The 66,028-nt window shown below is 47.4% G+C and overlaps 1 protein-coding gene across 1 annotated transcript; it reads right to left on the minus strand.

Moving 5' to 3' along the window:
- Positions 1-615: 615 nt before the first annotated feature.
- LOC142023560 (cilia- and flagella-associated protein 337-like) lies at positions 616-59,571 on the minus strand. Its single transcript, XM_075014643.1, has 17 exons — positions 59,454-59,571; positions 58,115-58,286; positions 55,616-55,662; positions 54,551-54,688; positions 51,098-51,286; positions 48,644-48,835; positions 46,548-46,808; positions 43,503-43,667; positions 42,592-42,741; positions 41,482-41,666; positions 38,234-38,373; positions 32,736-32,881; positions 28,717-28,934; positions 16,831-17,015; positions 6,253-6,386; positions 3,764-3,916; positions 616-1,632 (listed from the first exon to the last, which is right to left on the minus strand). The coding sequence occupies exons 1-17, from the start codon at positions 59,556-59,558 to the stop codon at positions 1,351-1,353; spliced, it is 2,862 nt and encodes a 953-aa protein (XP_074870744.1). The 5' UTR covers positions 59,559-59,571; the 3' UTR covers positions 616-1,350.
- Between the last annotated feature and the right edge of the window lie 6,457 nt (positions 59,572-66,028).

Raw genomic sequence — 66,028 nt, forward strand, 5'->3', positions numbered from 1 at the left:
CTCCACTGGAGCAAGGAGAGTAAGGGGAGTCACCAGGAGAGCTTCTCCTATTGACCCCCTGCAGTGCAGATGCTGTGGGAATTTGAAGTGAGATACATTGACTCCCGCTGTGCCTTTCACGTAACTCAAGTTGTGTATCTTAATTCGACTTTGTCCTCTAGGGTAAACCTGGCCTCAGGCAACCTCCAGAGTGGGTTCGTCTTTCTAAAAGTGCTTTGAATCATGTTGCTTTGTTTTTATTAGCCAGGCTTGCTGCTAGCCTCTAGAAAGCTTATGGATGCACAGTGAGACTGCAATGTCTAAGGTCACACATGATTCACTGAGTGTCTGCAAACAGCTTTCAACTGCTGTCCACCTTCCCTCACATTCTTTTTTAACAGTGAGGAGAAAATAACCATCTTCAGTGATTCCAGAGATTGCTCAATTACAGTTATTTGTGACGTGAAGATTATAGGATAATTACAGTTGAAGATACTATGATTTTACTAGATAACTAAGTAGCAACATTTTAAAAACGACAGGCAGCTTTTGGCTCACATGACAATATTTAGCCTTAATCAGGGACATAATTAACCAAATAACTTCAAAAATACATAGTAATTACCAGAGCATTACCTCCAATGCAAGAATTCCCAAAAATAAAGTGATGCTGAATCATTGCCTGCCTTTAGTTTCTCCTGTTACGTTCAAGACCTCATCTCAAGAGAGAAAAATCACAGACTCCTAGAACACTAGAGCTAGAAGGGACCTTGAGAGGTTATCGAGTCCAGTCCTCTGCCCTCAAAGTAGGATCAGGCATTTTCTTACACCATCCCAGACAGAGGTCTATCTAACCTGCTCTTAAATATCTCCAGCAATGGAGATTCCACAACCTCCCTAGGCAATTTATTCTGGTGTTTAACCACCCTGACAGTTAGGAAGCTTTTAATGCTGGCTTCAAGAGGCACTCGAGATGCAAAAATATTAGTGGTCTTGTTTGATCTGAGCACTTTGAGATTTTCAGAACTGAGAGGGATACACATTTGAACCACAATTCATTTGAACTTCTAGTTTGTCAGTGATTGGAGAGATGATTTCTTTGTTGCCCCTCACAAAAATTCCACGTGTTTCTTTATTTTCAGTGTTAAATGGAGACATTTCACTGCTTTCAAACCAAAGTGCATAAATATTCTTTTTCAGTTACTTTATGTGCATATCAAAAAGGAATTTAGGTGTGAAAGGAAGTACTTAGAACAATGCACCAGAGTCTAACACTAAAAAGACCAAGAATATTGCTCTAGAAATGGAATCCAGGTATTGTCTTTCTGAAGGTGTCAGCACTTAACAGCTATTACAGGTTAATAGATACCGCTACTGTGGGAACTGGGAGGGAAACTGGAATTTTTTAGCCTTTTTACTGTGGGAGAGGCTAGCTCTAGTAGGTTTAACCAATGGGGGAAGCAAAGGGGCTTTTATGTGGACTGATGACTTGTTTCTCTCGCTCAAGCTGGGCTCTTCCATCTTCTCACCATCCAGTTCTGGGAGGGTTCGTGGTAACGACCTTAAGTCTGATTCGGTGGTACAGACTATACCCTGGCTCAGCATCCGAGGGGTCATGGGTAAGTCTTGAGGTAAAGTTAATTTCTGCATCTCCTAAGACAGAAAAGGTTCATAAAAATGCATAAGGAATGCACAGACCAACCTCAAGAAACACATTCTATCACATGCATTTCTATAGCGTCCCCCGTGTTAGCATGGGGATGGATGTGGCTGGATTTTATCTGAGGGTCTGATCATGGGATGGTTCTCTAGTCACAGTGAGTTGCAGGGCTGACTCTCTATGGGTTTAGTTTGAGACCAGTGAAATTATTTCCCTGGTGCCAGTAATCTATGTACAAGCACCAGGAGACAAAAATACATTGATGCAACCAGATTTCTCTAGTTAGGCTCGCCAACAGGAGATGGGGAAAAGGGGCAACTTCCCCAGAGCTTGGTGATTAAATCACTGCTGGAGCTCCAGGAGGCATTGAGAGCTGACTGGAGGAGCCCCCAGCTCCGCCCCTACTGCCTGACGCCCTGCCCCTTCTGGGACCCAGAGCCAGCCCCTCCGTTCCCACCTTGCCCAGGAGCCCAACATGTCAGTCGGTGCCTGTGCCTCTAGTGCATTTGAAGGGGTGAATATAGTTGAGCCCAACTGGTTCCTCTCTGCATCTGGAAATCCCAAACTTGTATATCTGAAACACAGGGGCATTTGAGGTGAGAAGTAGAATTCTCCCCAGCCATGGACACAGCCTCACAGGATGAATGGAATCCAGGGTCTGTAGAACCTTGTGGCTCCATTTACACCTGTGTTGATGTTGTCAGGATAATGTGTGACCTTTAATCACTGCAGGAATGAATTTCTAAATAGTCTGGCTCAGGGGTATTTCATGTCTCAGTGCTTGGTTTTATGCCTGACTTGCACATGCACTGACAACTGTACGATATACGTGTTATAAAAATGCATATTTCATATCTGTAAATGAGAAGGATTTCTGTTATAATACCTCAATGTATTAGTGGATCACACTCCTGGCGGGGAAGTAAGATTTTTAGTATTGGCTCTGTCATTAACTGAATACGCAACCTGGAACAAACCATGTAACCCTTCTGTGCTTCAACTTTCCTACCCATAAAACTGGGAACTACATTATTTATGTCCCAGATCTGATTTATTTTTCAGATTAGTTACTTGCTATTTATACCACTTTTAGTGTGGACATACTGTTCAGATCTGCAGACTATTAGCAGTATTATATCATAAATATCTAAAAGACTGTGCGGTGCTCAGGTAGCAGGAAAATGGGTCCCAGCAGGAGAGAGAGATTTCAGACATCAAAAATATATCTAAGTCACACAAGTATTTTAAGAATCCCTGAAGGAATGAAGGTTGTCTTTGACAGGAGTGTGCCCAGCTCAAATTTGACTCCATGTTTCATTTTTGTACAAGCAAGCTTTTAATCCAAACAAGGACCTAGGAACTTATTCCTGTGATTTTTTTTTAAGCAAACTAAAATGTGCATTGATATTTTTAAGAAGTCTGGAAGAGTGGGGCTCACAGACACTGTGGGTCCTGGGCCAAGTGGAAGGGGCTCCGGCTCCATACCCTGGAAGGGACAGGACCAGGATGGAAAGGGCCAGGTCAAGGTGCTAGGCCCCTCACAGCTACACGGAGCGGCGGAGCAGTGCTAATGGCAGTTCAAAGGGGCCCAGAGCTCCAGCCGCTGCTGCTGTCTAAGTAGCATTGGCAGCTGCCAGAGTTCCAGACCCCTTTGAAATGCCAGACCCCAGGGTATAGTCCTCTTTGCCTCTGTTCCCATTGGTGGGCCTGTTTTAGAAGTGACCCTAAGCCAAAGGGAAAGGAACACCAGTCATTTTCGTTTTCCAAGAGGTAACCAAACAGAAAATAAGTACATAAAAAAAACAGATTTCTAAAATTCTTTGCATTTTATTCTTCTTAGTGTGACTTTGATCGAGCTTGTGATTTTTAAGTTAATGTTAACCTGTTAACAAACAGCTGGGTGATTTACTTAATCCTTCTGTAGGGAAGTTTATGGAGAAAATATTAACCATTACAGAAAAAGTTGTAAGGAAAATATAATAAAACAAACAGATTGTCTGCCTCGAGCCATTGACTGGCTGATTCTGAAAATGCCTTTGGAACAGTCATTGGCAGGATGGGCTTTGGCTACTGAGGCTGCATTGGTATTTAATGTAAAAGCTACCCAGAGGTATGGCTACTTACTGTGGTTGCTAGTGCATGAAAAGGTGAGCAGAGTGTCCCAAACTGGTTGAATTTGTTAGTGCTGATAGCCCCAAACACACGCCGACGAGCTTTCCTTCCTGTAATTCTTTTCACCAGGTCGTCTTCCAGCTGGTGTCTGAAAAGGCTCTGACACTGAAAGTGGATGAGGAAAAAAAAAACAAACTGGTTTGCAGTGGCAGTGGTGTCACCTAACTAATTTAAAGATGATCTTCCTTTTCAGAATGAGGGAGCACTGATTTGCAGTGGGAACAACTCAATCCACCACCAGAGACACCTTCTTCCTATAGCTCAGAAGCAGAGAGCCTCCATATCACTTAGTGGCAATGTATGACAACGGTTTTATAACATCAGTAGATCCTGTTCCCCTAACTACAACCCAACATCAGTGGCTGAAGGAGAAAACAGACAGATTGTTCTCTCCCTGATTATTTTCCAAAGCCTCCAATATATGTCAGACCCTGGTGAGAAAAACACAACACATTGCCCATGCCCCAAAGAGTTAACACACTTGTTCTCATGTGGGGGTCTGTGTGGATATCTGCACGGAGCTCATTGTAGGATCAAACAAGCAAAGATGATGGATAAGATTAGAGTGGAGAGGCTAGGAGACAGCTGCATTCATTGATTAAAAAGCCAGAAGGCTCTACTGTGATGATGCAGTCTTACCTCCCTGTGAGTAGCTCAGTGAGGCATGGAACATCTCAAAGGTTCCATCCGGTATTTTCAGTTTCCCCTGATCATTTCTCACATCCCTCACAGAAGTGAAAGATGAGCAGGGAATCGAACATGGTGAGGGACGTGGCAAGGTGACCTGGTTTTGGAAGGGTGTTCTGTGATAGAGGAGAAGCATTGAAGGAGGAAAAGACACACAGCGGTTGTCACTGTTTTTTGGAGAAGTTACACTGTTCTTACTCTCTGCTTGGTGATGTGACTTTTAGCGACTGTGATAACTGTGGACCGATTGCCTCTGAGATAGCCATTTCACTACTTCCACAGAACAGCTATAGAAGAGGTAGCACAAGCTTCTCCCACCCTCGTGCCTTCTCCCTGGCATAGAGAGTGCAGAGCCCCAGGATTCAAAGGACAGCTCTCCGCTGCCTTGGCCCATGTAGTCCTCAGCCTTTTTACCGAGACTGTCAAGACTGCAAATTAGTGCAACGAGAAAATACGTTCACTGGAAAATGGACCAAGTTGGACCATTTCTTTTCACATAGGCTACAGAGCAGCTCTGAATGGGAGTCATTCCAGTCAGTGCAGATGTGGGGCTTGCGATACATTATGGCTGGAACAAACTACCAAGGGAAGTGAGGAATTTACTGTAGCTTTAAGCAGGGCTGCCTCTGAAGGCGGGGGAAGAGGGCAGGTACCCTGGGGTCTGGCAATTTAAAAGAGCCAGAGGATCCAGGCTGCCGTTGCTGTCAACATCGCAACAATAGCAGACAGACCCCGCCAGGCCCCGTAAATCACTACTGGAGCCCTGAATCTTATGGTCTGGGTGGTGCTGAGGCATGATGGGATCTGGGCAGTGCTGAGAACTGGCTGTTCCTACTCTGCTTCTTTCATCTGAGGCCCCACCCATTATGGGGACCTGGACTCAAGACTCCCACCCCTCCACGTTGCCAAGGGCCTGGCAAAGTCTTTGGCCAGCCCTGGCTTCAAGTCTTCATACGAAGCTTGGCCTCCTTTGTGCAAAATATGCTCTAGTGAAACGTAGGCTACTGACCGGGAAGATTCAGGGCCTCAAAGCAAATGATCAACTGGCTCCTGATCTTAAAAAGCTATGAATCACCAACCCTCTGTGCCACACCAATGTAACTCACATACCTCTGGGTGGGGTTCACTGGCCCATGTCATGGCACCTAGCCCACTTTCAGAGAGAAAGAGTGAGTGTCCTCTGCAGCCTTCACTGAGAGCCAGCTGGCTTTTACCTCAAAATGTAGCGGCTCATGGACTAAGCGCCAGAGGTTCAAGTCCACCTCCGGGCAGATACACAAACACCCTGACAAGTCACATTACACAATGGCCTTTACCATCCAAAGAAGAGATGCAGAAAAAAAGAGAGCATTTGTTATCAGACCTTTGGAGATAACTGTTATCTGCCTCTATTTATTAAATGTAGCTCAGCTCCGCTGCCTCACACAAGAATAAAATCCACTTGGGTATTACTTTAAGAAATCATCCATAATTACTATTATTATTTAAAAAATTCCACCATTCGACAGCTTGTTTGCTCTTCTGTTTGCAATAGCTTGGATTGCACTGCATAATCTGCAAATTGTTTCCAGCGTGTGACTTTTTTTGGCATGCCTATCTGAAGCCCTCCCCGGTGCTTCATCACTTTGTGTGTGTGTGTTTTAATTACTTTATGCTTCTGGCAGATTCTCTTATCTTAGGCCGCAGGGTTTTACCCTTCAGTGGAATGGCAGCATGTCAAGGTCAGGGAGAGACGAAAGAGCTCACAGACTCACCTCATGTTTTCTTTGATAGGAGGTGCTGGTTAACGGCTGTGGAGTAGACAGGCGGCTTTGCACTGCATCTTCGGAAGAAATCTGGCACAGGGAGATGGATGGATGGGCACCATCAGCTCTTGGCAACTGGAAATCTGTAGAGAGGGAATAAAGTTGGTAGGGCCACTGTATGGTAGAACATGGCATGTACAGTATTTCTTAAGAACCTGGGCAGTTCTGCCAGATCCTTCTCAACCAAGGAAAGGGCCAAAAATGGAGCAAAGATCGTACGCACCCATTGGAAAAGACTATGTAGCTTAGGAGGAGAAGAACACAGATTTATGTGGTGAATTTGGCTTCTGGGATGTCAGTGTGACTGAGGTAGGCGGGAAGGCTCCACAGGCGTTAATAGGTCTTACCAGCCTGGTTGTGTTGAATGTGTAGTCAGACTTAGCTTGGTTCATTCAAAAATGACCTAGAACCGTTAGTTCTTTGCATTGGCGCCAAACGGCAGCTTCCTTCAGGGTTGCCAACTTTTTAATGGCACAAACCTGAACACCTTTGTTCTGCTCCCTTCCCTGAGGCTCTGCCCCTTCCCTTTTCGTCAGTTTTACCGAGATGGTGCTGAGGGTTTGGATCCAGGAGGACTCCAGCTGGGAATGAGGGGTCTGGAATAGGTCTGGGAATAAGGGCTTTGTGTGTGGGTGTGGGGTACTCAGGTCTGGGGTGGATGTAGTGCAGCAGGGCATGAGAGATTTGGCTGGGGGTGCAGGCTCTGGGATGGAGCAGGGATGAAGAAGTTGGGGTGGAGGAGAGGCTCTGGGCTGGGGCCAAAGAGTTCAAGGTGTGAAGGTCTCCAAGGTGTTTGGGATAGGACAAGAGGCTCAGGTTTGGGACAGGGGACTGGGATGTGGAAAGGAGTGTAGGGCCCAGCTGCCACTTATCTAAGGTGGCTTCTGGGATGCAGGGACCTGCCTTGAGGCACCACACCCACAATTCCCATTGGTTTCAGTTCCTGGCCAGTGGGCGGTTTGGAGCCGGTGCTTGGAGCAGGTGCAGTGTGTAGAGCTATGCTAGACCCTGTACATCTAGGTGCCACTGGGCAGAGGTGAAAGGAAGCTGGTGTGCCATGGTGTGCCACTCTGGTAAGAAGAGAGCAGTCGGCCGGGGCACGTGGCTGCAGGAGGAGGTGTGGTGTGCTTCGTGCCAGCACCTGGGGCTCTCCTACAGGCTGCCACACTAAGCAGCGGGCAGGTGAAAGGGGCCTGCTGGGGGTCGGCTCTTTCCCCTGGTCTGGGATGATTTCAGCCCCGAGAAGTCCCCCCTAGAGCACCATGTAGAGAGGGCTGGGGGCAGGGGGAAGCCCATCCCTTGAGATTCGCATGGGGACACGGCTCTTCCTCCCTTTCCCCTCGTAGTCAGGGAGGGAGGGGCAAGCGCACAGTTTGCTGAATTCCTCTCCCGCTGGCTGGGGAGGGCAGGGCCAGGCAAGCCGAGCACCTTCCACTTGCTTCCTGATAGGGACAGGAAGGGGAAGAGCAAGCGGAGTCCTGGTACAAATTCTGGGGCTGGGGAGAGGCCTCCAGCCCTCCCCACACACAGCCCTCCACCCAGAGACACAGACCTCCTGTCCCGGCAGCCCTTACCCTCTACCCTGGCTCCTGCACCTCTCCACATCCCCCAGTCCCCTGCCCTGAGCCCCTCCTCCCACCCAACCCTGATTTCTGCAGCCCCCGTATCCCCCTGCCCACTGCGTCAGCCCAACCTTGGCTTTTGCACCCCTCACCCTCCAGGCCCTGAGCCCCCTTAAACCGCTAAGCCCCTGCCCTAACTCCTGCCCTCCTCCACATCCCCAGCCCCTGCCCTGGGTGTCCCTCATCCTGACACTCCTGCCCCACAGCTCTGAGCCTCCTCCTGCATGCCAGCTCACACAAATTTCTTACAGGTACTGTGGTGTCAGCCCCCCCAACCCCGCCCATACACACACACACACACACACACACACACACACACACACACACACACTCCTCCTGCCCTGAGGGGGTTGTGATATGCTAGTACCTGTAAGAAATTTCAATTACTTTCACTCCACCACTGGGATTTATCAGCCACTTCCCAGCTGGGGCAGACAGGGGACTTGCCATAGCACTGCTGTGCTGGGGCAGCATTTTTAAAAGCCTGGTCGGCACTGCCAGGGTCCCTTTTCACCCAGCCATTCTGGTTAAAAACTGGACGCCTGCCCACCCCAGCTTCCTTGCCAGCTGCTGCCCCCTCTGGCCTCGGCCCTCTTCAGACATCTGTAACCTTTTGCACCTTGAAAGCCTTCGAGAAAGGTTTGTTCCTGCAGCCAGGCAGCTGTGTGATGAGATCCCCCTCAGGGCTCTTGTATGGTCAGATGCTGAGATATGATGAGCAGAGCCAGTGCTCAGCGGGGTGCCAAAGGAACGCCAGCAGTGCAGCAAGCTGGGCGGCTGGTGATTCTATAATGTCTGTGATCTTTCGGGGTTGGTACTGAGTCAATACTCCTGCGCGGTGAGGGATCCTGGTGCTGATAGAGGGCAGTAACAAGTCCATTGCAATCTTTGAGAGAGGAGGGGTTTTAGTCCCTGTAGTCTGTCTGTTTAAAGAGCAGCTCCAACCGGGAAGCATGCTGCTTCATTTCCTGCCCCGCACCATGCAGCCTGATGTTTGCTGGGAAGCAGGTGCTGCATTTCGACCGGGAGCAGGCAGCGCATGCGAAAGGGGCAGGAACGCATGACAAGGTCCAGTGCAAAGGAAACGTTTTCATGAATGATGAACGTTCCAGTTTGAACTTCCTCCCCCGTCTGGGGGGTGGTCACTAAAAACATCCCCTCCCGCATCCACTGGTCCCTCTCATTTTTTCCAGCCATAGGCAGAATCAATTTTCTTACGTGTGGACGTGCACTACCAATAGAAACACAAGCTGCCGGCTGCGGGTGCTCTGCTAATCAGCTGAATCTCTCCCTGCGTGGCCATCCAAGCGCACGGCTCAACAGGAACACGGCGGCTGAAGCTCGGCTCTGTCTAGACAGCACGCACCACACTCCCTTGAACTCCTGCCACAGCCTTCCTCAGCGTCTCCTGGATGTGGAAGCTGAGAGCCCTTTGCTTTGCCAAAGCCTCAATCGTGCTAATGAGCCCCTAGATCCTGCCTCATCTGGCAACTGGCCCAGCATGAATCAGGGCACTTACAGCAGGTGTTTGCAAGGTTCATTTCCAAAACCCACACCCATTTGAGAAATTCAGCCTTCCCTCTCCGCAGTGGAATGACAGCATCTCCCTTCTGGTTATTGGAGATGGAGAGAAAGAAGTTTGGAGCAGGACGACCCTGCTGGGAGCGCTGCCTAACAATGACACAAGGGGTAAGCTTTCTGCTGGTGTGTTATTGTCAGGCCAAATTGCTGTCTGATTCCTGTTGGAAAGGAGACACCTATTGCATCTTGGAAGCACATCTTTTTTAATATAAAAGTGACTATATCCAGAGCCCTGAGGTCTTAGCTGTCCTAAATAACCTGCTCTCTTTTGCTTATCTCCCTTCGTGCTTCCTTACTGTGTCGAAGGCTCTGTGGGTCCACTAATCTGGTTACTCTGAAGTGAGTATAGAATTCTCATGGGCTGAGTTAGTAAATTCTGGGTGCAGCTCCTCCCACAAATAGTTAGCTTTTACCATTGTGGTTTTCATTGCAAGGAAAGGGACCTGGTTGTCCTGGTGTTTTTGAGTGCTGTCCATGTGGACAGAGCTTATAATGAAATGGCGCAAGGTTTGCCAAACCCCATGATTTAATCTAAGTAACTCTGAAATCCCATTTCTACCCCAGTCAGGTACCTCACTACATCTCTGGTGAGGTGGCGCAGCCTGAGCCCTTCAGTGCTAGGAGGAGACATTTTCTAAACGGCCATGGGTTGGCTCTTGTCACCTTTGCAGAGTGTGTCATGTCCATGACACATCCACCATCTGGTAGCCCGGGTAACATGCTGGCAAACAGGTTTCTATCACTGCTGTTCTCTACCGGATGAACAATCAGCTCTGCTTCAGCATCAGCTCCAGGCTCACCAATGGGGTCGGAGGGGTGTTGCCCTGGGGCCTGGCATTTCAAAGGGGCCTGAGCTGTGGCGGACAGAATCCTAGGCCCCTTTGAAATGCCAGGCCCCAGGGAGAGGGGTCCCAGTACTGCCCCATGGTTGACTGCCCTAGGCCCTGCCTCTTCCAGGGGCACAGAGCCAGGCCTCCCTCCCCACCTTGCCCCAGAGCCTGCAGTGACTGTTGGCCCCTCTGGTCAGCTCATTTCATCTGCTGGCCTTCTTAGGTACTCATGTCACCCACAGTGGAGTGCAGAGCTATTAATGGATTTTATCTCCCTACACTCTTACACAGGGAAATAAGATCCTCCCCTATAGAAATGGGGAACTGAGGCACATGGTAGGCTGAGTGACTTGTCCCTCGGGGGACAGTTTGTCTGTAGCTGAGTCAGGAACTGAACATGTTTTTTTTTTTACTCTTAGTCCAGAAAGCAATCGACTAGGCCCTTCTGTCCTCTTGCGGTATGAGCCACGGAGGGATAGAACCAAAACTGCCACTACAGGTAACTGAGCTCTCAGAGCAGAGGCCTAGGGTTTTGAAGTGCAAGGAGTTAGTTGCCAGGGAGTGTCCTTGTTATTCCCAGATGTGACCAGTGATGCTGAGTGTCTCAGTTCTCTGGATGCCCACCTCGACACCCGTGATAGGGGCCTGATTTCTGGAAGAAGGCTGTTCATCACTTTCTAGAAATCAGGTCCCCCTGAGGTCTATTCAACAGCACAGCCCAAAGTGGAAGCACCCAGAAACACCAGTCACTTTGGAAACTTGAAGCCCCACCGCTCCAACATTTCCACCTAGAAAAAAACACCTTCAGCAAAAACAATTTCTTTGGCATTTGAGCACAACGGCGCAGATTCCACTCCTTCAGCTCTGATCTGGCAGCTGTCAGCTCTAAACTGATAGGCTGGAAATGTAAACCAAACCAACGGAAAGCTTCGGGGATCCACATTAGGAATCAAACCGTCTGATGTCGGTTTGACCACGTGTGATAGATAATGAGTCAGTGTGAGCTGTAGCTTAAAAAAATGCAAATCTCAATTATGAAAATGAACGGGGCATTGAGACTTGGTAGGACACAATGGTAATTAAAACATTCAGCAAATCGGAACAGACACACAAACACCCTAAACAAGGAAGTGTAAGAGGGGCACCCACTAAGGAGAAAGGCAAGAAACCAGACATGAAACCACACTCATTAATTCAGTTTCCCGGGAAGGCGGGTTTTACACTTGTGGACACCGAGGCACAGAGTACCAATCATGCAGAGTATCAAGTCTGCCAGAACCCAGGAATCCTGGTTCATGTTTCCGATACAACGCACCACCTGATACTGAAGGGCTTGATCTAAAACACACTGGAGTCAATGGAAAGAGGCACTGATTCCTCATGGTTCAAGCAGTTTGTGGATTTGGATAGGAAACACACATCCAGATCAGTGGTCATTGTGCAGTTGTGCAGCTGCTCAGGAGAGATTAAAATGCCACCCAGCTGATTAGTAGAGTGCTTATAGCGAGGTTTTGTTTCTACTGGTGGTACACATGTGCATATGCCTTGGTGCATGCAAAGTAAATTTATTCTGCACGTGGACGGAAAAATCTGCACACTGATGGAAAATATTAGCACTTTACATCTGGATCAATGTGTTGCGAGCTTCCCACAGCAGCAAGATGGCAGCTATCACTGTGTTCCCTGACAGCTGCAATAGATTTTTATATTTGATGAAAAAAGGCTGAAATAGGAGCTTCCAACAGCACTCTGGATACAGTGCTTGTGTGTGTTTTAACAAACATGTTCGTAGAGGCAGGGTTTGTGGTCAGCCCACTAAGCGCTGGATGCAAGCTGCTCTTAACTTGGAAGGGAAGTGGTGGAAATCTGTGTCCAGGCTAAACAAATCTGAGTGCATGCACCCATTTAGCTTGGAATCTCTGAAGCCTGTGTCCGGCCAGTCGCTCCATGGGGTCAGAATTTGCAGTCCTGCAATTTGATTGCAATAGGGCCATTTCAGTTCAGCTCTCAAAAGATGAAGTGGTGCTTTTCTGGAAGCACACTTCTCCCAAACAGAGAACTGCACAATTGTTACCATCTCCATGCGAAAAAGCCGTCCAGTAGCACTTTAAAGACTAACAAAATAATTTATTAGGTGGTGAGCTTTTGTGGGACGGACCCACTTCTTCAGATCATAGCCAGACCAGAACAGACTGCTATGATCTGAATAAATAGGTCTGTCCCATGGAAGTTCATCACCTAATAAATTATTTTGCTAGTCTTAAAGTGCTACTGGACTGCTTTTTTGTTTTGATAGGCTAGCACAGCTATCTCTCTGTTACTATACTACATCTCCATGCAGTGCATCATCAGCCCATCACATCCGGCATCTGACCTTTTTCCAGCAGCCAATGCCTGAAATTTCAGAGCAAGGCAAACCAACCCTATTAGGTCCTCATTCAGCAAAGCACTTAAGTACTAGCATCACACCAAGCAAGTCCTTAAATGCATCTCTAGTCTGACTTACAAAATGGGAAGTGACTATCCAGGCAGGAGTACAGTGGAAAGGGAGTTAGGGGTCATAGTGGCTCACCAGCTAAATATGAGTCAACAGTGCAAAAAACTATTGCAAAAAAAGTAAATATTTTGGGATGCATTACCAGGTGTGCCATAAGCAAGACATGAAAAGTAATTCTGCTCTACTCTGCACTGATTAGGCCTCAGCTGAACTATTGTGCCCTGTCCTGGGCACCACATTTCAAATAAGATGTGCAGCGACTGGAGAAGTTCCAGAGAACAGCAACAAAAATAATTTAAAGTCCAGAAAACAGGACCTATGCAGCACAGTTAAAAGAATTAGGCTTGTTTAGTTTGGAAAAGAGAAGACTGAGAAGGGACATCTTAACAGCTTTCAAGTACAGTAGACCCCCGAGCCACACAGGGGTTGATTGTGTTCCTTGCAACCCCTGCATAACTCACATTTTATGCAAGTCGGGGAAGACAGGAACCAGGCGGCAGGAGTCGGGAAACTGACCAGCCGACAAGGTTCCCAGAGTGGTGGAGAGTGGGACCCAGGCAGCACACGTCTGGTCAGTTTCCCAGGTCCCACCTGCGCAGGGGAACCAGGAAGTGCAGCTAACAGGAAACTGCCCAGCAGGGAGGAGATGGGAACCAAGCAGCAGCCTGGTTCCAGGCGAGTTAATGCGAGTTAAGCACAAATCAAAGTCAAACATACCAGGGGATTACTATGCCTAAAAGGGTGTTACAAAGAGGTGAGAGAAAAATTATTCTCCTTAGCCTCTGAGGATAGGACAAGAAGCAATGGGCTTAAACTGCAGCAAGGGAGGCTTAGGTTGAACATTAGGAAAACCTTCCTAACTGTCAGGGTGGTTAAGCACTGGAATAAATTGCCAAGGGAGATTGTGGAATCTTCACCACTGGAGATATTTTAAAACAGGTTGGATAAACATCTATCAAGAATGATTTAGATGGTACTTAGTCCTGCCCTGAGGGCAGGGGACTGGACCTGATGACCTCTCGAGGTCCCTTCTAGTTGTACTGTTCTATGGAATATCATGGAAGGACAGAGTGACCAACACCGCCGTCCTCGAGCAAGCTGGGATCCCAACCATGCACACCCTCCTCAGGCAGCGTCGACTCCACTGGCTTGGCCACTTCCACAGGATGAATGATGGAAGGATTCCAAAAGACATCCTGTATGGTGAGCTAGCCTCTGGCAAAAGACCTCCCGGACGCCCCCCGCTGCGCTACAAAGATGTCTGCAAGAGAGACCTCAGAGAGGTAGACATCGAGCTGGACAACTGGGAAGAACTAGCAGACGACCGCAGCAGATAGAGGCAGGGGTTACACAAGGGCCTTCAGAAGGGCGAGATGAAGATCAGACAGCTAGCAGAGGAGAAGCGAGCGCACAGAAAGCACAATAAGGACTTGCCAGACACCCACTACATCTGCAAGAGATGCAGCAAGGACTGTCACTCTCGTGTGGGTCTTCATAGTCACAGCAGATGCTGTAAATGAAGTCCTCAATTGAAACTTTAAAGGGCGCGATCCATAGTCTATGCAGACTGAAGGATGCCAGCTGGGGGTTCTATGATTCTATGCACCGAAACATATGCTTAACTTTAAGGACAGATTTCAGTTCCATTAACTTCAGTGGGTTTTAAACACCCGTTGATGTGCTTTGCTGAGCTGACCCCTTCCTCCATCTGGCCTGTTATGTAATGCAATTGATGTGGGATTTCCCTCCCGAGTCTCATGGTGAGTGAGAGGCATTATGAAACACAAGAGGTTAACCCTGATCTGATTATGCATAGAGCAATTACGGTGATCCAATTATCTAGCCTTTTAAAAAGGCAGATGCATGACTTGACACTGCTCTGGAGATGTGGCTTTCCCCAGTGCATATACTTCTCTTCACGTGAGAAGACATGAAAGTATTTTGATTGTTCAATTGAATGTGCACTAGGGATCACTGTGTGTTCCTCCTTGGCTAGGAATTTGCTGGGCAGTGTTGTGCATTTTCTCCTTAGTATGTTTTTAGTTAGCTCTTTTTGCAGGTACCCAAAGACCTTTGAGTGCTGGCACCACATACGTGAGACTATTTTATTGTTATTCATCACAATTATGAATGTGACCCTGTTTTCTGGATGGCCCCTAATGATTTACACAAATTCCTGGAACCCATATTGTGCAAAATGAACGGAAACCTTGCAGCTGTACATTCCTTTACTGAAAAGGGCAGCCCGGTTCCAGTCTGCTTCTTAGCAATAAGTCAAGCCTGTGCACTCGATGGAACATCTTGGCAGCTGCGTAAAACCGTCTGACTGTTAGAATAATGTGTTGCTAACTTACTGTAGGTCCTGCCCTGAAGTCCTGACTCCAGAAATTTCCCCCCACCCCCCTTCTGCATTTCCAATATTTGTCCATTAGATTCACTGGCAGTTTTGCTGTGTAAGATCAGAGCCCAAGGCATTATCAAACGACAATGAAAATGACAACTTTGTTTTTACACAGCAATTGCAGAAGATTCAGCTCATTTTAAAGTGAAGGCAAATAAGCCGCAACCTGAGATGTGGCTGAAGTAATGAATTCAGTTCTTCACGGCCCAACTGAGTATATTTTCCCCCTGGAACCGAATTAAAATATTTTAATATCCATCTTTCATCACCTTTTGTGAAGCCTGATGACAAACAATGAGTCACTCTATAATTACATAAACGTTAACTTATTTTAAAAGATGCACAGGGGGCCACAGCCTAAGCTTGCCATCTGTCTACTTTCAGCTGCACAGAACAGTCAGGAACCTGGCCCAGATGGGCAGCAAGAGTTCCCCAAGGTATACAGCAGTAGCTCCCCAAGGGCAGATTGTACTCAATTCATTGAGGGTGGAGCACCAGGAAAGATGTAAATCAGGGGTGGCCAACCAGTTACAGACCAAGAGCCAAAATGGTTGTGGACAGAGTGCAAGGAGCCACATATTGTAAGTTTATTTACATTTTACACACATATGTAATGCTGACAGACCCGGGTTGCTGGCCCCAGGGAGAGAACCTGCAAGCAAAGGGTCTAAAGCCCTGCACTCTACCACATGAGCTAAAGTCCAGCTGGCTCTCAAGCAAGGCTGTAGAGCAGAGACTTCACTCACCCCAGATGAGGTCTCAGTGCCTCTGGGTATTGCACCTGGATGTAAAAAATAAATCTATAATATGTGGCTCAATGCCCTTCCACTCCCCCAGAGACGGGCACCCCCAGCCCCCCAACTCTAATTCGATGCTGGCGATTCACTGGAGCCACCGCTGCCACCACGCTCTTCTCCCACCAAGTGCTGGGGTGCATGCACAGAGCAGTGGATGACATTCCTGGCGTGTGACTCCAAGGAGCCGCCGCATTTCTTGGCTCAAGGAACAGCAGAGGGGTTGCCCACCTCTGATGCATGCACTAACCTAGGTAGGTTTTAATGACACATGCCATGGCTGTGGGGGAACCATTGGCTTACATTGTTCTCAATGGAGAAGGTCATTAACTTTCAAAAGTCTGCAGGGGGAATGGGCACTGGACATTGCAGAGTTCACCGCATTCCAGCAGATCCTTGCCTATGCGTAACCCAGAGGCTCTGACACCAGTAGGGAGAGCCTTAGCTAAGAGCCAGCTGGCTTTTAGCTCATGCATTAGAGGCTCATGGCTTTAGCCCCTAAAGTCCCAGCTTTAATCCTGCCTGCTGACAACCAAGTTCCATTGGTGTTACATATGTGACGGCCTCGAGGGCTTTTAACAAACCAGCATGCACAAGAGTGGAACATAGGCTGTTCTAACTTTTGCACTGGGGGGCTGGGCTGGGCCCTGATTGCCCGAGGAATGGTGAAGTTGTACTACAGCCGTCTTTCCCTCCTGTTGTGTCAGAGAACTTGCTGGGACGTCTCACTGCAGTTAAATGCTAACTCTTGAAAATATGCTCCTGATTCTTAAGGTGGACCCCATTGCTGGCAAACACTTACCCTGCACTTGCTCTTTCTCCTCTGTTGTACTTTCCCCATTCGTCTCCTGGTTTGCCGTTTCTTCTGTCTCTCCCTCCACATTTCTAACAAGCTCCCCTGACCCGAATAGCAGCCCATCAGGACATGCTGGCTGCCTGGTTGGTGTTTGTTTTTTTCTGGTTTCTTTCCTTTCACTCCAGGGGTCCCTGATTTAAAAAAAAGCAAAAAAAAATTAGAAGAAAAAGTTGTTAATATTTTTTACCAAAATCGAGACTGACCATCCCATGCAGCCTGCAAAAATGATAAACCAAAAATCTAATGGGTCAGAATCATCAAAGGATGTGGTGAGCACCATTCTAGGAGGTGTTGGGAATGGGAAGATACCACTGAGAATAATCTTGGACTAGCAAGGGGGTTGAATTACAGCATTTAACATGATGGCCTTTTCTATCCATGATTTCTATGATTCACATCACGGCCACAGATTGCACTGTTGCCAGAGAAGAAAACTCTGCTGCCATAGAAGAAAAATACCATGGCCATTGACTTAAGTGGTACAAGATGTCATGAAGGACATACAGAGGTCTATCCAATGTGTTATTCCACACGGGAATAAGATATCTGGCCATGCTGGCTAGTCAGAACAGCGTAGTAAGGATCCCTCAAGATAGAGGGGTGCGAAAAGGATAATTACCCACCCCTGCACTCCCAGATGTGTTGGTATTCTTCTGCCATAGTCAGGTCATTTCACAGCCTGGAAAGTTCACTCCTCATTAAACGTGTTGAAACTGAAAATTCAGCACTGTTTAACATGAAAATCCATCTTCACTACTAGACTGAAACTTTAGATGTACCAAACCAATGGGTGTGCTCAAAGATACTTTTGTGCAGAAATCCAGGACACTTTGCACCACCCCTCATCTGTACCAGTTCCATGAAATCAAAACCAAATGTGAGAACAAGTACTGACAATTCCACTGCAGATATTTTTCTTGGCCTTAAGTAGCATAAACCCTCAATTTTATGGACCATGATTTAGCAGACTTTGGGAACAACAGACACCCCCACCCCCATTGTCCTGAAGTCCACTGGGGTCTGTAAAGTCATCCCCGACCCAAAGAAAAAAAAGTTAAGAGATTTACCGTTGCTGCAGCATGGAGGAGCCATCATCCCCTTTCTGGGAGCCACCTCACACTTCTCCCACCAGGGGTGGGGCGCATACACGGGCAGATGGGCACTTGCGTACTAGTTCCACCCCTGGTGGGAGGAGCATGTGGTAGCTCCATTGGTAGCTCCTCCAGCCGCACCAGTGGGATCCCAGCTACACCGTGCGGTCCAGCAGCTCCTCCCATGGTGTTAGTGGCTCTGCTGAGCGTCAAGTGTTTTTTTTTTTCTTTCCTGTTGGGACGGGGGACTGGGACTGGGGGAGCTTGGCGGGGGTGGGTGGGCAGTAAACCCTCGCATTTAACGGACTTTTGGGAATAGCGAACACCTCTCCCTCCCATTAGTCCATGAAATCAAGGGTTTGCTGCAGTCAAGTGGCCAAAGTAGGAACACTATAGACATAGCCATTCAACAGTGAAAGCTAAAGAAGAGGTTAAAACCATGACAGACGGCAGTCCCAGGTCAACAATAAATTGGTTTTATGGATATTAGTCAGTTAATGATGCCTACGAACAATGGTAGCAGTGGTTGATCTGTTGAGGCGAGTCTTGATTAACTGCGATGGTGTTATGCTTGGTTTATACCAAACCTTACCAAATGCCTTCTCTTTATACCAGACTTTTGTCTTAGCTTGTGGCTGCGAAGCCAGTAGAGGTGACTTACCTGCAGCGCCCCAGCTGCAGAAAATGGTAAGGAGAGAACAAAACATAAGTACTTCCTCTCCAGGGAACCTGAACAAGCCCGACTTTTGGTTTGTTCTCTTGGGAAGATGGGTAACTTCCACTCAGAAACTCCTTGTGAGAAAATAGGCTTAAATCAGATGGTTCTCTCTATGTAATGTTCATGTTTGTCCAATAGATTAAAGTAACGTATGACCACTCATTTCTCTTCTGAAAAGGAAATTCCTTGGGCCAGGTTCACCACAGTGGCATACGTGGGCATTGCTCCAGTGAAGGCCATTTAAGGGAGCCAGCTGATATCAGCCTGGAGTCCAAAGCTTCCTGAGAGTCTAGAAGTCAAGACAGGATCATACACTTTATCTATTCCCATGGCCCTGAAAGAATTCAGATGCTCCATCCTCTAGTCATGCTTGCTGGGTGAGGCAAACTGGCACAATGCTCCTGAGCCCAGTGTGATTCCATGGGTGGGTAGCTTGGTCTCCAGCCAAAGCAATGAGATTGGAAGGAAATATGTGGCTTCTTGCTAGTACTTTGTGGTTTGACCATCTGCAGGGAGCTTGAGTAGGCGAGCGCCTCTCTCTCTTTCTCTGCCCTCCCTGCTCTGCACCAGGCCAACTGACAAAGGCCAGTGATAGTTTCCATCACTGTACTAAATGACACTTCTATAGAACATGCCACTCGAGGGTCTCAAAGCCCTCAAGTTGGACTACTGAATTCAGCTCTGGCATCCCAGGAGCAGAAAGATGGAGAGGAAAGCACAGCAACAAAATTCCTGGACTGGAGGAGCCAGTTTAGTATGAAAAACCTTGGCTGTGGGCTGGAGAGCATCACCTACAAAGCGTGGAGGGGAATGGAGGGCACTGCTACGAAGTACGGACAAAAAGGAATATTGACAATATCGGCAGTGGGATCTATTAACTAGTGAAAGAGCATTTTGTTGGACGTGGCAGAAGCCTCATCATTCAGAACTTGATACTGGCTGGTTTACACTGCAGGTTGAACCTCTCTAATCCAGCACTCTCTTTTTCAGCAGCATCCGTGAGTCAGCATGATTTTAGTTAGCTGGATGACCACTTATCATGGGTGTGGCCAAGTTTGCTGTGGTCTCATAAAGTTTGTTTCCAACCATCAGTCCTGGCTCTCAGAGTTCCGTGCTGTTATTTAGCTCTAATTTACCTCTAAATGGCTACGTCTACACGTGCACCCAACTTCGAAATAGCTTATTTCGATGTTGCGACATCGAAATAGGCTATTTCGATGAATAACGTCTACACGTCCTCCAGGGCTGGCAACGTCGATGTTCAACTTCGACGTTGCTCAGCCCAACATCGAAATAGGCACAGCGAGGGAACGTCTACACGGCAAAGTAGCACACATCGAAATAAGGGAGCCAGGCACAGCTGCAGACAGGGTCACGGGGCGGACTCAACAGCAAGTCGCTCCCTTAAAGGGCCCCTCCCAGACACACTTTCATTAAACAGTGCAAGATACACAGAGCCAACAACTAGTTGCAGACCCTGTATATGCAGCACGGACCCCCAGCTGCAGCAGCAGCAGCCAGAAGCCCTGGGCTAAGGGCTGCTGCCCACGGTGACCACAGAGCCCCGCAAGGGCTGGAGAGAGAGTATCTCTCAACCCCCCAGCTGATGGCCGCCATGGAGGACCCCGCTATTTCGATGTTGCGGGACGCGGATCGTCTACACGTCCCTACTTCGATGTTGAACGTCGAAGTAGGGCGCTATTCCCATCCCCTCATGGGGTTAGCGACTTCGACGTCTCGCCGCCTAACGTCGATTTCAACTTCGAAATAGCGCCCGACGCGTGTAGACGTGACGGGCGCTATTTCGAAGTTAGTGCCGCTACTTCGAAGTAACGTGCACGTGTAGACGCAGCTAATGTCTCCTAAGAGTTTAATGAGCAGTTGAAGTGTTGCTAATGTGCAAGACGATAGTGACATCGACACCGGTCAGGTCCAGAGGGTGCCAGATGAGAGAGGTTCAATCTGTAGAAGGAGGGGCACTGGACAAGTCAGATGAGTCTTAGATCTTGATGCTAGCAGTTACACCCAAGGGAGAAGCACTGTACCACTTAGATGAGGCTTGAGTCTCTAATTTCTGAGATTAATCTGGAGATCACAGTCAGGGGTTTACAATCAGATTTTTTTTAGAAAAATCAGTTGTCATTAGGTGCCCATTTTTCTAGGGTAAACCATATCTTCCTTCCTGTCTTCCCTACCTTTTGCTTTGGCCTGAAATACACTTGTGCATGGCTGGAGAGAAAAGTTTTCTGAACAGAGTTTAGGGGAGTAGGGAGGGCAAAATATGTTTATGTCACTTTTAACATGGAAGATTACAAAATGCTAAAAAATAGACGTTTGCGGTTTCTGAGGACATTTGTCATTCCCGGGTGGGAGCTGATGATGTTATTATTTAGACACCCTTACATTTTGCAGGGCTATTTCTCTTCAGTGTGGGTATGTGTGGGTAGTAAAGCAGAGGGTATGTTGGGGAGAAAAACAAAGTTAAAAATGTCCTGGTTATCAAGTTTGGAAAAGTGCTCATTGCATGTGCAACCACTTGTTTTTGTTCTGTTTTTAAAGAGCTAAAATTTGCTATAAATTTTAGGGATTGGATTTGCAATACCAAGAGCACAATGAAGTATACATGGGAAAACAACTGAAGTGGGCTTCTCTGGAGCTAAGATCCCAGAGTATGGTGTCAGGGTGTGTCTATGCAGCAAAGATATGTCAAAATAGTGGGCACTACATCCAAATAACTGTGAGTATCTACTCAACCACTAGTTTGAAATAATTTTGACATAACAGTCATCTTATTTTGAAATTGGTAAACCTTATTCCATGAAGAATAGCACCTATTGTGAAATAGGTATTTTGAAATGAGGGTTGTCGAGGGGGAAATGGGGGATATTTCAAAATAAACTGTTCCAGAATAGCTTATTTTGAAATAAAGCTGCTGTGTAGACATAATAGTATTTCAGTTATTTTGGAATAATAACTCTGGAATGAGACTTTTGGGAATAGCTCTGTGGTATAGAAATCCCATAGAATTTCCTGACTTATGCCATCTCAGTTGCTTAGATAAATGATCACACAAAGAACTCTCTTGAATTCATTCGACATGCAAACTTAGAAAGCGGTATTGATCCAAATACGCAATGTTTTAGTATCTACTGCACCAAATTCAGTTCTTGTGGGTATCTAGTTGTACTTTAAACCACACATTCAGCACTGAAGTGTTCTCACCATATCCTGCATATGCAGAAGAGAACTCTATTCAATAGCATCACGAGTTCAGTGTCTTTTGACCTCTGTTTGGCTATGTCTAAATTAGAGGGATTTGTTGACAGAAGTTGTTGTTGGACAATATCTGTCGTCAGAGAGTGGCTGGACTGCCTAGCCACTCTATGGGCAAACTGGACAACTGATCATTGGCAGGCAGAACTGAACCTGCAACCTTAGGGGGCTAAAGCAGGGGGTGGAGAACCCCTGGCCTGCAGTCTGGATTTGGCCTGTAGCCTGCCTGGCTCTGGCCTCCAAGACTGGAGGCTCTCCTGCCCAGCCCATTGCAGGGTGTGTGGGTCTGCCTGGCAGGGAGGAAGGGTGGCTCTGGGCTCTGCACACCACTCTCCCTCCCACCTGGGGGAATGGCAGTGCAATGCTGCCTGGAGAGGCTTTCCCCTCAATGCTCTGACTGGCCGGAATTGCAGCCAATAAAAGGAGCTGGGGTTGGTGCCTGAGAGCAGTGGAGGAGCTGCATCAGCTAAGCTCCTGCCCCGTCACTCACACCCCTCCCACCTCCATCCTGCTCCTGCACCCCCGTCCCATCCAGAACACCCACTGACTCTTAGCTCAAGCTTCAGTCACCCTGCCCAGTTGTCTCAGTGCCTCTGGGCCACACCGGCACAGACAAAGCCTAGAAAAAAATAGTCATTCCTGCAGATTTTGTAAGAGAAATAATTGCACTTCCTCCTGCCAGTAGCACTGCCATGCTGTGCGACATTTGCCCGAGGGATAGTAACAGGGCGGGAGCCGTGCTAGTCTATAAACTATCAAAACAAAAAAGCTGTCAAGTAGCTCTTTGAAGACTAACAAAATAACAAAAAACACCCTAATAAATTATTTTGTTAGTCTTTAAAGTGCTACTTGACTGCTTTTTTTTGTTTTCCTGAGAGAGAGATGCCTACAGTTGCAGAAGCTAGCACTCGGATGCTGGAAAAATCTCTCTCGATCAGAGGTGACACAGTTCTAAGAGATGCATATCTTTTCTTGCCAGGGTCAAGTACTTCTTGATTATTGATTCACAGATACTCTCCGACCTGAACCTCTAAAAACACACAACCATTCCAATTCCCTTTTTCCTGGTCCCACGGTACATACTGACTTTTCAAATGGAAGAAAAAGACTGTTAAACTGCCAGTCAACTCTCTTTGTTAAGCCACTGCTTCTGTAAAACCTAATATTGCTAGTTTCCCTCTTGGGTTAGTAATTATTTGATTAGTCACTCGGAAAGATCACAGATGTTTATCTATCACACAAGAGAGATGATTATCTTCCACAAATCATAATATCTATAGAGTAATTAGGCATTCTTGTTAACAGTTAGACACAGATCTTTATTTATTCTCATGGGCCGTGTCTACACAGCAGTGTTACTTTGGAATAAACTATTCTGGAAGACATTTTCTGGAAGAGATTATTTCGAAATAACACATCTACATACAAAATGCTATTGAAATAGTGCTCAGCTATTTTGAAATAGAGCATCCACATACAACAGAGCCTATTTCTTATTAGAGTCCCTGGAAGCACTATGGGTTATTTTGAAATAACCCCTATTCCCTGTCTATACAGCCTCTATTCTGAAATATATATCTGGAATATGCGCTATTCCTCATAGCATGAGGTTTACAGAAAATGAAATAAACCATCTGCTATTTCAAATTATGTCGAAATATTGGTTTTGCTCTGTAGACACTCACAAAGTTATTTCAGAATAGCAGCTGTTATTCTGAAATAACTTTGTTGTGTAGTTACACCCTTGCTGTGATTTGAAATTAATTTTGTCTATGAAAAAATTAATCCAAACCGCTTACTGGGATAGGTTTGTCTAACACTTCTTTGGCATCATTTTTCCTCTCCGACTTTTCATGTTTTGTGAACATAATGCTTTTTTTTCCTCTTGCCTCTCCTCCTTTGGGTGAAAAAACTCGACTGGTGGAAAGAAACTGGAAGAACTTAATATAATAGGCCTGACTTTGGTGAACTTTGTTGTTTTGAATCTTCTGCTGCTTTTATGGGCTAGAGAGAGACTGAAAAAATCTGGCACTTTACAAAACACTGTTTATAACTTGGCTCTTAAGAAATGCTGGAATCAAGGCATTTATGAAGCATCTGATAACTTTTTCAGGACTCCCTTCTGCTTCAAATTAACAGTGTTTTTTTTTTCTTTAACTCTAGTTCCATGTAATCAGTTGACACGTTTCAGTGACCTGAGTTAGGAGCATGTTTGAAAGGTACATCTGCTCTGTTGCTTACCCTTGCAAAAATTTAAAAAAATATTTACTTTCACTCCTTCCTCATACCTTTCTCCCAGTTGCTGGTTTACTGAACATATCCTGGACCAGGGCTGGATTTACAAAGCATCTGCCTCATCTTTGAAGACAATGTAGATTATTCTAGGAGTCAGCAATAGAAACACTGTAGGGGGCTGTCGTTTCCTGGGCAAGGCCAATGGGGTATAAATGTGAAACAAGAATTACTGAACCACTTGGGCTGAGAGTACGGGACTTCCAGAGAAAATTTCAAATCAAAGCACAAATCAGTAAAGCTCTGCAATGAAGTCTTTTCCCTCTGTCCTGGATTAAGGTGTCTTTTAGCCATCAGGCAGCCCTTGCTGTATCTGTTGTGAGCTTCTTTGACAAACATTCCCCTCTGCAGCCAGGACAGTGGCAGGTCCTTTTGCGAAGAGATCCTTCCCGTGTACATGGCTTCCACAGCCACTGGTGTTTTACTAGTGGGATGGCAGGGCTGTGAGCAAAAGAGGGAAAATTTTACCCCTCCTCCCAAACCCTTTGTGTAGACTGCTCTTAAGCACCAGTAATGGTAGAAAAGGGTGGCAGGGAAGACTGCTTTCAGAGATGCAAGTGTTGCCACTGCTCAGAATTGATTTTAGGATTTTTCTTTGTTTCTCCTTAAAGCACCAGCTCCTGGAGTCATGTGAATATTATGTAATCACAGCTTTCCTTAAAACTCACTATGTTTCTAGTCCTTGTGGCTGAGGAGTAAAGGTTGAAAAATATGAACCGTTAAAGGTGCCAGTACAAATGGGAAGAACTTGGAATGTGCAATTTTAATAATCTCACAGGTTTTGTGTCAAGAGCATGATTGAGGGGCCCCTCAGCCATGGCTTTGGAACACTTGAGGCTGGCAGGACCGGAAAGAATTAGAACCATGACATCTGATTTTAGTGAGAGTAAGATTAACTCAGGAGAGTTTAACTGGCACGGCAGCGTCAAGCTGATGAAAGAGGAGTTTCTTACCCATGCTACTAGAGTTGCCCTCAGCAGGCCATCAGAGCTGCAGAGCAGCCTCTCATTTACCAGTCATCACCTCAGCAGCTTGCTGGAGCAGGAGATTTTCTATAGATTTTCGAGATCTCTTCATAGCTCCCCTGTGCCTCACAGGAATGGTAGGGTGGTGTAGTTAAATCTTGGAACTTTGGGCCAGCAGGTTAACACCTTTGATACTTAGGCCAATGAATAAAACTACTGTTAACTCCCTTTCCTACCACACACGCTTAGTTGTCACCTACCACCCCACTCTGGAACCCATACAGACTATAATTAAACAATTACAAACATGGTCCTCAATGGGGACCTTTCCTGAACCACTCAGGTCTTCAAACAGTCCCCAAACTCATGATCAGAAGTAAGCTCTCCACAGATCAGGACTCATTAATGCAAAGGGGCACCAGATCCTGCCAGGACAACAGATACAAAAACTCCACTGTGACAAAGATCAATGCCCCTACAATATATCTTTGTGGGTCTTACTCATGCCTATCACAACTCGTGGTGTACCTCACCCCCTGCCATTAAGGGTATGTCTACGCTATAGAATTATTCTGGAATAGCTTTTTCCAAAGTTATTATTCCACAATAAACTATTCCAGAATAACACATGTACACTGCAGGGAAGCCCTAAAATAAGCAAACTTATTCTGAAATAGTGTGTCCACACACAAGAGAGCCTATTTCAGATTATAGTCCCAGAAACATTAATCCAACATACACTTCAGTATTGGAAACCTGAACTCAGGCTATCTTTACACAGCAGCGCTGCTTCAGAATAAGCTATTCTGTTATAGCTTATTTCAAAATAGCCTGTATTCCCTGTCTGGCTGGGTCTATACGTGCCCCTTCCTTTTGAAAGGGGCATGTTAATGAGCGGGTTTGAAAGATGCTAATGAGGTGCTGCAATGAATATGCAGCACCTCATTAGCATAATGGCAGTTGCGGTAATTCAAAAGTGCAGCTTTTTGAATCGCGCGCTGCCCGTGGAGATGGAACCTTCTGAAAGGACCCCCCCCCATTTTCGAAAGCCCTTCTTCCTATCTGGTGATCGGAAGAAGGGCTTTTGAAAACTAGGGGGTCCTTTCAGAAGGTCCCATCTCCACGGGCAGTGTGCGATTTGAAAAGCCGCACTTTCGAATTGCCCAGGCCGCCATTATGCTAATGAGGTGCTGCATATTCATTGAAGCACCTCATTAGCATCTTTTGAACCCGCTCATTAACATGCCCCTTTCAAAAGGAAGGGACACGTGTAGACACAGGGTCTATGTAGCCCCTATTCTGAAACAGCTATTTCAGAAAAGGTGTTATTTCTCGTGGAGGCTGTGTCTATACTTGCATTCCTTTTTCAAAAGAGGCATACAAATGAGGGAAATAAAAATGCAAATGAGGTGCAGATTTACATATCTGGTGCCTCATTTGCATATTCCTCTTTTGAAAGCACTTTTTTCAAAAGAAGAAAAGCAGTGTAGATGCAACTTTTTCAAAAGTTAAACACCATTTTTGAAAGAACTCTTCTGCCCTTTTCTTCATGGGAAGAAGAGTTCTTTGGAAGATGGGGTTTGCCTTCAAAAGAGGCGTGTCTACACTGCTTTTCTTCTTTCGAAAGAAAATGCAAATGAGGTGCCAGATATGTAAATCTGCACCTCATTTGCATGTTCAATTTCCCTTATTTGCATGCCTCTTTTGAAAGAGGAATGCAAGTGTAGACACAGCCAGACTGAGGTTGCCAGAATTCAAAATAAGCTCTCTGATGTTTCAAAATTATTTCAAAATAGCAGTTTTGCTGCAGAGACACTCGTAGAATTATTTTGGAATAGTGGCCATTATTCCAAAATAACTGTGCTGTGTAGACACACCCTAAGTGCACAGTAACAGTTATGTGGGGAAAGGCAATCACTACACTCTTGAATGAACTCTCAGCAGAAAAAAAAAATACACACTGTCATCTGTGGGCCCATTCTGTTCACAAAGCCAGCGCTTCCTCTCTGACCTCATTCGTTATCTTCAAAGGAAACCTGCACAGCACCTTCAAAACATGATCCTGGGAGTTTAAACCCAGACCTTTGTTAGACACTAGAAATCCTGGCTGTAATAAAGACACTGGATTTATGCTGTATTCCAGCACTCTTTTCAGTCATACGCTGCAGGGGCATTCATGGAGCACTTCACCTGGAATGGGCTTTTAGAACGTGTGTCAACCACATATGCTAAAAAATTCTCCTGCCACCTTGTTTTCAGCTCTGAGTCACTTTCCCAGGCCTGGAGAAAAGCTCTGTGTACCTTGGAGGCTTGTGTCTCTTTCACCCACAGAACTTGGTCTGATAAAAGATATTACCTCACCCACTTTGTCCCTCAGATATACAGACCACAGGTGTACAGGTGGGGTCTCCATGGTCCGGTGCCCTTGGGACCCGATCATTACTGAAGGATAGAGTTTGCCAGACTAGGTGAAGTCACTTCTGGCCCCGCTGCCTAGTTCTCCTCCCAGACGTGGCTTCTAGTCCTCTGGCCATGCCCTCTCCCCCATCTCTGATTACAGACCCGCACACCCCCTCCACAAACCACCTCCACTTCCAACCTCAGCCAGCAGGGCTTCCAGCCCTGTATCTGCTGGTCCCACTCCGGTTGTCCCCAAGACTGGGCTCCCATCCACTGGCCTTGGTTGAGGTGCTGGGCCTGCTGCTGCTGGCCCCAGATGGATCCCTAGCCACAGGTCATCTTGCTGCCCAAGTCCTAGCTGTTGGGGGGTTCTCTCTTCCAGCAACATCCATGGTGCTGCTGGACCACAGATGTTGCCAGACCAGAGAGTTCAGCTTTTAGAGGTTCTGCCTGTATTACAGCTCAAAGAACACACAAACATTTGAGTACGCCTTAGTACCAGGTATGTAATTCAATCGTGCACCCGGTCAGCAGTTACTAGTCCAAAGTGATGAAGAAGGGAGGGGAGAACTTTATTTCTTTCTCATCAGTGATACAGGAAAGGTGTCAGAGAGAAGACCCCAGCAGAGAGGAAGGACTATCTGGGGTTAATGAGGATGAGCTCGTATATCACCCAAGGCACCAAGGGAATGAGATTCCATAAGAATTTACCAATGACACTTTCTGCTTCTATTCTAGAAACCTGCACTTCATCCTCTCCCCACACCAGCTTCTCCAACTTTCCACATATCCCTGTGTAGAAAGCAAGCCAGCCAGATCTTCCCAGCTGACAAATCAGCCCCTCCCACACTTGATCTTTTGTGGGTAACCCAACACTGAGTTCTCCACACACATGACTTAGAACAGACTCCACAAATCCCGGGAGCAGCCTTACCCTTCAAGCTACCCAGGTTAATATCTTCTTGGCTTTCTTGCTAGGTAAGCAGTGGTCATGATAATGAGATGCATGCAGGGCAGGGAAGGCATAACATATTTTCAGAAATTCACCACAGAAAGAACCGTAAAAGTGATCTCTCTTGGGCTGGACACTTACTTGAGGTGGGCAAATGTTGATGAGTTTTTCAAGTCCCATCTCTTTTCCTGCCCAAAGGTTCCCACAAATTTCCCATCTGGGGTCCACAGTCTGGCACTTCTGTCTGAGGAGCCGCTCAGGAGGAACGAATCTGAACCAAACATGAAGTGTGTGACGCTCACCACAGTGCTGTTATGGGCTCTCCAGCTACACAGTAATGGCGGCTTCTTCAGGGAGCCCTGGACAATGGACACAGGAGAAAAAGTGTGAGGCACTTGGCCACTAATTAATTAAGAGCTTAAAAGAACCCCAAAAGCTAAAGAAAATTACATGCCATATGATTGGAACCTAGATTGACCCAGATCAATGATACCTGAGGTAAGATGTCAAGCTCTGAGCTCCAGCCGGCTCTCCTGGGGACCTCTGCTGTATGGTACTGGCACAAAAAAAGCCCTGGCTGTATCACAGTCCCCACTGGGCCCCCTGAGAGCAGGAGGCTGAGGAGGGGTTGCAATACGACAGAGCCTATAAGAAATTGAAATGTCGGGTGGAGTGTGGTGAGCTCAAGGCAGAGGGTTGGGGAGTGTCGTGGTGTGTGTGTAGGGAGGCCAAGGCAGGGGATGGGGTTGTGCATAGAGAGTGTGGGAACCAGGGTCAGAGGGTGAGGAGGGCTCTGAGCCCCTCCCCCTCCCCATCCCGAGATTTGCATCAGGACTCTGCTTGCTGTTTCTCTTCTCTTCACTTGTCAGGGAGTGAGAGGAAAGTGCACAGCTCATCTGCCCCCTGCCTTCCCCAGCCACAGGAAGAGCAATGCAGCAAACTGGGCTCTTTCCCCTTGTTCCCTGACTGTAATGGGAAGGGGAAGAAGAATCTCCCTGTATGAATCTTGAGGCAGGCGGAGCTTCAGCCTTCCTACCTTCCCTAAATGGCATCCTGGGGGGAATCTCAGGGCTGGAGTAGTCCCAGACCTGTGGGGGGGACTGTGCCCCCAGCCAGCCCCTTTCACCTGCCTGCAGCTTAGTACCACAGCCCATAGGAGAACCCCAGGAGCCAGTCTTCAAGCACTATGCACACCCTCCTTCAGCTGAACTCCCAGCCCCATGGCTCCTTCTTCCTGGAGTGGTGTGCCGGGGCCCACCAGTTTATTTTCTACCTCTGATGCATACACACAAAGCAAGAGGCCTGCAGTTTGGCATCACGCATCAGTAGGGCTGAGAAGCTCTTCGGGGCAGAACTGCAATCACAGGACCCTGAGGCCTTGAAATGCGAGGACTAGCATAGCAATGTACTCTGTACGTTAGTTGCAGGTGATGAAGGGCTAGAAGTCCACTGAGAACACCCTTGCTTGGCAACGTACAGTCACCTGGTGGCACAGTCTCATAGATTCATAGAATCCGAGGCCAGAATGAACAATGGTGATCATTTAGTCTGACCTCCAGTATAAAACAGATAAGAGAATTCCCACTCAACACAAGTTGAACCTCTGTAATCCAGAACTCTCTCATTCGGCAACATCCATAATCTGGCACGATTTTAGTTAGCTGGACAGCCATTTATCACAGGTGTGGCCAAGTTTCTCGTGGTCCCATAAAGTTTGTTTCCAGCCACCAGTACTGGCTGTCAAGGTTCTGTGCTGTTATTTAGCTGTAATTTACCCCTAACTGTCTTCTAAGAGCCCAGTGAGCAGTGGAAGTGTTGGTCATGTGCTAGACCATATTAACCTTCCATGATCCGGCAAATTCTTTTGTTCAGCATGGTCAGGTCCCAAGGGTGTGGAATGAGAGAGCTTCAATCTGTAATTCCTGAAGCAGTTCTCTGAGGAAAAGCACCAAATCTTGACTTAAAAATTGTAAGTGATAGTGAATCACCACAATTCTGGGAGTTTCTTGTGCCATTAAGAAAAGTGTTGTGGTTTGAGAACCATGTGGAGACAATAGTTCTTACCAGGGTTTCTGGGTGACAGCTAGATGGTCCAGAGCTTTGAAGGACAGAAGGAGCTGTAGGACTGATCAATGACAGGGTGGTAACTATACTAAACCCTCTCCGTGGAGCTCCTCGTAACAGCTGGCTTCACTTCATAAGTCTGGTCTAGTGTTTCTGAATGAACCAAAGGATAATTCTCAGGTGGCGGTATCTATTATGGGGCATCACTGAAACTTCCAGAACTTTCCTTCCAGACAGACTTCTGTGAGGTCACCAACTCAATGCCTGGCTTCCATTAGTCAGATGCCCTGGCACAAAGATGTCCATGTCCTCACCTGGGGAGAGAAGCTTAGCCATATGAAATAGTGGTGGTAGCCTGATGGGCTGGGCATGCGAGAGCAAGAGAGAGAGAAAGCTGAGGGATCTTAAACACAAAGGGAGCTACTGATAACTCAGTGACACACATCTGGGAGTAAGCAGGCCCCTTACTTGAAGACTATTGTGAAATGACATGTTGCTGAGAGGGTGATGCTGTGCAAAACCAGGAGGGAAAATTGCCCCGTGCCCTAAGGTTCTGACAACCTGAATTGGACAGATTGACAAGTATCAGTGAGGAAATGTCTGTGAACAAGTTTAACAGCAATGGAGTGGCTAGGGTATCCAGGGACAGACTTTTGGGTTGGGGTGAGGGTGTTTACACAGTTCACCCTTATGACTCATTACACCATGGACCCTGCCCAGAATACAGTTGCGTCCCCTATACAGCTAGGGAAGAATATATGCAAATTCTGGTGGATGGTGCAAGGGAATGGGGGGGCATTAACTCAGGTGGTTTGGTGAGATGTCCATAGGTTTTAGGGAGTGTGGGGCGCTCTGGATGTAGGTGAGTGGTTTTTAATTAAATAATAGGGGACACACATCCCCTAGAAGGGACCTTGGGAGGTCATCTAATCCAGTCCCCCACCCTCCATGCAGGGCCAAGCACCATCCCTGATATCTATTTGCCCCAGACGGCCCACCTCAAGGGACTGAGCTCACAACCCTGGGTTTAGTAAGCCAGTGCTCAAACCACTGACCTATTCCTGCCTCCTGAAAAGGAACTCAAACATTAAAATCAATAGTGTTATTGCTGATAGTGAAGCAGCTTTCAATAACTGGCTGTTTCAATCATTCAGTGATATTCATGTCATGGATGAGGATCTTTTCAAAGGAAAAACAGGTTGCACCTCCAAAAACTGTCACGCTTAATTACATTAAATTTAATTAATTAAAAGTGCCAGTTTTTGGAATTGCAGCCTGTATTTCCTTTTAAAAAATCCTCATTCATGATATTAGGATCACTGAATGATCAAAAAGTGTTGTTTATAGTAACCCAGCATATATTAATGAGGGTGCTTTCCCCAATGCATGCCGATTTTAGTGACTCAGGCTATGCTATTAGGGTAAGTATGTACCCCGGAGCATGGAGGAAAGGCCCAAAATGGACTATGGAGACCAGAAATACCTAGTCAAGTTTGCCTGATACCTGCCAGAGGCATTAAAAGATGCCTGAGTTTCTCTTACCCCAAGAACAGTGCAGTGCTCTGAACAAATGCTCAGCAAACTTTATCAGCTCATGGCTCACTTCAGCACTTGTTACAATTTCATGGCATGCCCAATACATATGTATATAACCCAGTCTCCCCTCACCCCGGCCCCACCTCTAGCCTAACCCCCTCCCCCTCCTCCAGGACCAGGCACTTGCAGCTTTCCCACTATAACCCGATCCTCCACCACTGCTCCAGAACCAGGGACCCCCAGAACCTGCCCCCCATGCATTTCTCCCACCAAGCGGGAGAGCTCACCCACCAAGCAGTGGGGTGCATGCACAGAGTGGAGGATCCCACTCCTCGTGTGTGGCTCTGAGGCACACTAAGCGCCCCTTCGCACACAATTTGTGGAGCAGTGCTCTAAACAAGTGCCATACCATGGATATGAACTCAGTAGGGGTAGTTAGACAATAAATCATAGAATAGAATAGAATAGAACAACAAGTGGTTATGGCAATTTGGTGAACTGTTTCACTCATACATCCCAAGGCCACTTCCACTCACTGAGAATGAAGCAGCAAGATTTACCTGAGATCTAGGCATCAGCCCATAATCTGAAATGTCCCAAACTTGGATGAATCCACATGTGTCTCCAGACACAAGAACACTGTTTGTTAGATTGGTTGACAATCCAGTCACAGACACATCCTCTTTAGCTGGGGCATAATAAAACCCTGAAACAACAAGAGAGGAGGAAGGGTAACATCTGTAAAAGTGCTCGAGTGAATTAGGAGCTTATATCCCATTCTTAAACTAAACACCATTTGGAAAAGAGAAGACTGAGAGGGGATGTGATAGTAATTTTCAAGTATCTAAGAAGTTGTTATAAGAAAGAGTGAGAAAAATGATTCTCCTTCACCTCTGAGGGCAGGACAATAAGCAATGGGCTTAAATTGCAGCCAGGAAGATTTAGTCTGGACATTAAGAAAAAACTTCCTGTCAGGGTGGTGAAGCACTGGAATAATCTGCCTGGGAAGGTTGTGGGGTCTTTATCATATTTAAGAGCAGGTTGGATAAACATTTGTCCGGGATGATATAGATATAGATGATATAGATAGTGCTTGGTCCTGCCCTGAGTGCAGCGGACTGGATGCGATGTCCTCTGGAGGTCCCTTCCAGTTCCAGTGTTCTGTGATTCTATGATTTCATTGAGACTCAGGCAACTCCTGAGATGGTGAACCCCTCAGGGTGTAGCAACCCTAGATGGCTAAGTATATTTTCATAGAACTTTGCATTCCTATGTATCTTGGTATCACCCTGCATTACCCTGTAACTTTTTAATAGACCACAGACTTTTGTACTACTCTTAAGATTTGTTATTTTATATACTACTTTCTACCTTCGTATTATCCTTTATATTTACCACTATCAATAACTGTGGGCTCAGCGCTCATCGGTGTCTGATGCCTCCCTCACTATTTCCTTCCATCTTTCCCTGTCCAGTGTGGAGTGGCTTGGTTTCTGTAGAGTAGCTCTGCACGAATCTACTTTATCATCTATCCATTCTCTGGGGGGTCTGCCTCTCCTATTTGACCTGTCCATTATGCCGAATACCAGAGTCTTGATTTTTCGTTCATCATTCATTCTGCAAATATGCCCAAATAGCTGTAGCTTCTGTTTTATAACCTTCTGCAGCAGGTTCTCTTTTGGCTCTCTCTTCCTATATAATTCCTCCTCGGTGACCTTCTGCATCCATCCTATTCTCAGAATCTTTCTATCACAACTCCTTTCGAATGCCAATATTCTTCTCTTGGAATCTTTTGTTATCACCCATGTCTCGCATCCATACAACATGCTGCTAAATACACATGTTTTCAAGATGCTCAGCTTCGCTCTTAAGCTAATCACTTCGCTTTTCCAGATCTTATCCATCGCCTTCAAACTCGCTCTTGCTTTCGCTATTCTAGTTGCAATTTCCTTCTTACAGTCTAGATGATAAGTTATGTTGCTCCCCAGATATGTGAACTTCTCTACATTTTCTAAATGGACAACAAAGACTTGGAGGCTGAAGAACAATAAGAACTGGACTCTACAGAAGTGACCCACCCAGAGAGGACGATTAAGTCCCATCTGTAGGTGATGAGTCACACAGAAACCTGGGCAGTGGGAAAGGATCAAACTCAACTGCCATTGACTGGTGACCCATCGTGCCTGGGGCAGTGGGACAGAACCAGAACTGTGGACTAAAAGCTATAAGAGATGTGTGCACCACTATAGCGCTGGGTTCCTCTTCTCATCTGGTCAACATTGGAGCTTTGATCTGGATCAACAGAACCTGGCTCCATGCTCACACCTAATCCATTTGGCCAATTGATTAGAGTGAGCAACCTCTGGTAACTATAAGCAACCACAAGGTGTGTGTGTGTGTGTGTGTATATGCCTCTGAGTAAACTATATATTTTATATGCATATAATATAATGGCACTGTATTCTCAATAAATGCAGCATTCTTGCCTCGTCCCTCTAAAAATATCCTGTGTACTTCTTATAAGTATAACAAGGGCAGGCACCATTTTTTTGTTCTGTGTTTGTACAGCACCAAGCACAGCAGGGCACTGGACTCTAAGGTAATACAAATAAGTAAGTGCCTAGGGCCCATAGCCTCAAAGATATTTAGAAACCTAACTCGCATCTATTTCCTAAGTCCTTTGCAGGGCTGCTGACAGGTGGGGAAATGGGGGAGTGGACAGCAAGAGCGGCAGTTGCCCGAGGATCTGGACATTAAAAGGGCTCGGGGCTCTGGGCTGCAATGGCTGCTACCACGCCAGCAGCAGGGGCTGGAGCCCCAGGTCCAGGCATGACTGGTGCAGAGGTTCCGAGGGGCACCGTCTGCGTGTCTCTGCCCTGCCTCCTCCCCGCCCATGCGCCACCCCTCCCCACAGCTCTTCCATCCCCTTTCCACTCATACCACAACCAGGCCCTGCTTTTGCTCTGTCTCCTTTCTGGGGGAGAGGTGAGGCTGCCCTCATGCTCCCTGGAAGTGGTGCAGTGCAGACGGTACATATGTGTGGTGGAGGGGTGACGCTGGCAGTGCACGTGACCCTCATGTGTCCCCACGTGACCCTTTGCCTGGATCCTTTAAATTGCTGCCCAAGCCCTGTGGGGCATAGTCCGGATGGCTCTGTGGGCTGGCTAGGGGCAGCTAAAACCCTAACCCCTTCTTTCTGAGGCCCTCTCCTGCTGGGGGCAGGAGTTGAGTCTCTTCCCACTTTGCCCAGGGTCCAGTGAATTCTGTCCCCAGCCCTGGTCCTCCATCGCTCACAAAACTGGGACTTAGGCATTTTTGAAAATCTTATCCTGCTCCTGAAGTCTGTCAGGCTCAAAGACCATGTTCTACAGGTGGCACCTCCCTTGTCCAGCATGGTCAGGACCTGACTGATCCTGAACAAGAGAATTTGCCAGACTGCAGGAGGTTCCCTGCCACTGGCCCTCAAGCCATCATCCCACCCACCTGGCTGCTCATCCATCTGCTGCTTGGTGGGGTCCTGGCCTGCACTGTGGCTGGGGCACCTGCTTCTGTTGCCCATGGTGAGGCTATAGAGGGAAGCCAACTCCAGGCAGTGGGGATGCCAGGGGAAGCCAGCTCCAGCCCTGGCTCTGCAGGGCTGCCGAGCAGGTAGTTCTAGCCCTGCACGGCTGCCCCAAGCCCTGTGGGGGAAGCTGCACCAAGCGGCTGCCACTGGCCTGCCTGGGCTCCTGATGGACGCCAGCCAAGGCCCTGTATGGCTCCCTGCTGCCCCACAGGGCTGGCGGGGGATGTGGACTGAAGTCCCCCATGGCTGCTGGAGGTTGTGAGCTGCAGCTTGCCCTCCTGCCTGGTTCTCTGGTCCAGGAGCATCCCTGGTCCTGCTGGATGAGGGATGTCGGACTAGAAAGTGCCAGTTTTTGGAGGTGCAACCTGTATTTCCTTTTAAAAAATCCTCATCCAAGATATTAGTATCACTGAATGATTAAAACAGACAGTTATTGAAATCTGCTTCACTATCAGCAACAACACTATTGATTTTAATTTTTGAGCTCCTTTCAGCTTGAACAATGAAACAGACCAGTCTGTTTCACTTCCCTTCTGGTTGCTGCTGTTAGTTTCACTTTTGGATGCACGTGCACATGTAAAATGTTACAAAGCTGTGGCAGCAATTTAAGACTGCAGGGGAATAACTGCCTGCATTCATTGTCACAGAATGAAATTAAAAACCGTGGCCACTTTTTTGCTGAGATTAATTTTTTTAGTGAAAAAATATCTAAACTTTGAGCCTAAATGGACCTGCCATCCTTTAGCTAAATAAAGACTAAGAGAAATAACACAGTCCAGCCTATTACATGAGTTTCAATAACTGTAACATTGCACGACGGGAAGGAGAGAGAATAAATATTCACCACATAGGTCAGATAGCTCCCTGCTATTACACCATGAAAGGGTTTGGCTGTTTGGGTCAAATCCCTGTTCCAATGAAGCTAAAGGATGTTGTGCTTTTAATTCCCAAAGGACCATGATTTGGTCCAATGACATCATAAGTCTCTCAGCAGGACTGTGGTTATAACATACGTTGCCAGAATTCTTTGGAGAGAGAATTCCTGGAACAGCAGATCAGAACACACCAGTGAACATGGATCAATGTAATTACAATGGAGATCTCACAGTCACGTGCCAGTGGCTAGCAAGACCTTTAACGCTGAGCTGTATCGACTCTAGTGTGTATTTTGGAGCATAATCTTTCGGAGGCAAAGACCTGCTTCATCACATGCGTCAGACGAAGAGGGTCTTTGCCCATGAAAGCTTATGCTCCAAAACATCTGTTAGTCTGTAAGGTGCCACAGGACTTCCTGTTGTTTTTGAAGATACAGACTAACTCGGCTACCTCTCTGATACTCTAGTGTGGTGCTTTCAGTTTAACTTATGTCAGTGGGGGGGGGGTATGGAAAAACACACCTCCTCTCCTGCCGTAAGTTACACCAACAGGAGTAAGGATATCAAGCTGGTTGAGAAGGGGAGGGGCAAAGGGGACAGTTGCTCCCAGGCCCAACATTTCAAAGGGGCCTGGAGCTTTGGTGGTAGCAGCAGCTCAAGCTCTGGCCCCCTTTGAAACACCTCAGAGCGCCATGCCATGGCTCTGTGTGCAGCTCTGGCGGAGCACGGGGTGGGTCCCAGGTCTGACTGCCCTACACCCCGCCCCTTACGCCCTCAACCCCGCCAAGCTGGGCCCCACTCCAACCATACAGCAGTGTAACTACATCACTCGGGGGTGCGGAAGATATACACCCCTGAGTGACACACATATTCTGACTGAACTCAGTATAGACAACGCTGTGGTGACAAGAGGGTTTTTCTTACCAACAGCATTACTGCCTCTTGAGGAGGGGAACACCTACGCAGGGGAAGACGCTCTCCCATTGGTAAAGGTAGTATGTTCACTGAGTTCTATAGTGGTACAGCTGCACTGGTGTAATTGCCCATTTGCATTTTTTTAAGAGTAGACAAGGCGTCCGTTACAATTAGCTTCAGCTTTAGGCATCGGGTGAATAGGTGACCAGCCAAAGCAACACATTTCAGGGCAACACCACGTCATGAATCCTCCTGTTGGGAGAGACCACCAGGCCCATGCACTTCAGAAACCTATTTACAGGCTGCAGAAGAAGCTAGCTAGCAAGAAAACTCCATAGTCCTGACTGTGGGATGCATGAGGACTGTGAGCCAGAAGACAAGTTCCCTCTCCTAACATGGGGTTGGGCATGAGACACGAAGAGGCTGGGGAGGAAAAGAAAACATGTGAAATCCAGGGTGAATTACTTCAGCTTAGCTGGAGCAGCCTCCCTTTTTTCTTTAGCACCACAGCAACCTGTTTCTGCAGCAGCCTCCTGGCCTGAAGGAGACACACACCTCCAGGTCCCTAGTTAGGCAGCAAAGAGCCCTCAGCACCTGTTCCCCATTGACGTTAGCTCCCACGGACTTCAGTGAGTCACGATTACTTCACAGGCTGCCAGGATCTGAACATCGAGCCATGACAACTCTCACAGCTAAGTCTTACCAAATTCCCGTTGTTCTGCAAGGACACTCCACCAGTGTAAGTTCCCGGCCTCCGAGCTCACCAGGATTGCACTCTCTTTTGAAACACCCTTCGTGGATCGATGCTGGAGAAACAATAGTTTATCCACTGGAGGATGTGACCTAAAATTCAAAGAAGAAGATGTTCAGACCATCCTTAAACCTTTATTTTCTTTAAAGGACACCTGGCATGTTGTCATGGAGTGTGGGGTTCCCCAGACTCTGCCCTCCAACCGCAATGTGATGTGACTTGCAGCTGGAAGGTAGAACAGAAGTTTTATTAGTCAACAAGGACACACAGTGTAGCACAGGCTTGTCATCACAGAAATCAGCAGCAGTCAGTATAAGCCATTTTGGGAAAAGGGAGAGCAGAGGGAAGTCCCCAAGCCAGGTCCCCGGCCCGCCTTTGTCCCTTTCCAGCCAGGCGAGACTGACCCCTTCCCAACTGCCCATTTCCAGTTCAAACCAGCCCAGCCCGTCCTCCCTCCTTTGTTCTGTTTCGTGGGGAACAAAGGTGTCACCTGGTGGCAAAGGTCAGGAACTTCCATTGTCTACGTGTGAGAAGTCATCACCCTGAAACTCCCACTAACAGTATGCACTGATGTTGTGCCTCCGAAGACTTAGGGAAACGGAGGCACCAACCTGGTGTTACTACAGGGCATCAGAAAACACATGCAACCTAATCAGGGGAGTAAAATCCTCACACACCACACTTCATCACACGAGTCAAAACACCCAGTATTTTTTTCAAGAGCTAGTTATTCCCATTGGAAAGAAGGGGAGAAGCCCAGAACTATAAATAAGGTTGCCTTAGGGGATACTAAGCTTTTCCTGTGGTTGCTTCCTTGACACAGACATAAATCAAAAACAAGCCACACATTTAATAATTTTTTTATTGAACTATTCGTGCCAATTTATATAGGAGACTCCTCAGATAAATAACCCTCTGTACACACTGGCTGGTCAGCATCCCACAAAGCTCGACATTGTCTTCAAAACTTGATCAACAGGCCTCAGAGTGCTGGAAGCAGGAGATCCAAAGCAGATCTGAACGGAGGCCCAGGTAGCATGTGAGTGGCTGTGCCCTTGAAAGCCTGAGTGAAGCGAATGAGACCCTGTATCAGCGCAGGTGGCCTGCCCACATGGGGCTTACGGCAGGACTGAGGTCGAGCTGGTATAAATTTCAAAGATGTTTTGCAATATTTTGTTCCGTGCAAAGGAAAAGGGAGCGTCTCCTGAGCTGGAAGCTCATGGTGAGGTGTTTCATATCATGTCACTGACACGCCTAAACCTGGGGGAAGAATTGCACCTGGCTCCTTTCCAAAATCTGTGCAGAGGATGTAATTTCCTTCAGTGTCCCTTATGAGCCCGCTAGTATGTCATTACTCCACACACCACTGGAAACCGCAGGCCTGATCCAAAGCCCATTGTAGCAACATGCGTCTTCCCTTTGATATCAAGGGACGTTGGAGCAGGCCCATTGGCAGCATTTTAGAGCGAGCCAGGGCAGGAATGGAAAAGGAAATCACGCTGCTGTAACCGTGCGGGGTAGATGGGCTCAGTGTGTTTATGAAGGGTCAGCTTCTGCCAGGACTGTTGAAGATGAGTCCTGATGATCTCAGCTCACTGTCAGCCAATATCTGCAGCAAACTGTTGCATCCCCACCCAGCTGGTACATCAAGGATGGAGCTAGAGCTCCAGTTGTTCTCAGTCATTGGCTCAGGTGGCAGTCAGTGGGTGTCCATAGTCCAGGTATAATCCATGGAGAGGCATAAATCCCATGTATGGATGTGAAATACAAGTCACACTTAGTGCAGATCAGGGGTCAGCAACCTTCCCGCGGTGGAGTGCTGACAAGTGACCTTTGACCTCTACGTAGGGTCTGAGTGCCGGTGATACTTTTTAAAGTCACTAAGACTACGTCTACACTGCAGAGTTATTTCGAAATAACAGCTGAGCTTCTGCCTTGCGTGCTGATAAAACTTGCGTGCCACTCTTGGCACCTGTGCTGGGTATTGCTGACCCCTGGTGTTGATTATAAGAACATTTGAATGGTCAAACTGGGTCAGTCCAAAGGTCCATCAAGCCCAGTGTCCTGTCTTCCAGTAGCGGCCAATGCCAGATGCCCCAGAGGGAGTGACCAGAACAGGTAATCACTGAGTGATCCCTCTCCCGTCATCCATTTCCAGTCTCTGACAAATGGACGCTAAAGACGCCTTTCCTACCCATCCTGGCTAATAGCTGTTGATGGACCTGTCCTCCATGAATTTATCTAGCTCTTTTTTGCACCCTGTGAAAGTCCTGCTCGTCACAACATCCTCCGGCAAGCAGTTTCATAGGCCTACCATGTGCCATGTGAAGAAAATCTTACTCTTGTTAGCTTTAAACTGGATACCCATTCATTTCATTTGGTGACCCCTAGTTCTTATGTTATGGGAACAAGTAAATAACTTTTCCTTATTCACTTTTTCCCCACCAGTCATGATTTTATAGACCTCTCTTTTATCCTCCCGTAGTCTTAGACCAAACCCGTAGAGGTTGGCCTGAATTTAATGGACCCTATCCTGGAAACCATCTACTCTCAAAATTCTGGTTTGCTTCCATGTCCTGCAGGATTGGGTCCAATTTAGCCTCAGTTGAGGGAGATCCTCCAGTGGTATGAGCACTCCATTGAAGCCAGTGATGTTACAATACGTTTACACCTCCTGAGCAGCTGTCCCAAGGGATTTAAAGAGGCTAGCTGCCCATGTGCTTTCCCAGAGTCACTGTTCAAACCAGCAGGCTCCTTATGTTCTTGGCTGCTCTAGTTACTTTCCGTCTTCAAAGCACTTTGCAAACACTAAATGTTCTTAGGATGGTGCTTAACGTTTTGCAAGAAACCTTCCCCGTTTGTCCAGCTTGCTGAGATGATCACAGACAGGGAGGACAATGCAGATTCTTTCGTTAAAGCATCTGGTTTGTAAATAAAAATAAATAAATCCCTCCCACCACTGCACAAACCCAGCAGGATAATTGTGAAGGAAGATAATCAAGCAGAATGTTTGAGGGACATGCGGCAACAACATTTCAAGCAGCAAGACTCTGAGAAAAACATCCATTCCCTTTCATTCTTTTTGTTAGAACAATAAAAGGTGTAACGTGGAAATGATGCAACTCTGTAACACCTGACAAACATGTGACTGGTCCCGGCCCACAGATGTCACCGTAAGTCATTTCATAACAAAATGATACCTTTCGGGTTGAGTCTGCCTGAGGTAGAGATACACACTCTGCGATTGCACATCCCACACGATAATTTCACCGTCAAAGCTGGCTGAAGCCAGGAGCCCCAGAGAAGGACAATAGTCCACCGCCAGGATGTCATCTTTGTGCAGCCTCCCACCCTTCCAAGAAGGGTGCGCAGGAACATACAGCACCTGCAAACAGGCAAAGAATGGACTAAAGCTCAGGTTTGACTCATTCCATTCATAAATGTGACAATTCCCTTGTCAGCCCCCTTGAGGTTCTGAGCTTCTTGCAGGATTTTAGTGTTTGCCTCAGAGACTCACAGAGGCCCTTCTGCTGCCTTGGGTTTTCAGAGGCAAGGGTCTCCATTTACCAAACCATTCTCATCATAGGCAAGTCCCAAGGGGGACAGCAAGCCCCATTCAGAAGGTTCAGATGCCCCTGTTCTTCCACTGGCATGGCTCTCCAGGGGAAGGGTGAGGGGAACCCAGGTCTGTCCACTACTCTGGGCCCTAGATGGGAGGCAGCTGACGGGGCATTTCCCCTGCCTCAAACACAGCAGCCTTTCCCTGGGCCACATCTCTCACACTTCCCTCTCGCACCTTCCCCCTGTGCCTCATTGAGCCACTTTTCACTTCCGAATCTCAGTCCCCCAGCCTCTGTTCCTGGTCCACTTCTCATCTCCTTCTCCCTTCTGCCTGGGGGGAGCCTTGCATAGTGAGCCAAAAGGCATTAATTGGCAGCAGGTGTCCGATCAGCCTTTTTGCTGCAGGCTGATTCTTAATGAGTCCCAGCTGCCTGGCATGGCTGTTGGGCCACACTCTGTGAGTCTATGTGGGGAATAAATAGTCACTGACCCAGCTCCCAATACATTTGCCTTCCACCAGGCTCTTCTAGAGTGCTGCCACATGGACATGCAGAGGCATGTTCAGGGCTGATGCAAGCAGCTGTGGTTTCTCATGACCTCACTGAGGTTTTTACCCACTTACTCCAATGTCACTTCCATGGGTGTAACAGAAGGACAGCTCTTGTTAGTTCGAACACACTCAAATAGTTCCATGCTCTTTAACAAGGTAGCTATTCCCATTACCATTCCATTCATCCTCCTTTACGCACCCCAGGATCGCAGAAGTCATAAAGGACGATTTTCCGATTCCATCCCACTGCAAGCAATGTTTGATTCTGCAATGCTATGAGTCCCGTGACTTCAGTTTCTTCCACTACCTCCAGCTGGTGCAAGTTGTGGCCAGTTTGCATATCCCAGACCTGTTCAAAAGAAAATGTATTTCGTTTTATCCACCCACAATTTTAGCCTTATCTTGTCTTGCCCCTCCGCTCTGGTGCCTGGTGTCAGAAAGGGAAGAAAAGTTACAGAAGATGATCTCTGTCTCAAAGAGCATACAGTTTAAAGACAAGCTGAATTAAAACTAGATTCTAGTCACATCCAAAAACTTCAGAGAAGTTCCTATTTGATACCAGAGCAGAATACTGAGGTTGGGTCTATATGCTGACTGTCACACCAAGTAGATTCATCAGAGCTTTGTAATGCTTGTTATAAAGATTCATCATAGTACAAGCAACACAGTGCTTTCTGTCGGTCCAGTGTTCTGTATGTAGGGAACTGACAGTGTTTGACTGACAATCTGACCCTGTGAGCAAATAGCAAGCTGCTGGAAAATGTAAAGTGTGTTCTGCTGACTCTCTGGGACAGCTGGCTTATGAGTCCTATCAAGAGGTCAGAGAGGTGGGAATGTCAGTCTGGAGAGAGGACCTCAGGTGTGAGCTGATCAAACCTTAAGGAGGAACCCCTGGACAGCCAAACCTGAGAGATTTTGTGCTGAGTTGGTTTTGTGAAAATAGCAGACACCAGAACAGAGGCTACCTTCTGACCTGCTACAGCCCATGTGGGCTAGGTTTTAGGCAAAGCATGGGAATGACTCCTCCCAGCTCTGCATCCTGGGAATGATGGAAGGGCAAAGGAATTTTTTTTTTGCAAGGTAAGTTGTATTTTGTTTCAGTGAACAAACCTTTATGGTTCCATTCCGTGCTGCTGTAATAAGCCGGTGCTGGGAGTTGTCCAAGGCCATGCATGTAACCTCTTCCTTCCCATGGGCATTGTTTATGAGGAGGCATTTGGCTCCTGTCACCACATCCCACATGGCAACAGTGGAGTCGTCACATCCTGTCACCACCTGTCAGCAGAGACAGCACGGTTTGGAATGCTTTGGTTTCGAGTTGCTTTGCATTTTGCTAAGATGGAGAGCCCCGAGGAGAGGTGCGGAATGGTGCTTCCATTTGGAGCAGGACTTCATCTTCCCAGGATGGCACATCAGTCCACCAGTTCAGGCAGAAAAGCCAATTTCCCCTCTTCAACCAACCTATAACACAGGCAGTAACTTGTCCAAGGCAGCTAGACTGCCATGTACCTGTGAATCACTGAAATCACACCCGATACCCACTTGTGAAGTCAACTGGGGACAGTGTAGGATTGTTTCCTGCAATCTTTCCCCTGCAGTGCTGTGCCCAGTCCAACTTTCTTTGAATACTAGGACTGGAAGGGTCCCTGAGAGCTCATTGAGTCCAGTGGCCTGTCCTCATGACCTAGCTTCAGGGTTTCCCACAGGCCAGTTTAACTCTTTTGGGGTCCCAGAGTTAATACATTTTCTGAGCTCCCCAAGCTCTGGGGCGAGGCCAGACCAAGGGGTTCAGTTTGTGGGAGGGGGCTGCTAGAGAAGGCAGGTGTGTGTGGAGGGTGCAGGAGAGGACTGAGGATGGGAGGTCCAAAAGGCAGCAGTGGTGCCAGCAGTGCACTGGGGGTGTGATGTCTGGCTGGGGGAAGGGTGCTGAAGCAAGAGTAGGTGCAGAGTCTGGCCAGAGGGGAGAAGCCTGGGGGTGGGAGAGCTGCGCAGGAGGTGGGTGCAGGAGCAGCTGGTGGGATGGGAGAGCTGGGCGGGAGCGGGTGGAGTAGCAGATGGGGGGTGGGAGAACTGGGCGAGACAGAGTGGGGGTACAGGAGCAGAGCAGGGGTGGGGGTGGGATGGGGATGCAGGGGCTGGCCATAAGGAGAGGGTCCACTTACCTGGCTCCACTCTCCAGGCCTCTCCCAGGTACCATCTTCCACTGCTCCCATTAGCCAAAATCCAGCCAATGGGAGCACCAGGGAAACCCTTCCACAAACAGTTTCTGGCACTGCATTTACCCAGCCAGGGGGACAGAGAACAGCAGCAGTGCTGCATGGAGCTGCTTCCAGCTCACCCCGGCTCCTGGCAGAACATTCAGCCTGAATCCGGCCTGCCTGGGGCTCCCCCTCCATCCCACTGTGGGCCAGATGCTGGGGAGCGGAGCCCCACCCCTCAGGGTCTGGATCCAGACCAGCTGTGATCTGCAGCCTGGACTGGAGGTGCCCCACCCCTGCAGTGGAGGCTCATGGCTTTCACCCCTAAGGCACCAGTTTCAGTCCCACACGCTGACAAGCCAGATCCTTTGGCTTCCCATTAATTTCACAGATGGATGTCAAGATGGCAAAGTTACTAAGCTGCAAACGCCAAGAACTGCCCTGCCCAGGGTGGGAGAGGCTGGAGAGTATTCTGCAGACATGTTTCCTGAGCCAATGGGATTTTTTAAAAACTTGCAGCGAAGGCAAAGCTATAACAAATTGTTCCCAGCCGACGCTATGCATTAATTAGTACTTGTCCAGGGTCAGTTTAATATTCAAAGACCCCGCCTAAAAAGAGTGTAGAGTCCTTGGTTTTATAGCCTTTTCTTGCATTTCCTGGCAGCAGCTCCCGTTCCCTCAGAGCTCCCAAAATATGACACGGAAACATGCTGCAGCCGAAGAGGATACAGCTCAAACCACACCACCCCGGGAACTCAGGGTCCCATGAAGATGGAGAAGATTTAAAAGGCCCCTGGAATATTTTTTTGTCGGGGTGGAGGGTTGTGAGAGAGCATCCACTATTTCAAAACATTTTGAAAGAGCAGCTGGGTTCTATGAACGCTCACAGTTATTTTGAAGTAGTAGCTGCTGTTTTGAAATAACTTTGATGTGTTGACATACTTAGGTAAAAGTCCTATAAAATTCCTTAGGCACTTGGTCTGTAACATTTTATGGAAATCAACCTAGTAGACGGTTAGTGCTAATAAAGGCGGAGATCCCTTCACCACAATAGGAACTTTGCCTGAGTGACGACCAGTTCAGGATTTCAGGGTTCAGTACACAGGGAGCAAAGCACTTTAGAATCCTGGCAGCCTCATGCAGCTGGGAGAGTGAGCTCTTGATTGAAGAGCTCCATGGGGATTCAGGGAAAGGGATGCTCCCATTAGGCCATGGAGCCACCAAAGCAGCTTTGCTCCTCAGCCTTTGTTGTAGCACTGGGGCTGCCAAAACCCTTCTGGCCAGTACCGTTGAGAAGGAATGGAGCTGGGTTCTTCTCTGGCTTGCACACCACGACTGCTGATCTGTTGTATTGGGGGACAGTGCTTGTGGCAATGGATCAGATTTGCAAACATGCTTGTATGCTTTTGCCTGCATCTTCCGACTGCATCCTTTTTGGCACATGTAGACTTAACTTACACACAGACACCAGCTCACAGGTACACTTCTCTGATAGATATGCAAATCAGAGTTGTGTGCCTGCATTAGGAAAGGTGCAACACAAGTCCAAAGTGTGAAAAAGCACATGAGCACATCTAAAAATCTGTCCCAACTGGATTTTCAAATTGATGATGGAACACTTGCCTCTGGTAACTGGGAAAGCCAGTAATTTCACTAAGTGGACTGGAAAAGTCACATGGAGAGAAGAAATACAACTGATAATGATATGTTTACAATTACTTTCCTGGAACTGGTTTCCCTTGCAGAAACTAGAAATCAGAGATGCACCTCAACCAAACCACTGGATCCCAACTTCCCCCAAACTTTAGAGCATCGAAAATCTAGAGCTGATTGTCTCAGTTATCTGCATACCTAGAATAGACCAAATGAGTATCTCCTGTGCAAACACATAAAGGTGTTTATACTCTGCATTCGTACGCAGAAAGCAATGATCAATCAAGTTATCAGTAGTGCTGACCTGGTGGAAGAAGGTGTTATACAGAGCACAGCCTAATGGGGCATTGTGGGTAGCCAGCAATTCTTCCTCAGGACTGACATGAGCGAGCTTCCACAATCCAATATAATCAGCACAGGAAACCAAGAGGCAGTGGGGAGACTGCTGGATGAGCAAGAAGGGAAATTTGCCCTGTTCTAGTGTTTGTCTTGGCTGGACCCATGGAAACTTGAGTGCCAGTGTCTGCAGACAAGCCTGGGAGAAAGTATCCCAGACTCTCAGGACCTGAGAAAAGGAAAGAGAAGCTGGGTGACTGATGTGCCATGGTTGTTGTTTGCTAGTGGTGGCTTCTAGTGGCTCTGTGAACTCCCCAATTTCAGGAAAAGTCAGATCTGAACTTTGTGGCTCAGGAAGATTTTTTTCTGTTTATCATGGAGTGACACATGATTGTGCTTCGGGATGTTTTGTCACTTATGTGCTTCCTTTTGCACCCCATCTTCTGGCAGAGTGAAGGGCACAGCTGAAGCGAGTCCAGTTACAATAAATTGCATGCACCGTGAAACTTGCACCTGAGCTTCTCAAAGTGCTTCTTAATCACTAGTAGCACAGGGCAAAGACTGGTTTTTGGTTTGCTGGCAATTTCAAAAGTGAAAACAAAAAAGATTGTTTCTGGCTGAACTGAAAACTAAAAGTTTTGCCAATTGCAACCAATCAAAAAGGAAAAAAAAAAATAAGATTTTGCGACAAACAAAACATTTTGAGATTTTGTTTGTGTTCTGACCATTTCAAAATGTCAAAGGGAAGTATTTTAATTTTGTTCTCTTTTATTTCAAAACAAGCAATTCTATCAAACCAACACCAATTCGCAAAATGTTTCAGAGTTACTGAATTTGCATTTTAAAAAATGTGACCAAAATGTTTCACACAGCTCCGTAGCTGGGTAAGTGCTTTTCTGTGTCTGGAAGGGCAGACAAGTATCATATTCCCTGTTTCACAGTCCCATGCACTTACTCCCTAAGAAACTTTTTGCTTGCAACCCCTGATTCTTACGGATATACAGAATGTAATCATATTTGTTTTCACTAGCCCCACTGCCCAGCTGTGAGAAAGGTACATGCATTTTTTAAGCAACTTATTTGGCTTAGAATTCTTAATTGCTATACACACATCTCATAGGAATGGAAGGGACCTCAGCAGATCATCAAGTCCAGTCCCCTGCCCTTTTGGCAGGACCAATCATCATCCCTTTTTTTAAAAAAATCAATTTGTCCCAGGTATCTAATTGGCCCCCTCAAGAACTGAACTTTCAATAGTGGGTTTAGCAGGCCAATACGCAAACCACTGAGCTGCTATGATCACTGAGCAAGGCACCCCCCCCGCCAATTGCCTGAAAAAAACGCAAATACCCATGATAGTAGCCACCTCAAAAGGAGCTAAAAAAGCTTCTATTGCCTCAAAAACAGCTGCACATTTATTCCCTGTCTCTAGCTATACCATACACTTTGGTATTGGAATAAAAATACTGTGACTGTCCATGATGTCTTTCAGCCCAGGATCTCAGTTCATATTACAACGCACCGGTAAGGTAGGTGAGGAATACATGGAAATGGCTTTACCCACCTAGGGAGTGAAACCTGGCAGTGCTGTAGCACAGGAAGGGAAGAATGGTGTACTGGAGCAGTACATCTCAGGAACCAAGTGAAATGGCTGGTAGGATTGTGGGAGACAGAAGGGGCAGGAATCTGACAAAGGTGCTGGTGCCAGAACACCTATTCTTATGAAAAGTGTCTTAGAGTCTTCCAGGATCCCAAAATGGCTGGGACTGCCTGGGTTTTCCCACCCAGCCAAAAGCTGCCCCCCTGGGAGTGAGCACCCAGATTACATGTGGAGTCAGGGGTTCATTCTGTCATGACTCAGTTGGAAGCGTGCCCCCTACTGAAACCCCACATTGCCTGCTGCAGGACCTCCATGCTCATTGGTGGTCTGCTACCCAGATACTGACCCAGTAAAGTTTCAAACTTCCATCCGGCATGGGGCCCAGTGAACAAGAGAACGAGAGGGGAACATTGCTATTAAAGAAGGAGCAGCGCTGGCTAAAAGCGATCCCAGGTATGACAAACCGAGTCCTTGGAGTAGCTGAATATGTGTCCTCGGAGCTCATGGATAGCAACTGCCAGAATTGTCGCATGATGTCCCTGAAAGGTAGCAACTGGCCAGCTCGTGATGTATCGGTTCCAGAGATGCACAGAGTGATTCGCCCCTCCAGTCACCAGCAGCTTCAGGGATCGGCAGTAGTCGAAGCAATTTACACCCTAGGAAAAAACAGGGGGGAGAAAAGCAATACATGTTTTGAAAACATTTACAGAGTACGTGCAGAGCATCTGTGGAATGAGACTGTGCAGAGTGTCTGTAGATTGAGCTGGGCAGTGCACAGAGACCTGACTAGAAAGAGGCTCAGGGCCTGTCTACACTTAAAACACTCCATCGACCGAGCTGCACCAATGGACCTGCTATAGCACTCAGGCGAGGTGCTCTACACCAGCGGGAGAGAGCTCCCTCATTTGCATCATTAATTCACCTCACTGACAGGTGGTAGCTATGTCAGTAGGAGACATTCTCCTGCTGACACAGAGCTGTCGGGTTAAGTTAGTATAACTACGTCTCTCAAAGGTGTGGATTTTTCACATCCAAGTGACGTAATTATACCAAAGTAACTCTGTAGCATAGACCAGGCCCATTAAAGCACACTAGAGAGCCTTTAGTGCACACCAGCAAGGCCTACCTCATCCATTAATGTGCAGCTGCCAGTGTTCTTTATATCTCACATCTCCATGGAGAATATCTGCCCAGCATTTAGGAACAGTGTTTTTCCCTTGTGATTCAGATACCAGAAGTTATTACTTTTGTGTCCATGACTGGTAAAGAAAGGATACTGGGAATAATGTAGAGTCGCAAAGCAGCTCTTAAATATTATGATTAAAAAGGCACTTTTCCCCAGTCTCACATAATCTACTCAGACACACAGAGGAAACCTTTGCTCTTTGCAATTAGAATTTGTTTGGATAAGAGAGCTCCAATGCTTTCTTTCCATGACTACACTTTTCTGTGATTGTACACCAGAACGGGGAAAAGGCCTGTTTTGATTTCAGCATTTCGAAGTTTTGTTTAACTATCCAATTGCAAAAACACAATGACTGGAATGGAGCTCATTTAGATGCTTCCAAAGATTTAGTTTCAAACACTATTTTTTCCTGGATTTCATTAAGCTTTGTGGAGTGGATCTATACTGTTGCTTTGATTGTTAAATAGAACTGTTAACTACAGCTTCAACGTCTCTAATCTAAAATTCTCTCGTCTGGCAATATCCGTAATCTGGCGTGATTTTAGTTAGCTGGATGACCACTTATCGTGGGTGTGGCCAAGTTTATCGTGGGCCCATGAAGTTTGTTTAGAGCCACGAGTCCTGGCTCTCAGTGCCCTGTGCTGTTATTTAGCTCTAATTTACCCCCAAATGTCTTCTAAGAGCCCAGTAAGCAGTGGAAGTGTTGGTCATGCTGCTGGACAATAGTGACCTCCCGTGGTCCAACAAATCCTCTTGTCCCGAGGGTGCTGGATTAGAGAGGTTCATCCTGTAGTAAACTATAATGCTGTGTTTTTTCATATTGAATTAAAACAGCACAACTCCTGTTGAAATCAATGTGAGCAGGTTAGGCACCTAAGCCATGCTAGGTCCTTGGAAAGTCCCATGATGTGCCTATCTGCTGTTTTAGGCAACTAACTTGGGCCAATAAATCACTTAAGTTACGGCTACACCACAGGAAATTAGGTCGACTTAGAGACACTGCAGTATTTATTATGGTGATGAATGTCCACACTCTCCTCCTTGGGCCAGTGGTGCATGGGCTCACCAGCAGTGCATCCGCTGACCGAAGAGGGACAATGTGCACTAAGAGCCTTGTCAGGCTTGTGGAAGGCTGCCAGCGGGGAAGGGAGAAAGGGGCAGCTGACTCAGGGCCTGACCCTTGCCACCTGTTCTGCCCTTGAGGACTTTAAGGACTTTTCTATGTCTGGACTCTCCCCTTTGACCTTGCCGCCATGGGTGACCCTGCTGAGAGCACCAGACTCCCTATGGCATCGCTCTTGGGTTCATTGGAACACGCAAGCGCACTCACCGGGACAAGGTGATGATCAGGAGGGTGGGATAAGTTTAGGAGCGACTGGTGTATGTATAACTGCTCATAGGCAGACTCAAACCTGGGACCTCTGGAGCTTAGTGCAAGAGCCTCTACAGTTTGAGGGAAAAGCCAGCTGGAAAAAGCAGCCCTGAGACTCAGCAGGGTGTTGTGAATCTGAATACATGAAAGATTGGGAAGTGCCCAGACACTAAAGCAAAGGGAAGCAAATAAGTACCTGAGTGAGATACAAAGAGGTGATAAACTCCAGGGAACATCAAAACAGACATATAATAATATTATAAAGTATACACAACTGTGATCATTTGGCCTGATGCTAGAGGTTAGGAGCTCTGGCGTAAAACCATTGCAGGGAGTGGAGTTTGAAAAGAAAGACCCTACCTTCTTGATTTTCCAGGTGTAAATTTTCCTCTTTCTGTGCACGTCCATGATCACCACAGAGGTCTTAGGACTGCCTGAGGATGTGATGATGAGCTCTCCCTCTGCTACATAATGGATTTGGGAAACAGCTTCCTCGTGCACCTTGGGGATAACTTGATATTGCAGGAGCTTACCATGCTCTTTAATTTCCTGGACGAAAACAGATTTAAATGTCACAATCACCTATTGCAATACAAATGGAGGCAGCAAGCATACAGACCGGGAGAAATACAGAGGAGTTGGACTCTGTAAAGAGATGTGGGTTTTGGCAGTGAAATGTGGCGAATCCTGGGCCATAAATAACAAGGTTTATGATGCCATCCCAGCCCAGCAGACTATTTTGACCCAGGGCAGTGTGATTAATGACTCAATGATGGGATTAAAGATGAGCCTGAGATGCGCAATCCAGATCCAGAACCGAACGTCTGAAGGCTTAGGGCATCAAAGGGTGGGTCTGGAACTGTTGCTACATTCTTGTCCACCAGACATAAACCTGTGATGTTCGCCTCTCCTTGAAAACAATTTGTCGGGGAGGATTTCTCTAGTTCCCTCCACCCACACTCACCAAGTGCGAAAAATAACCCACAACATTTCTATTTATGGCCGAGAACAGCAGTAAGAAACTGCTCCCAGGCTTGTGAGCTATTGTAGCCTCCAATTCTTCGGCATGAACCTTGGAAGAGTCTGAACGCTAGAGACATCCCTTTAATTTGTGCTGCACAGTGGGCTCTCAGAAGTTTTGGCCTTTCCTCTCAGCCAAAGGCAGCATCCGAGGCTGTTTCCTTTGAACAGATGTGAATTTACCTTGGGCAGCTCTTGCATTTCAAGGGGAAACATTTTTCTTCTTTTAAAGATTTTTTTATAGCAGCTCCTGCCCAGCTCTGTAGAAATGAATATTTCACGGACACCAAAGTCCATTGTTTGCAGACGTAGATATCGGAGGGTAACATATAGCCTACAGTGGGGTTCAGGGATTTAGTGGGCCCTTAGGAACGCTTGTTTAACTGAGATGATTCTCTGGCTTATCCTCCTCATGCTGCCCACAAACATCCTGCTGTGGGCTGACTTCTCTGGCTGAGGACAGCTGGGCTTGGCTCCTGGCTCACTTAGGACTGAAGGTTTGTCTTGACAAGGAAAACTGGTGACATTTCAGTCTGGTTTTGCTAACACATGGGCTAGTGGGTCACTTCTAAGCCACCGTCTGACAGCTGAGCTGAGAGCAATGAGGCGTGTATGGAGGGAAGGGTCATTAGTAGAGGAGTTTAAAACAGCCCAGTAGACCTGAGGCCTGACTGAGGCAGTACCCACAGAATTATGCCGTTTGGGTCCCAATCCCTGTATTACTTGGGTACATCTCAGGGTTAGTCCAGCTTTATCCACGAGGGAAGCCCTGTGTTCGAATGGAGCTAGCGGGAGAGCCTGAGGGAAGTGGGGAGGCATCTGGTACTCCTTAATAGAGGTGTCAAACTCAATTTACCTCAGGGCCAGTGCCAGTCCTCAAATCTTTCTTGTCGGCCAGCAGGCACCTCCTCTGGCAGTGGTTCTGGATGTGGGGGGCCTGACCCCCTCCCACCTCTCAAACCCACCTGCTGCCCATGGGTAATTTAACCTTTCCCCTAGAACCTCCCCTGCCTCCACTGGCAGCACAGTGGGATTGGAGCAGCTTCCAGCTGCTAACTCCATGCTGCTGCCAGCAGGTTCCTGTGGCCCAGAGGAGGTGTGTGTATAGCTGGCCCATCCATAGGATACTGTGGTGAAGTGTGACAGAGAGATAGCCATATTAGTCTATATACTATTAAAACAAAAAAGCAGTCCAGTAGCACTATAAAGACTAACAAAATAATTTATTAGGTTGTGAGCTTTTGTGAGACAGACCCACTTCTTCAGACCATCCCTGGACCTAACCAGGTTATTCGCAGAATCACAGGCAAATTCTCATGTTCCTAAACTAAAATCATATCCGCCATCATGTGCCAACAACACCCACATACTTTGTATATAGGACAAACAGTAAACACGCTTCTACAAAGAATGAATGGACACAAAACAGACACCAAAAAGGTCTTAACTCAAAAGCCTGTCAGCCAGCACTTTAATGGATAGTAACAAAGAGGAAGCCGTGCCAGTCTATACACTATCAAAACAAAAAGCAGTCAAGTAGCACTTGAAAGACTAGCAAAATGGTTTATTAGGTGAGCTTTCGTGGGACAGACCCACTTCTTCAGACCATAGCCAGACCAGAACAGACTCAATATTTAAGGCACAGAGGACCAAAAACAGTAATCAAGGAGGACAAATCAGAAAAAGATAATCAAGGTGAGCAAATCAGAGAGTGGAAGCGGGCCATTCTGTTAATGACCTGAAAGTCTGTGTTGTATTGAAAAGGAGCTTTAAGAATTGGCTGCAAAGAGAGAGTGCGGAGCTCTCTTTTATATTCAAATTCGACACATTAACACATGGTTTTAACCGGGTCGCCAAACACCTGGGTCATTGTATGGGCTCTTTTACACACTTTATTTTATCTGACTCTTGACTTTCCCCATTCCTACTGCTCCTCTGCTCTTCTGATTTGCTCAGTTTGATTAAATTTTTTCTGATTTGTCAACCTTGATAACTATTTTTTGTTCTCTGTGCCTTAAATATTGAGTCTGTTCTGGTATGACTGTAGTCTGAAGAAGCGGGTCTGCCCCATGAAAGCTCATCACCTAAAAAATTATTTTGTTAGTCTTTAGTGCTACTGGACTGCTTTTTTGTGGTGAAGTGGAGTGACCAGGCTGCTGCATCACTCCTCTCTGGCTCCCGCCTCCATGGTGAGAACAGGGAGGGCCCAACCTCTGCTGCCACACCATGCCAGCCCCCCACTCCACTAATCCCAAAGGCTGCGTCTTTCAGGGGAAGATGAACTGCACAAACAATGGGTAGGGCAGATCTGGGGGCGGGGAAAGAGGTGGGGCAGAGGTAGAGAAGTGGTTGGGCTTGGGGAAAGGATAGAACAACTCTCAACCCAGGGCCACAGGGACTTATATTCTGGCAGCCATATGGGCTGGACTGTGGACCTTCTTGGGCTGCAAATGGCCCATGGTCTGTAAGGCTCAGACCCCTGTCTTAGCAGCTGAAAAGCTCCTACTCCCTTAGGCACCACTGTCTGCTAACTGCTTTGAACTGGGATTCTCTCAGGGAGAGAGCGCAGGCCAGCACTTGGTGAGGTGAAAGTCTGTGAATTCTTGTCCGATGTAGCTGTGCTGATGGGGAGAGGACAGTCGCATCTACTTGGCCGTGTTAACTAAACCTGACCTCAACCAGACCATCTTTCCTAGCCTAGGTTCTGTTTGCTAAGGCTTCCGTAAGGTGGCCAGGGAGGAAGGAGGGCTGGTCCATTTAGCACAGTTCCGGAAGGCTCCTTTCCGTTCTCACCTGCATGAAGACTTTCTGCGGCCCCGACTGTTCTGTGAAGGGCTTTTCAAAGATGCCCAGATGAGGGTGCAGCAGCCAAAGCAGGTGGACGCCACCGCCGTCGTCTCCCCAGAGCAGCAAGGAGCGACTCCCTAAGGACTGGCAGGGAAACAAAAGTACAGAGGAGAGAAGTGCTGGGATTTGCCCAGAGAAGCTGATAACATTCTCTATATGAAACAGGCACAGAATTTAGTTGCACTTGACTCACTGCTGAAAACCTTGCCATGTCCCACAGAGTAGGGTGCTGTGCATACGCTGGAGGTCTAATGCTGCACCCCTCATGCTACCTGTGCATCCATACCAAACATACTCACACCAGATCCCAAACATGCGGCCTTGCAGTGTGAGCCTCTTCCACCCCAAGAGCAGGGCTCTCTGCTCCCTTCCCAAATCCTGACCCCTGTATGCAGGACATCTCACACTGCCCCATCCAGCTGCTAACAATCCAATTTCCCCACAGGGTGTGAGCTGGAACTGCCTTGATCTCCTGCACAGGCAGGATCGATTCTGCTCCCTTTATAGACACATTGACTGTGTTACCCTTCCAGATAACATTGTATGTCTCCCTGTAGACACCATTGCCTAAGAACCTAACTGGTGGAGTGTGCACAGGTTTGCCTTTCCCTGAAACATCAGGTGGCCTCCTCTGCTAGAAGCACCATGTTGAAGCCGATGAAGCTGCAAATCCTCGGTTCCCAAGTAGATTAGAGCTAGAAAATCTTTCTAAATAAATGCCAGTTTCAAATCTGAGTGTACCCTGGCTATTCCTTTAAAAAATAAATTTCCTTCTCACCTGCTTCTTGGTCACTCATAAAAAGAATGGTAGCAAACAAGCGCTATGACCCCAGTCCAGATGGAGTCTTGAGTCTGAAACCTAAGACAAGCTTAGATTGTGCCCTGGCCTCGAAGAGTTATAGCTTGGCACAAATGATGAAAAAAACACCTCTACTCATTGGGGAGAAACAATAAAAGTTGCAGATCATTTTATGAGTGCCTATTGGAAGCCGAAGCGCTGTGCCACTTTACCTTTGCATTATACCAGTAGTGCAATGAAGTTGGAACATTTTTCAGAGCTGGAGGGATAGAAAGAGAAATGTTATAAATACTCATCTTTTTTTTTTTTCTATTTCACTTCCTCAAGATCCATTTTCCAAGACAGACATAGAAAAGGGCCCGATTCTGTCCATGGAAGGAGATGGAGACGCATAGAACTCATCACGGTTATTGGCGGTGAACAATGTACACTCTTTGGTTATGTATGAACGGACAGAGGCTCAGATGAGGTCTAGTTTCCTTTTCTATCTTCATCATCACCCATGCACTCTTATTACCATCAACATAATCATAACTAGAGAGGGATATGAACCAAAATGCTGGGCTCAAACACTCAATGAAATGCTGTGAAATTTAGAAACGGACAGGAATTTAGCCATCTCTGATAACTTCTTGCATTCATCCGTCCCCAGCAGTTGCTGTGCTGGGATATATTTAAGTAGGGTTCATTGAGCCTCTTTCTCCCATGCAGAAGGTAAATGCTACCACCCAAGAATGGGAGTACCTCAGTTCTGCTGGGCACACAAACTGCAGAGACAATGCAGAATCAGATCCACGACACCTAAACTGGCAGCTCCTTAACTGATGGAAAATTGGAATAGCTCCATTGTTCTCAGTGGGGCCATGTTAACTAAGGCTAATTGAGGATATGACCCCAAACCAGGTTAGGTTTAACATTAAGTTTACTGAGCACCCATTAAAACACACACTACATTATAACTAATACTACAATGGCTCCTTTTCATCTCAAGAGATGGTGGTTAGCAGTGGTGGTGAGGATTTATGGGCAGTGTTTGAGTCTGCAGCTTCTCCTATGGCTTATCCATCCAATATCGGATTTGCACGGTCGATTGCAATAACTAATAGGCAAAACATTAAATATAGGTATTTAAATTAGGGAGTTACTGCTCTTTAGAAGTACCTGCCTCGTCCTCATCAGTACTTGATGCTCCAGCCCTGACTCTGCCCCATAGGCTCCAGACGCTTCTCCTCCACAGGGAGTACACTGGGAATGCAGGATTAAGTCTTGCCACTCCCAGCTGCAGTCCTGCAGTGAGGCACTGGACATGAGGCCTTCTGCCCTGCAGTGGTTCCATGGGTATAGGGGCTGCAGCTTCCGAGTGGAGTCAGGGGAATCTGCGGATAGGGGCACTTCAGCCTGCTGGCTGGCAGGCACAGGAACCGCCAGGGGTGAAGGCTGCAGTCTGCAGGCCTATGGGGGTCCTCCCTGACTGTGGGGGCAGCTGCTCAGTGGGAGGCTGCCCAGCCATGGGGCACCAGGAATGCAGCCTGGAAGGAAAGTGGGGCCGGCTGCCCTGCAGTGGGGGCTCCCTAGGTGTTCTGAGCAACAGGACGTTAGGAATGGGGCTGCTTCCAGTGGAAGAGTGGGGGAGGGATTCCTCAGATGCCCCACTTGTAGGGCGCCCCAGCTGCTTCACGCTGGGGGGTGTTACAAAATGGCTGCCATCCTGCAGGGGAGCTCCCCGGCTGTCCTCTGCTGCCAGCAACCAGGGCTGCCACTCTTCAGGAGAGCTCCCTGGCTTCAGGGGTGGTTGCCCTGCAGGGGCTGCTGTCCTACTGCGGGGAGGGGGTGCTGAGACTCCCCTTCATCTGTGCTGGGAAAGGGACTGCCACCCTGCCAGTGGAATGGGGGGTCCCTGGCTGTGCAGGGCAGCAGTCTTGTGCATGGGGCTCCTACTCTGCATATTGGGCTGCTGCCCTGCAGGTGCAGCTCCCCAGCTGCCCCATGACCTGGGGCACCAATAACAGGGCTGCCATCTTGCATGTGGGGACACACTTCCCTAGCTGTGAGGGCAGCTGCCTTGTGGGGGAGGTCTCCAGCTCTACAGGAGGCTACCCTGCCACGGGATGGGGCTACCTCCCTGTAGGCGTTTCCCCAGCTGCAGGGGTAGCTGCCCCCGGGGGGCTCCCCAGCTGCCCAGCATTGCTGTGGCATCTGGTCCCCCTTAGGATCTTAGACAAGTGGGGTGAACACACACTATAGCCCCCCGCAACATACCCTGCGTTACCTCTATCTCCCTCTCCTGCTGCTGCCTGCACACCTGACCAGTCAGTGTTTGCTGCACTTGCTGTTTGGCTGGCACCTGGTGCTTTTTACCTGCAGCTGTGGCTGTGCTGACTTGGGGAATGGCAGCTCAGCAGGAGGAGTAAATACGGGGCAATTAGCCCTTTCATTAAAAAAAGTAGGGATGCCTTTCGGATCACTAAAATACGGGACCGTTCCAGTGACAAGGGGACAGATGGTCACCAGTACAATGAGCAGCAACTGAGGACTTTAATTTGCTCTGCAAAATACCCAGGCTCCTGTGTCTTTGCCGGGAACAACCTGGAGCGTTTTTCCCTGGAAAGCAATGCTGGAAGTCAGATGCCTGCTTTAGATTACCCTAACATCAGAATAGAACCTGGAACATGGACAGGGGTCCCTGCTATTAGTAACACCCCCATTTGTACCGTACAAATGGAACTCTTCCAAGACGCTTGCTGTGGACACGTCAAAAAAGTGAATATCTCGGCAGGTGGTGGCTATTGCGATTTTATGGACATCTGCCAGGTACGCAGCATCTGTGGTACAGAATTTCAACCCTCTTTTTTCTGCTTGTGAGCCTTTGGAATCTGCTGCAATCTGTTAGAAAACAAGCAGCAAAAGAGAACTCAGAAAAACCCAAACAATACCAAAACAAAGCTGCAGGATATCTCTCTCAGAAGAAATACACTAGTGCCACCTTCAGCTTGAAACAGCCAAAGATCCTTTCCCAAACGAAGTTAATATGCCCTGATTTTCTGCAAGGAGCAGTGCATTTTTCATCTCCCACAGAAGACATTCTGCAGGAATTTCTCAGGAGCTCCGACACTGCTAATCCCAGCTTCCAAACACAAGAACAAACATAAGAATGACAGTGCTGGGTCAGACCAAAGGTCCATCTGGCCCAATAGCCTGTCTTCCAACAGTGGCCAATGCCAGATGCCTCAGAGAGAACAAACAGAACAGGGAATCATCAAGTGATCCCTCCCCATCACCCATTTCCAGCTTCTGACAAACAGAAGCTAGGGATACCATTCCTTCCCATCCGGGCTAATAGCCATTGATGGACCTATCTGCCATGAACTTATCTAGCTCTTTTCTCACCCCTTCAGGTGAGCAACTGAGTACCCTGGGAGCTAAAGCTGCTATTTCCATTTCCCTACAAAAAAATATGAGGGGGCAAAATTAAAAATTTCTTGAACAAATTCTGAATCTTGCAGAAACTCTGTTTTCCCTTGGAAAACAGTCCTCAGTAAAATTCCAGTTCCAACCAGTGCTATTCCTTACTACAAAGAGGATGAACTCTCTCAGGGCTTGTCTTCACTGTGGGGTTTTTGCTTTGTTTTGTGCAAAACCCCCTTTTTAAAAAAAAAAAAAAGGGAGAAAACCCTTGTGCCCACGCTGCAAAGCTTGTTATTCTGGAATAACAGGGCGTTTAACTTGAAATAGCAGCTACCAAAACGAATTACTTTCACCAACCCCCTCACTTCAGTTTCAAAATTGACTCAATGTATACTAAGCAGAGGTAATTATGACTTAATTGTCCTCCAGGGAGGCAACCCATAGTTGCTCTTATTTCGAAACTGGGCTCTCCAGTGTGAATGCTCATTTTCGAAATGCTCTTGCAGCATGAATGCTCTTATTGGAAATAACTTATTTCTGAAAAACCCTGCAGTGTAGACATAGACCTACAGCGAGTGATTGATCCAGTGTAATCGGGATGCTTAATTACTTCTGCTGTCACTGCACTAACCCCAACCTCCTTACCTGATATGTTTTCTGCAGATGCAGAGTGCTATCCCAGGTAGTAACAACTCCTCCTCTGCTGACACTTACATACCAGGGTGGTGGTGGGGAAGAGATGGCCAACATCCTGGTAGTTGGTTCTAGCTGAAAAACCAAGATGAATAGTGCAACCATGGTCAGACCTCATTCTTTTCTCTATTTCGCGTTATATTCCACCCCAAGTCAGCCATCCCATTCAACAATAGGCTAGATTTTGACCATATTCCTTCAAACGGATCAGGAAATGCTCATTCAAGATGGTCCCGAAATGAGCAAATTATGACCTTGCCCGTTTATTTGATTAAGTGACCTTTCCTAGATTTACGCGCATGGTCAGAACTGTGTTACTGTCATGGCAATAGAACAAACATGGAAGTATTTAGTCACTTGCTACTAGAAATTCAACAACAAAAGCCGCGCTTACGGCCTGCATTCAATTTTTTTTTTCGTCCAGGTGCAGAATAAATCTTGTTTTGTGCGCTGAGGTATGTGTGGATGTGTACCACCAGTAGAAACACACGCTGCCAGCTGTGGGTGCGCTACTAAATCAGCTGGGTGGCATTTGAATCTCTCTTGGGTCACTCAGCTTACAGGGACTAATGCAATTCCAGCTAAAGCTGAGACCTCAAAAATACTGCAGTAAAGATGGAGGTTAAAAAGAGTAAAGGTCAGGTTATTTCCTTTATATTTTGTGTGAGAAGGAAAAATGCAGCTGAGGAACAGAGGAATATTGCTGAAGTCCAGGCAGCACCAGAAAATGCTACACTGCGGTGGCACGTGCAGTAAAAATTCAGTTCCTACACCCACTTCACCCAATGCACTCTTCTTCGCTCACCTTGTTCTGCACGCAGTGCCGGAGGAGGGGTTCCCTGCTACAGAAGATCTCCTTCTGGACTTTCACGTAGTCCCTTTCTTTGTAACAGAGCAGCAGGTACGAGCAGAACTTGTTCCAATCAATAAGGCCATCACAGCTAATGTCGATCTTGAACACCACAGCAGCAAACAAGGCGGAAAAGCCAAGGAGATGTTACACATTGTCAAGCCTGCTGTGTCATTCTGTGTGATCAAATTCTGATAACTGTTTATATTACACTAGCACCCAGAGGCTCCACCAGATAACTCATTGTGTTAGGCACTGTACATGCATATAATCAGATTGCCCCTAAATGGATAAGACGTAGGGCATAAACCTCCATTCCTTTGCACGTATACGCCTATGCTAAGTGGCTGTAAAATGCTAGGCAATCAGGGTCCTTTGCTCAGCTGGGTGGTAGCATTTTACCTCCACAAGATGCAGGACTGTGGATAATCAGTTTATGCTAAAGGCAGCCAGTATCAAGACTAGAATCTGTAAGGCTGCGGTGTCCAATATGTTTCCTACTCACTACATGTGGCGAACGGGACACCGCAGTGTGGTGACTGGCTCTGGAGCTGCATGCGGCTCTTGGAGCCTTTAAATGAGGCTCCTCTGAGTTGCAGGCATGGGTGCTGTCTGCCTGCTGCATGCACACACCCCACCGCTTGATGGGACAAGTGCATGGCGGCAGCAGCACAGACTCAGACCCCAGTGTGTCTCCTACCCCGGTGCAGCTCAGGCTGTAGCTTGGACCCTAGCATGGCTCCTGAGGCAGACGCTCTGAGGAGTCACCACATTCAGTTTGCATGGTGGGTGCCTGGCTTTAGGGGAGGGCATTTATTTAGAGTGGGGGTTGGGGGTATCTGGCTCTGGGGAAGGGCATTGTTCGAGTGGCTGGGGCTGTGATGAATACAGAAGAATAACAACCACAAGTGTGGCGATCCTTCAATTACTATTGGACACCACTGCTGTAAGGAAAGAGTCCTCATAGCAGGGAGAATAGTGGAGTGAGACTAAATCAGAGAAGAAGAAACAGCTGTCCTTTGAGGATTTTACCTGACTTGAGAACCGTTCTTTAGGTTAAGAATCTGTGTGCTCCAACTCTTCTAGGGAAGTTGGAACTAGTTTTGCATTTTTTTTTTAATTTTAATTTGGTAACTCACTTTGACCTGTCTGCGTTTTCCTAAGAACTGCTTAAATCCTACTGTTTTGCTTAATAAAATCTGTTGTTTACATTCATCCCAGTGTAAGTAACTGTTATCTGGGGAGGGCTACAACGGTGCATGTCACCCTTTCATTGATACGGGGGCTTATCCAATGAGCCCCCTCTGCACAAATCTTTTGCACAGAGACATTGATTTATTTGGGGTTTTGATCCATTTTGGGGGTTGATTTCCTGGGTGCTGTACCTTGAACTGCATTGACCCAGAGTTGTGATTAAACAGTGTCTGCTTTGCTCTGCAAGATGGATGTAACCACAACTCTGTGTCTTGACTCAGGGGGAGACCTGAGGATCTGGCTCAGTAGGACAGGGTGGTGGGGAGCTTCAGGGTATGTCTACACAGTAGTCTTATTCTGAAATAAGCTATTCTGGAATAGCTATCCTGAAATAGCTTATTCTGAAATAACGCAGCTACATGCAAAAATGCAGTTTGATTTAGCTCATATCTATTTCAAAATTCAGCATCTACACACATAGAGCCTTTTAAGACAGGGAATAGAGCCTATTTCGAAACAGGTCACGGTATGTCCAATGGCTCTGTTTCGTAATAGACTCTATTGTGTGTTGAGCGCTATTTTGAAATGCACTTTATGTGTAAATAAGCTATTTCAGAACAAGCACGATGGCTTATTTCGAAATAGGTTCTAGTCCATGTCTGAACAGCCCTTATTTCAAAATAAGCACTATTCCGTGTGAAATGAGCTTTACCAATTCTGAAATAAGTCAACTGCTATTTTGCTAGGTATTTTGAAATAACGGCTGGTGATCAGGTGAGCATTGGTGGCATGATCAGCACACCGGGAAATATTGCACCCTGTCACAGTAGAAGCAAGGAAGAAATCACAATAAGTGACTTGCAAAATTTTGTGGAGTCTGCATGCTAGAAATACTGTTGGGCTGGGATTGGAACTATCTGCGCACACTAACCATCTAACCCCAGATCCTGGTTACCTTGTTGAAAAGCAGCTCCGACTGACTGTTCCAGAGCTTGGAACCAGGCAGCTTGGACAGGGCTCTATGAAACTCTTGTAGAGTTAGACTTCCTGGTGGCTGCACTTTGTGCTCTCTGCAGGGTCTCACCCACTGACTTTTATTCTCTGCTTCCCTGCCTGGGTCTTCCACTCTGGGAGGTCTGTGATTAGCAAACAGTGCTTCCAGGAGCTGCAAGTGACCCAGCTCCAGGTCTTCTTCCAGACAGGGGCTTTCACGCTGATCAAAGCTGGTGAGAAAGGAAAACAAACCAAAGTAAACCATAGTGGGGACAGGGTAGGATGAAGGGGCTCAGGCCAAGGAGCTATCTAATTGCACTGAGAAGTGGGAGAGTCCCAACACCCACCCCTGAATGTCTACAATGCAGTTAAACAGCCCATAGCCCGAGCCCCATGAGCTGGAGTCAACTGGGACACGCCGGCTGTGGGTGCCTAGCTGCAGTGTAGACGTAGCCTGTGTGTCTCTTTCTCACCCATCTGTCAATACTGATACCGTTCTGAACTTTGGTGTTTTGGGGAGGCTTGCAGGCCTTTGGCTGGCTGGCACAAATATTTGTTAATTAGTTTTGTTATTGCTATTGGCAGCGATCAATGCAAGGGGGCATAACGGAAAGCAGGAGGTGAGGCTGTAGAGAGTGTGCCGGACTGGTCTCCCACCTCTCACAGGTGACAGTCATTTGCCAGGAGAGTGGTTGTGGCCTCGGCACACGTTTTCTTTGCCTCTGTATTTCTCAGCGTCCCAAAGAGACAAGGCCCCATCCCCTCACCCACCAGAACAGCAGCTATGGAGTTACTGCAGCTGTGCACAGGGCCGGAGGCAGAGATCTGCCCATTTCCCAGCTGGGAGGTGCAGGGGATGAAGATGCAGAACTCCCAACTCCATTTTCCCTACCCTCTACATAGCCACAGCAGCTGTGTAGAAGGGCAGGGGGTGAACAGCTACGCCAGAGAGCCTGAGAGGAGATGGGAGAGAAGCAGCTGGGTCCTCCTATTCCTTTTTGGTACGTTGTATGAATAATTTAGTGGCGCGGTGTAATACAGAGTACCTCTGACTTGTGGTCCTGCTGGGTGGGCACATGGCACACCTAAAGAGCCTTTTTGTCCCTTAACTTACGACATTTTAAAAACACTATACTAAGTAGCCTTTTAGAGCACAGCAAGTTTGTTTAGTTTGGAAGAGAGAAGATTGAGGGGAGACATGATAGCCGTTTTCAGGTATCTAAAAGGGTGTCATAAGGAGGAGGGAGAAAACTTGTTCTTCTTGGCCTCTGAGGATAGAACAAGAGGCAATGGACTTAAACTGCAGCAAGGGAGGTTTAGGTTGGACATTAGGAAAAAGTTCCTAACCGTCAGGGTGGTCAAACAGTGGAATAAATTGCCAAGGGAGGTTGTGGAATCTCCATCGCTGGAGATATTTAAGAACAGGTTAGATAGATGTCTATCAGGGATGGTTTAGACAGTACTTGGTCCTGCCATTGGGGCAGGGGGCTGGACTCGATGGCCTCTCGAGGTCCCTTCCAGTCCTAGTGTTCTATGATTCTATGAAGTGTCTAACCAGAATGTTAGTACAGCTTGGCTAGTGTGCTGTAAATTCACATCCTAGCTGACTGCACCAATGTCAGACTGAAACATACCTTGCTATACTTGTTGGCACTTCTTGCTTGTATGCAGTCCAGGATGAATCCTGTTTCTTCTTTTCCAGCATTGACATTTCCACTCCTCCCCCGCTCTTTCCTGAGACTGTGATGGTTTTTCACAGCCTTTTCCTAGGATGCCAAGCCTAATTCACTTACAAGACTGGCAGAAAGAGTTGATTCAATAGTTCCGTCTCACTAAACGAATCAAGTTCTGTGTCATCTTTGGCTGGAGTAAGCTGAAGTTCCTGTCTGAGTTCTCCACAGGCCCTAATTATACAATAATTCTTGCTATCCGGTAAAAATGCTTTCAGGAATCCACAGCTTGGTAGTAACTGAATTAAACGCTACTCTTCAGGTGCAAGCTAAAGCAATGTTTCAAGGTCCGCCAAGCTATAAGATGCAAGCAGACAAGGTAGAGCATTCTCAGACAGCTGCATGGCTTAAAGGCTCCCATAGCCACGGGCAGTTGAGCACATTAAGACAGAAAACCGGAGGCTTCATCAGTGTTGTTACTAGCCTGGACTTGTATAACATGCCCCATCCTGCTTATAATCATTTACCAAGAGAGCCCAAGAAATATTTCAATGCAAAGGAATTTCACTTGGGGGATAGGTCCCTGCAAAGGAAAGCATCTGGTCAATCTATGATTAACCTCAGTGCTTTTTTTGTATTGGTACGTGCCAGTGTTGAGTACCAGCACCTTGGCAGTCCCAGCCACACGACTGGCTGGGGGCAGAGGGCTTCTTTCCTGTGCTCTGTCAGACATTAAGGTATGGAGCCAGCATTCCTTGTAAGCTGAGCGCTCAGGTGGCTGCCCAGGAGAGATTCAGGTGCCGCCCAGCTGATTAATAGAGTACCCACAGCCACTCACAGTGGGCACCATGTGTTGCTACTGATGAGCTGCGTCTACATGTGCACGCTACTTCGAAGTAGCGGCACGAACTTCAAAATAGCGCCCGTCGCGTCTACACGCGTCGGGCGCTATTTCGAAGTTAACTTCGACGTTAGGCGGCGAGACGTCGAAGTCGCTAACCTCATGAGGAGATAGGAATAGCGCCCTACTTCGACATTCAACGTCGAAGTAGGGACCGTGTAGACGATCCGCGTCCCGCAACGTCGAAATTGCTGGGTCCTCCATGGCGGCCATCAGCTGGGGGGTTGAGAGATGCTCTCTCTCCAGCCCCTGCGGGGCTGTATGGTCACCGTGGGCAGCAGCCCTTAGCCCAGGGCTTCTGGCTGCTTCTGCGGCAGCTGGGGATCTATGCTGCAGGCACAGGGTCTGCAACCAGTTGTCAGCTCTGTGTATCTTGTGTTGTTTAGTGCAACTGTGTCTGGGAGGGGCCCTTTAAGGGAGCGGCTGGCTGTTGAGTCCGCCCTGTGACCCTGTCTGCAGCTGTGCCTGGCATCCCTATTTCGATGTGTGCTACTTTGACGTGTAGACGTTCCCTTGCTGCGCCTATTTCGATGTTGGGCTGAGCAACGTCGAAGTTGAACATCGACGTTGCCGGCCCTGGAGGACGTGTAGACGTTATTCATCGAAATAGACTATTTCGATGTCGCAACATCGAAATAAGCTATTTCGATGTTGGCTGCACGTGTAGACGTAGCCATGGTGTGCAATCACACACGCCTGGGTGCACATAAAATTATTCCACCCACCGATGGAAAAAGTTAGCGGGAACACTGTTTGGCCCAAGGTGTGACCATATATAACAGCTGAATATCTGGAAGCGGGTAACTTTAGGGAATCACAAGTGGCATGTTGTACAACTCCGAGACCACGATCAGTGGTCATGGGTTGGTAATAGATACTGCACTTAAACAGAACTATTCTGAGCTGGTGGAACCATTCG

This window comes from Carettochelys insculpta, chromosome 20 (genome assembly GCF_033958435.1).
Source record: "Carettochelys insculpta isolate YL-2023 chromosome 20, ASM3395843v1, whole genome shotgun sequence".
In the NCBI taxonomy this organism is placed as follows: Eukaryota; Metazoa; Chordata; order Testudines; family Carettochelyidae; genus Carettochelys; species Carettochelys insculpta.

Excerpts from the sequence above, each read along its gene's own strand:
- LOC142023560 (XM_075014643.1), bottom strand. The coding sequence starts at position 59,558 with ATGTTGGCCATCTCTTCCCCACCACCACCCTGGTATGTAAGTGTCAGC. Across the intron at positions 46,809-48,643 it reads TCAGCTACTCCAAGGACTCG|GTCCTGAGAGTCTGGGATAC; the intron begins GTTTGTCATACC and ends TCCTTTTCTCAG. Across the intron at positions 42,742-43,502 it reads CACGGAATGGAACCATAAAG|GTCTGGGATATGCAAACTGG; the intron begins GTTTGTTCACTG and ends TCTTTTGAACAG.